The sequence below is a fragment of the Stylophora pistillata genome, chromosome 13, assembly GCF_964205215.1.
Source record: "Stylophora pistillata chromosome 13, jaStyPist1.2, whole genome shotgun sequence".
NCBI lineage: Eukaryota > Metazoa > Cnidaria > Anthozoa > Scleractinia > Pocilloporidae > Stylophora > Stylophora pistillata.
Window position 1 is genome coordinate 20,921,818 of NC_142531.1, and position 70,963 is coordinate 20,992,780.

The following is a 70,963-nucleotide window of genomic DNA, read 5'->3' on the forward strand; positions in this document are numbered from 1 at the left end:
TTTACATGCGCGTGTTTGAGCGAGCGGCCGCCGGATTCCTCAGATTAGAACTGGGCAATTCGATGCTTTGATTTGTGCTTCGACACTCATTGCAGGTGTTAATCGTTCCTCTGATGAGTCTTTAAGTAGAGTTTACTCCGGGGAAGTTGTTTTAGACTCACGAGTGTACGCGGGGGAGAGCCTCTTCTGCTGCCGTTTGTGGGACTTGAAACTCGGAAAATCAACTGGTCGCGGCTCCAAAGCATCTTCGGTTTAAGAAGCTCGCACACAATGTTTTGAGTTTTGTTGCGCTCCGTAGAAATAAATATTTTCGATTCGACGGTCATTACACCTGAAACGGTATCATGCTTTGGTGAAACCTTTGATGAAAGAGTATCACTTGCCAAAAGTGGAAGAAAGACTACTAAGATTGACGTGATAGCAGGATTTAAAAAAAAGAAAAAACCTTTATAAGTCATTCTCAAGGTTTTATTTTGCAAACATTATGGTTTGTAAAGTTGTCATCAATAAATCCTTTCCTGTAAACGTAATGTCCGCCACTTGACAACTTTACAAACGATAATGTTTGAGTTTATCATTTAGGATGTGTTTAATATGTCTGGTTAGAAATGATTAGAATAAAGTGCATTGATTTCATCTACCACATTTTGCTGAACCCAACATTTTATTTGTTTGTGCATTGTGAACACTTAAAAGTAAGACTTAAGACTTTCATAGTATCAATGCTTTCACAAGGCAGTGTGGGCATGCAAGCACGCAAGTGCTCCAGTCTCCTCGCGAAATAATAAGTTGGTGGTCAACAAAAATCGCTGTGGTGAATAGTGAAACGGTGACGTTTAAAGTGCTTACGAGTCTATCAACAGAGGGCTTTGTAATCAACATACTCCAACACATGACTGAGAACAGAAGATAAACACAGCTATTCGATTAGCAATCAATGATAAGTTGCGTTAGTGATTATTTGAAATCTTGTATAAACAAACAGACACTTTTTATCAATTAGTAAGGTTAATAGGATAAGGTGGAGCCAATTCGATCTGTAATCACACGAATGATGAACAAAATCGGGCGACCGCGCAGCGAGTGCGATCTGTTGATGAAGAGTATAATTACAGACACAATCAGACGACACAAATTTCTGTTACTAAATATAACCAACTTTTGAAAAATAAATCAATAAATTAAACCTGTGGAAAAAGTCAAATTGACAGCAGGAAATATATCTCCGATAGGAACCAATCAACATTAATGTGTAACTTAAACTTTCTTGTCAAAATTGGAAAATTAGAATGGAGGGCACAAACCGACCTTGTGTTGTTTTCCGACACGCATTGAGCCTGGCAGGCTTTCAGGCTGAAAAAGTTGCATGAGTAAGGTTACCAAATTAATCTTACAACAACGAAATATATAGGGAATAGGAAGTCGCGCTCGTTGTTGGAGGGAGAGAAGTCGCGTTTCGCGTGACGTGTGTAAAGAGAGCCTCCCAAAAATACCGCGTGATCGGTGATTAAAGATGTATAACACGGACTTCGATTGAACTTCTTATATGAGATTATTAGAGAGCACCTTGCAAACCTTATCTAATACTAAGAAGGTGTAGTCTGATCGTCCGGGTGAGTGTAGACTACACCTTCGATCATATCAGACTACACCTTCACATGTTACCCCCAGGTTCAAACCATTTACTGCACTAATACGAAGAGGTTTACAAGATGTTGTAACTTAAATTTGTTTTGTCCTAGATATAGCTATGCTACGGAGGGTGGTTGCTCTTTTACAGTTCGTTCTATTAAGGATTGGAACTCTTCACCTAGATCTTTGAGAGTTTTGGACAGTTACTCACGTTTTAAGACAACGCTTAAAAAAAAAAAAATTAGTCACCCAGAGAAGGACTTGATTTTTTAACTTTAGACGATATCATACATATTTTTAATTTTTTAAGGTCTTTTTGCTTAAGTCAGGTAGCTCTAGCATAATATTTTTTTTGGGTTTTCGAGGGCCACTGGGTTATCAGTTGTTCATTCTGTCATGTGCTTCCCTCGTGAAATAAAGTCACCACCACCACCACCACCACCACTTCTACTACTAATACTACTACAATTACTGCTACTACAACTGCTACTACTACTAATACTACTACAGTTACTGCTACTACAACTGCTACTACTACTAATACTACTACAATTACTGCTACTACAACTGCTACTACTACTAATACTACTACTAATACTACTACTACCACTACTACTGCTACCACTACTAATACTACTACTACTATTACTGCTACTACTACTGCTACTACTACTATTACTGCTACTACTACTAATACTACTACTGCTACTACTACTACTACTGCTACTACTACTGCTACTACTACTATTACTGCTACTACTACTAATACTACTACTGCTATTACTGCTACTACTACTGCTACTACTACTACTACTGCTACTACTACTAATACTACTACTACTACTACCACTACTACTACTACTGCTACTACTACTAATACTACTACTACTACTACCACTACTACTACTACTGCTACTACTACTAATACCACTACTACTATTACTGCTACTACTACTGCTACTACTACTACTACTGCTACTACTACTAATACTACTACTACTACTACTACTACTACTACTAATACTACTACTACTACTACTACTACGACGACGACGACGACGACGACGACTACTACTACTACTATCTTTTCGTGTTCTCTACAACTTCTTAGCATCAACTACTTTTCTACCACAATCGGCAGTAATGTTGCAATCTAAAATTGGCCAATTTGCCGTTGTCGATAAGATTGCAGACTGAACGTTGCTCGCGTCAACGTGTTAAGCAATGGTCACGCATTGAAAAAAATCGTTTACTTTGACGTTGATATTGTAATAAAAAAACAAATCGACAGTGGTTTAAAGTGGTCTACACTCTTATCAACAGCGATATCTGCAACAGTGGTTCGCTGTAGCCTCGTAAGTCCACAACAAAATGTAATTTTCTCTGCTTCATTGAAACTCCTTGCTGAACTTCTCGTCGTACTCCTGAGCCAGCTGCTTAAAAGCCAACACCACATTGTCAGTTTCGGGACCCAGCTGTTCCAGTGAACAACTGTAAAAGGAGGAAAAAATGAGTAAGTCATTTTGAACTAGTTACTTAATCGATCGACAACAAATGTGTTGTGTCATTCATGAATTGTGCACGTTATCATAAAGAAGCTGCACTTTCTTTCAAATAGCGAGTTTAAATTTCTCAGCGAGTGTTGAAGTTTAAAAGTCATATTTGGAAAAAATTTCTGAAAAGTGTAATTCCTACCTTAACAAGGAAAAAAACTAAAGCTTTCGTGGTTACCGTGGCACTGTCAAAAATATTTTTTAAAACAAAGTACTTAGGTGTAATAGATATAACTACAAACTTTGATGCGCAAAAATTCATAAAAAAAAGTACATTTCTTTGCTACTCTCAGGAGCGTTCCATTACTATACTATCACCTTCTTGAACCTTGCCTATTCTTCTGAAACAAGAATTACCTGATTGACTTAATAGTGAGGTTAAACTCCTTGAGGACATTGTAAACATCGCCAGCTTGCATTCTGTGAAATCAGTGCAGATAGTCAAAATCAAAACGAAAGTTTTACAAGATTGAAAGAGTTCTGGAAGTGAAATAACAAGCTAGTAGGAGGAGAATACCTGAAACAGCGGTGATAGCTTTTCTGTACTCTAGCAATTTCGCGATTTAAGAATAAGATTTAATAAAACATAAAGAACGGTTTAAATGAAGAAATACTGATGCTTATTTACAGCATGTGATGAACCTTTTCCTGGCACAGAGGGTAACAAATCTGTTTTACTTTCTTACCCGTTTTCATTCTCAATGACTATGGAAGATCCATGCTTAAAAAAATCCAGAGCATAAGCATTCAGGGGTAGGGTATTCATGACTGGAAGAATGGGAACGAGATTCATGTCCGTGTAGACATCTTGACGAATGATCTAAAACAAAAAAAAATTGTTTGTTGACTTCCAATTTGGCACATGGAAAATACGACTTAGTGACTACTTGAAACCTTACGATGGTGAATTCAATTTTTCAATTCTCTGTTTCTGATTTTCACTCGGTTAAACCGGGTGAAACACGTTCGCTGGTGTAAAAGGGGTTGAGGAGAAATCTTTTGCTAATTATAGTCTGCTTAGGAAGAGCTTCCAGAGGGAACAATATTAGTGGCGAACGTGGCAACCATGTAAAAACAAACGAAAACAAACAATTTTCACCGTGAGCAGATATTTAAGCGGCTCTTCTTCCTCTTCTTCCTCGCCACTGTTAGCCTCATCGTCAGTTTTTTTGCAGCTCGAAGGATGTAACCAGAAGTCGGTGTTTCCTGATAGCGCAGCGAAGGAGGAACACGCCGAATACTGTATAGAAGAGTTCGCAAGGACTTTGATCATATCGTGCTCGTCAATATCATCAATGCTGGCTTTCTTTGGAAATTCTGCGACAGAAATAGATCAACTGTATTCAGCAATCTACACGTGCTTTTTTTTAACTCAAATAATATAAGCTGAATAATACAGTTCTTACTTTTAATCTAAAGAGAATAAACGCACTGATGTCATAACTATTTGCTTTTTTTTCTCATATAAAAGAAACATTACACATTCCAAGTCTCAGGACAACAGTGACACACTCGATCCGCTGCGTATCGCGTGCCACACTCTGACGTCATCTGTAATTTATTACTGAACAGACATACGGAAACTTGGAATTTCTTTATCAAAGTGACATTTTGAAAATTTATTTCAATTTATCAAAAAGTATCAAAATTATGCAAATAAGAATACTCATTAAATAATTCTTACCTATTCCTGATAGAGGGAGTTTGTTATCCTCTCCTCTGTCCTTTTCCAGCCACTTAGCTACTGTGGCAAGGTACTGACTGAACACATCGGTGACCCGACGGTTGTAGCTTTTGACTGCCTTGGCAAATTCGCTCGGGAGATCCTCCAAAATTACCTGCATTCAATCCGAAATGCAAACGTTTCCATGATTTGCACACCGAAGAAACCAAGCAGTTAGACGCTACAAAATCTATTTTGGCGTGTGGGAGAGAAATCCACACTAAACTCGTTTTAAAGATGAGCCCCCCCCCCCCCCCTCCCATTAGTTTGTTGCGCTTATCAACAAACTAATTCTTAGAACAGAACAATAAATTTCCCAGGGAAGGATATGCTTACTTTTGAAGAAGATGGAGTCCTTAGCATGAGAGAAGGATGAAGATAAGTTCTTCCAATTAGGTGGCTGAGAACAAGCACCATTTTCCTCATAACATTTTCGGAAAATTTACCTGTCAAAGGTCGAGGTGGAAAAAAACATAATTAACGCAGATTGATACGCGAAGAATAGATCCAAAGTTTACCAAAAAGAAACACGCTGATAATAACAGTTGTGTTAAGTAATCGTTTTCCCTGAGCTTTTGAAATGTGTGATTCTGCTAGAAAGTAGGTGTATTCTAATCAATCGATCAGTCTGAAAGGAGCTATGGGCTCACCGTTTGTCCCTGGCTTACACAATTTGTGGAAGAGACCACATTGTAGAAAACTGACCAGAACATAATTGGAAGGTTCATGGTAATGAAGGTGGGTCGCCAGTCCAGCCATTTCTTGTGGAGCTCCGGTTTCTTTGTTTACAAGAGACTGGAAATAAGCGGGAAACCAGACTTTGGTTACAAATTAATCTCTTCGTACAGGCTAACGACAGGCTGTGAAATTTTATTTATTAGATGTTGAATTGATGCTTTACGTGATCAAATTATGTTGTGCTAAACTGACTAAAACCAACGCAGTATTCTCCCTTCTTATGTGAGAGACCGCACCTTACTAGACATACAGAAAGGTCTCTACTGCACAAAATTTTCAAGGGCGGATGTGTCACCTAAAGAGATGCTAAACAGTTGGCCATACCACTCACCAGTCTAGTCAGAAGTTCAACGCTGAAGAGGAAATGTAACTTGATCTGGATTTCCATCTGCGGGTATTTTCGGCAAATAAAAGGATGAGAAAGCAATGCTAGGGCCTGAAAAGGGATTTACGAGTACATATAATTGTTAGGAGCTTGGGTAACTAAACAAATTTAAAGCATGGAAACTAACAATCAACATTGTAAACACTTGTAAAAGTTGTAATCGTAAATTATCTTGTCTTTACTTTGTTACGAGTACATGTATTCATTAAGGTTGGGAGTATTTTTATGCGCAAAACAATGACGCAGCAGAAACTTATTTTTACACACTACATATTGTAGTTTTGCAATATCAGCATGAATGGGCTTTTTAATCAGGCGTGAGTCAAGGGCAAGAGGCACACTAAATGCCTGAAGGCATCCTATCATATTATGATATCTATTGATCGATGAAAGAAAAGTAGCCATTGAAAAATTCATTCAAAAGAGTCCTTAAAAACCTTAGTGAGGGCATCTTTCTTGTCATTTGCTTTGGTCGTCATCAGAAGCAGCCGCAGTACCAATGATACAGTGATGGGGAAGTTGCCCACAAGCTTCGGGATGTTTGCCGTCATGAGGCGTTGGACTTTACGGTAAGGAATTCCAAAGAAAATGACATTTCCCAAGGGGTCAAAACCTCTCCGACCCGCCCTTCCAGACATCTGAAAATAATAAGTAAAGCCCTAGGCTAACACCCGTGGAATTGGCAAAGATATTACGGCCATTGGTCAGTGACACGAGTGTAGCATGTCAAAAATTACCCTCAAACATTAGATACTCTTTAGACTCTACAGCTTATTCACCACATGCGTAAAGAGAACTATTTTATGCAGGGGTTTCAAAAACTTTCCCCAGAAAAGACTCGATTGTTTAATGGGCGGCTGTGATAAACACAAGATCTTGCTCGCAGGCTCAACAGACGGTGGTAGACCAGCGGTAACCAGCTTTTAATGAAACCTCCGCGTTTTGCTATCCAGGAATTGAAAGAGAAGCATTAAATGAATGCGAATCAACAAATTTTTAGAAACGGATTTCACTTAGAAAATTAACATTAAGAAGCAACGACGATTCGACCATTCGACGGTCATTTTCAAGTTAAAAAGTAAATTCTTTTTTTTTTTTTTACTGCTAAACTTGAGATTGATCGTCGAACGGTCGAAACGTCGATGATTTTTAACGTTAATTTTTATATTTAAATCGAATTAATATTTTACAAAATCGCTCGCAATAACAGAAATTATTTACTAGAAAATGTTGCTCAGCGAGAATTAGCGATGCGGTAAGTTAGATATCTCCCACTCAATTACCTGTCGGTACTGCAGTGAATTTAAGTAGGGCGAGTCTCCAGCAAACACGACTGTCTTGCAAGGCATGTGAATACCGAGAGCCAACGTTGATGTTGAATTAACCACCTGACAAGGTAAATGAAAACTGAAATGCAGTGTAGTATATTTGAAACTGCTTGCCCAATCGCGGATTCGAGGGTAACACTCCTTTCAATAGGGTTCATTGTTTACTCTCAGTCATAATAAACGCTTAAATCTTCCTTTGCAATCCCATTTTACGCCAAAATATTCAAAACCAATGAGTTTTCGCGATTCCACCTAGATATTAACATTTACATACCGGTAATGGGATCAAACCTGCAGATATTTGCCTCTGAACAACATCTCCACGACGGAGCGCTTTTTGGCGTTACATCCACTATGATGAAAACTGATTCCTCGTTTTAGAGCGCGCTTGAATGACGATTCGTCAGGGATGGACCAGATTCTTCTCATTATCTCTTCGTAATCCTAGAAATTAAATTTAACTAGGCAGTTCGTGTTTTGTCTTCATAACATCTTTTTTTACAAGTGTGTCAGAAACATGATAACAGCTTTTTTTAAAACAATGTGTTCAATGGCATTAATTATATTAGCTCCTGCAAGGGGACCTCTTCTCTTGGCTACTGCTGATATTGTATAGTCTTAAAGCGCAGTCGTACAATTGCTCGGAAAAAACAGCATTTTTGTTTGCGACCTATAGAAGTAAACTCAAAAACTGATCTTCTGGGTTAAGAAAGAGTCTTAAACCACTGTTATTGTTATTGAAACAGCATTCATTCGCTTCCTACCTCTTTTCCAATCCAAAATGTAAATGCTAATGTGCACTCTGGTAGAACTTCGTTCGAGGCTGAAATAGCATTCCTCTCATCTTGGTCATCCGGTTCGCTGTTTACTCTGTTTGGAGAGCAGTTATACCTTGTAAAAGCAACAGAAAACAAGCAAAAAGAAACAAGAACAACAAGGCTCTGGGTCGTTTTAACACTGATCTCGCTGCACTCGTCCACATTGCTATGACCTCGAGCCAATGTTCCCCCGTATGGCCCCCACGCTAGGTTGGTAAGAAGTTAATATACAAAAACTTGAGCTCTGCTCCAGAAGCACCTCCAAAACTATAAAAATAGTTCAGAAAACTGTCCAAATGAAAGACTGCGTAGTTAATGCACTAAAAGAAAAATAGAAAGTCACTGGGGTTCTATTGTAGCTTAATTGTCATAAGTCGATTAAGGTAGATCGAATCACTGAGCTGACTACCTTTTCTCTTTTGATAATTCATCTCTTTTTCTCTGCAACTTTTTTTCAGCTTTTCCTTGTCTCTTTTGTGCATTTATTTCTTCTCTTGTGTTGGCCTTTCTTCGCATAATTTGTTCCTTCATTTCTAGTTTCTCAGCATAACCGAGTGCCAAATGTTCGCACAGTTTACGATCATCGCTATAAAGGAGAATAAAACAGATCTTAACATGGACATTTGGATCTGAACGTAATTTCACTTATTGATGAATTTTTAACTAAGATAGAATGGATGCTCCGCAAAAGCACAAAGCACAACAAGACAAGACGGTGGTTGAAAGCTAAATAATCAGGGCGTTGCTCAATGTTTCAAAAGCTGACGCGCATCCAGTTGACCTGTACGCATGATGAAGACCAATAGTTATATAAATATTATGCAACATACAGTCACGATTTGCATCAGAAGTGATTACATTGTGGGGCATGCAACAATAATTCATCATGATGATCAATGTATTTTACCACGATAAATAATCATACCCTTTTTTACGATGTTATCTGACTGATTTGCAATTCTATAAACCTTAATGGACTTGTTAAAATAACTGCTGGAAAATCAAGGCTTCGGTCATTTAGTTTAACACGTCTCCTTTGCCTAATCCTGATAAACTAATAAATCTACCGAAAGCTTTTCTCCTTTTTCAACAAAGGGAATGGGTATGCTTGCTTTTCCAAATTAAAAAAAAAAAAAAAAAAAACAGACCATATCTCTGGTTAAATATCTAAAAAAAGTTATGAAATGGCCATGTGAACAACTTATCAGTTTATTGCATTACCTTCAAGGTGTTTATTGTCCAAACTACAATTCGTAGAGTACGAATAACGCCTGAGCCGAGTACAAATATCACACGGTATTTGCACTCCAGAGAACCGGTTAGAGAGGTCTTATCGCATGGCGCAAGCGACGAATTGGATTGAAATTAGAAAAAATATGGCGGACAATTTAATAATTTTTCTGACTACGAAGAGTCGGAATGGCTGGCGAATATTGATCCAAGCTTATTGAATAAATCGAACGAAGAAAAACAGTTAAACGACAGTGAAATTTCATTATTTATTGAAGAAAATAGAAACAGCAACACGCCATATCCGTTCCGCTTTGTATACGCACTCTCCGTAAATAGATATCCGCGAAATTCGCCCGCACTGAAATAACAATTTGGCGTGTTGGATAATAAATAACTTATTAGAAGTTTTGTTGTGTAGTATCGCTGATTATTCTTACTATTTATTTGTATTTTGTCAAAATACAGCACAACTCGTAAAAATACACAACAAAACGTCTAATACGATGCGTGTATTTCATATTGCACATTAGTTAATAGCGTTGTATTGTGCTTACCTTCCCTTACTTACCGATTAATTGAGATTTAATGTTGTAATTTAAAGTTGACTCTTAATAATCCTCACTAACCTAAACACCAAGGCAGGCAGTTTTTCCTGTGCTCTAAGCTGGTCGATAAGTTTATCAAAAATTTTCTTTATGAAACTTTTGCCAAACGATGTCATTCTCAGTTTACCCCATTGTTCTTCAGTTGAAGAATGAGCTTCCACAAAAGCTGAGTTCAAAGAAGTAATAACTGACTGAACCTAAAAAAGAAAAGAGAAAAAGAGTCCTGATCCAATTCGAAAAAGTGAGACAACTATAGCCTGTATCCTACAAAGTGGGTGTTTCGTTTTCATTGTTGATTAGAATTTTATTTCCATTCGTTTAGTTCAGCACGGTTACACGTTACGAAAGGAAGAAATAACGGCTGTCAATAGATGAATACGATATATTTGAAACTGCGTTTTAATGCATGAAAATGAGAGAGATCAGTGCAGTTATGAAAGTTACTCAAGCAGTATTGAAAATAAAGCTTGAAAAAAAATTAACCATGACTTCTGCGCTACCAGTGGAGTGCCTTATCAAATGAGCTGATAAGCTAATTGAGAGCTGGCACAAAGAAAGGCATATCGATTTTTTTTTTTACCTTTGTCAACTGTTTGCTGTCTGCCCAGGACTTGAATTCCCTCTTCAGATCACTCTCGTATTGTCGAGCATGACCCTTTTGGATCAATTTCATTTCCAGGAAGTATGTCTCAGGACGGAGATTCTGCCAGGAAAAATTTTATTTACATTATCCTTAGTTTCTCCTTCGGCATTAGCAAGATTGAAATATTTTATATGACTAATCCACTAACCTGGAGTGATTCACAGTCTGGCCACACACTAACCATAGTGTCATACAACTGCAAATTTTCTTTTGGTGTAAGTGCCATATCACCTGGAAAACCATTTTCTAGAAGCTGTTTGTTTAAGAAAAAGAGCAGGTGATAAATTTACGTAAATAGCTCGAATTAAAAGGAGGGTAGTGTCTGGGTTAACAATTCATAAATCTGTCAAAGATGTCTCTTAAAAAACACGAATCAAGAACGAACTCGAAAATAAAGTTTGGCTACAAGGCCACGTGTTCGTTTGAACCTCATAATCTTAGGAAATAATCGATGTTGCCGTAGGTTTCATGATACACTAATGGATCAGAGACGACGTAAAAATTTGGTAAAAGCGAAAAAGTGGGAATATTAATGAGGTGCAGCCAAGTTCGCTACGGATTTTGTTACCACATTTTGTGTGACAGAAGAATTTTGTGTACAGAACCACAGCAGCACAGAATCTATTTTGTATTCGTTAAAAAAAGCAAAATGTTTTTGACAGGTCTGTCCTCCCCCTTAGTAAGATCCAATCAAAATGCTACTATAATTCAAGCTACAATATATACTGAAATGGGTTGTCTGATTCCAAAAGAAGAAAACTATGCGCTTGGATCAAGAATGAAATCAAACGAATAAAAGAATGTCAAAAGAAAGAAAACATTACATGAATTATTTAGTAAGTATCATTACAGACAAAATAACAAATCACTAGTGGTGTAATGATTAGACTGAGGGAAAATCAATTAAATCGCACTTATTTTCATCAGTGAAATGCACCCTTACAGTTCACTTCGGTCACTACGCTCTGCCAATAAAAGAAAGCTGTTAAATATTGAATGATGGGGATGAATTTAACTGAGTTGATAACGTAAAATGGTCACCGTAAAGAGTTTCTAAAGTTTAAAAATCTTGAATGTACCTGTTTGTATCCTAGCTGGGCACATGGATGAAGTCTTACAAACTCCTTGTTGCCGTTAACATCGCTACCTTCGTTTGCCTTAGGAATTGGAAGGTAAATGCTCTTTTCCAGATCGGAGTACCGTTCTTCAAATTTAACTTTAAAATAAGCAAAGGAATTAAAAGCAATCGATAAAAACTTGGAATAAATAAAGATAAGTTCCTAAGAATAAACTAATATCGCGTGTCACTATAAAAGTTTATGCTTAACAAGAAGTAGTATACCTTCACGAAGCGTGGTGCCACAATTAGCTCGAAATAAGCTATTATAAAGAGTGGCTCTTAGTTTAGAGGCCGTATTGGGAGAAAGTCTATGAAAAGCACTTTGTTCTGTTTACTCGGGAAACAGGATTAAGTAAACGTGAGCTCAAAGCACACAAGGATAAACATTTCATAGTATTCTAATTAAGTGTTTGTTTTTCCTACCTAACCTGACCCTATATGACTTCCTTATATCTTCATTGCTTTTTCTGTCCTCCTTTTCACGAAAGTCTTGGGCGGCTTGCAGCCAGCTGTACATAACAGAATGAATTCTTTCAACCTCTGTCATCAAACAGGACGTCATGGAAAATATTTTTCCAGTAGTTGAACTAAAGCCTTTAATGAGAGAAACTGATATATCTTCTTCAATTCTTACCGTCTTAGATCCTCTGGATTTCCAATGGTTGCCGACAGCGCCAGGAAGGGACAGCGAATCATAAGGAGGAGATGCTCCCACACTTCAGCTCCAGTTTCCGAACCAATGCAATGAACCTAAGTACAGCGTCATTGAATTTACCTAGTCTAAATCATTTTCCTTCAATTTTTCACTTGCGCATAAGGGTAAAACTAGATCAATTGATAATGAAACAACACTTCGTTTACCACAAAGCAATAAAAAAAACAGACATTTAGGAAGTAGTCTGCACTAGCATCTTCAATAAACCCATCTTCTTAATTCAACAATCCAGCTCAGCAAAACTGCAGGTTTGACAAACGTTTACTAGTTGACATGGTAAACGAAGGATATGGCGATCTTTTACCTCATCAAAAATCACGTATTTGACATTCTTAGTCCAATGCTGTCTGTGTGGAGAAATGAAGAGGATCTCCAAACACTGGGGGACTGTAACAAGAATCTGTAGGTAAAATGGCAAACAATAGGGTACTGAAATTTTCTACTATATTTTAATCTTAAAAGATTAACCTTAAAAGTATCTCTCTAACAATTGCAAGTTTCTAGCAAAGTGAGATCTGTTGCGTTTTGTTATACTTTTTCATACTTTCAAAGGATGTAAAACAGTCAGACGAGTTGATCCAATATAAAGAATCTCATATAGTATTAGGATTAACTTTAAAAGTATTTCCTCAACAATAGTAAGTTTCTAAGACAGTGAGATCTCAGGGATTTTCTCATACGTTTTTAGTACTTTCAAAGGATGTTAAACAAATAGGAGTTGATCGAAGGGAAAACGAAGGATACTTAGGTTACCTATTTTTTAAATTTATTTATAGTTACCTGGGAATTTAGTGTGTTCTGACGATAGTCTCTCGTGAAAACACCGCACATTGATCTTCCTTCAGGCATTTTTTTCTTAAACCGTGCATCAACTGTAGCAACGACTTGATTGACTAATGCCTAGAGGAGACATTAACTATTGATTTGTTATCACAATAATACAGTAAATAAAATAAGACAACCAACCTTGCTGTTTCTTTGAAATGATTCTATGTGGATTCAACACTGAAATGAAATCTCATTGAGTCGTACACAGTTATCCAAAACTTGACCAGGCTGAAAAAAGAATAACTTTGAAACGGTTGCTGATCAAAACGGTGGCTTCAGGGGGTTATTTTGTGACAAACTTCGATAGAGATTAGGACTAAAAAAGTGGAGTGTACTTCTCCTTGAACCCCGCCTCGATACAGAACCAAGTCGAGGTTGTTGCTTACAGAAAGAGAATACCAAGGAAAGCCACTTTACCTTTGTCGGTGCAACATAGACCACTACACTGTCATTGTCTTGCCTTAAAACTTTCTCCATGCAATAGTAGGAGGCGTAAGTCTTTCCTGACGAAGTTGGTGCCACTATGACCGCTGACTCATTGTTATCAACAGCATCGAGAAGTTCGCGCTTCGAAATAAACAAGAAATACTCCGGCATTAAAGTAGACAATTTTCTTCAAAACCGAGGTTGGCATGAAGTGATGCTAATAAAGGCTTTGCAAGGACACTAAGTATAACTTCTCATTGAGACATTAGTGTTTCAAGAACACGCATGTTTTCCATTACGTATGGTGAACAAATCTATTCATATATACCTGCCATGTATCCGGAATAAAATTTTCAACCCGAGAGTCCGGATCGGTTCTCTCTTCCCGTTTCAGCAAATGCCCCATGTATTCAAGTTGGAATCTTGCGCTTGTGGTGTGAACAGAAAGCTGTTCGGTCTAGGATCAAAAAAAATTTTTTACTTATATCTGTAGGTTTCTTTATTCTCATCTCGACAGTCCTCATTCTCTTTAATGATATCTTTGGACAAGTGATACCTTTAATAAAATGTAACTAAAAGCTATGTCAACAACTTTCGTTTACGAAAGTTCATTCATACTTAAATGAAATACGGATCCGTCAATTTTCAATGGCTTCTTGTGATACAGCTCATTTCCGATGATCATTTCTGATCTTCCCTTTTAACAATTATAGTTTATGTATTGTATAAATAGTATCTTACTTTTTCTATGAGATTCGAAATTCCAGTAAACAAGGTCAAGAAAGTCGTTTGGGAAGTAATTTGAAGTCATATGGACAGATAAATTTAGACATCTGTTTCAATTTGAGTATGGGTTTCCACTTTAGTTTAAATAAAACGTTCATCGACTGGAAAGACTTGCTAAGGTTTTTCTTTTTGGAATGGTGTATTCGTTACAGAAAGAGAGAGAGCGAAGTTTAAGGCATATCGATTACTCTTTCTCTTCTGACTGTGGCGTATAAGAAGAGTATTAAAACTACATTAAACCAAGATTTGCATGTATACGTTGGGCGATTGATACGAAATGGCATATTTACCTTTGCCTCACGATCTGGTGGCATCTCATAAAACAAGGGCACAAGGTCGTTAAACCCCAGCTTTTGCATTATTCTAGCAAGTTTCTTTTTGTTCTTTTCTTCCATGACACTCGATAGGTCTTGAAAGATTTTGTGAACGCTTTCCATCAAAAGTACAGGATATTTCATGTCATTAGATTCTTTGTCAGCATTTCCTAAGTTGAAAATAGTAATTTGTTAAACTGCAGTGCAATTTAATTATCCTTGTCGAGCAAAGGTAAGACTCTTTTGGGAGAATTTCCTATTCTTCCAAAAGAACATTCTCTATGGCGTTGTAAGAAGCTAGGAAAATTTCTTGGAACAAATAGAAGGATTTTTTTTAAGGAAATCGTAGTAGAACTTAAGGAATTCAAATCCAAGAAAACTGATTTAAAACTCTAACATGGCCGCTATTCTGTTTTTCTGCTCTACCAACATAGCTAACGTAAAGTCATACGAGACTCTTCGTTTTAATTACTTACTTATCTGTTTCCAGGCGTCAAAGCAACTGTCGACTTTTTTCATGAGCGCACGAAGACGAAGTTCTGGAAATTTGCAAACTAATAGAAATTTATCAATCGATTTAAGAATATCGCTGAAGTTATCTCTCCTCAGATTTGTTTCGATGTCCCTTACAATGCCATCCCATTTTTTTTGATCTTCCAATCTCGCTTTCTCTGTAAAAAGAAAAAGTTGCGAAAAGTAAAGTTCATACTTTTTCATTGAATCGGGGTGGAGGCCGGAATTTGCTCTCTCTCTCTCTCGTACTTCTGCAGTGACATAAATGCTAATAAATTTGGGAAGATAAGTTCCTAACTTGTCATCTTATCCCACGTAGAGTACTACTGCGGAATAGTTGCAGAACACATGAAACTGATGATATTACAGACTTACTCGAGGTTTCGTCAAGACGTTCCTCGATAATTGCTGCAGCCTTTTTGCCCTGTAAGAAAGTTAAAAGTGAGCACGTTTCGAGAAAACAATTGAAGTATCATATCAAAAACTAAGGCGAGTATATCATCAGGGGTCCCAAACAACGAGAAATCTATCGTTCCAACGATAAAAAGAAAAAAAAAAAAAAAAAAAGAAAAAAAAAAAAACTTGTTTAACATTCAAACAACAAACATATGAAATACATATATATGAACTGCGGTTATGAAACGTATATGAGCACGATCCTTCGCAGTAAAGCACTATTTAAGCAATAGTGAAAATCAGACCTGAAAAAAATTCAGGCCAGTACGGGATTCGAACCACTGACCTCTGCGATACTAGTGCAGCGCTCTACCAATTGAGCTAACAAGCCAACTGGGAGCAGGCCATCAAATTAATTCGACATAAACCCACTAGTATCGCAGAGGTCAGTGGTTCGAATCCCGTACAGGCCTGAATTTTTTTCAGGTCTGATTTTCACTATTGCTTAAATAGTGCTTTACTGCGAAGGATCGTGCACATATATTGTTGAACATTATTGACTTCTATAATTGTCTCCCTGACAAAACTAACCTGTTTTTTTTCCTTTTTTTTTCCTGTTTTCTTCTTTGATCCTGACTCTGGGTCAGGGATGCTTATTTGTTGATCACTGCCACCAACCAGTGAGTTGCCGTAGAATCTTCGAAAACGGGCAAACTTTTGTTTATCCTTATAATACCGTTTCCTTAGCAAAGGATCGTTTGGAGGATTATCTGAAACAGATGTATCGACAACATCATTTAAAAATGAGCTGTGATGTCGTAGAGCGAAGATAATTCTTTGCTGGTTACATTTCAACTTTAATAAGATTGGAGGTATTTTACCAGTAATAGATTTCTTTGTTCTGTCATAATCATCAGAAAGAAGCTTATGAGAACGCCAGTGGTATCGTTCATCAAATTCTTGACCAACATTAGATATTTCGTCGTCACTCATCTCTCTGTAGAGCATGAACAAACCCGTCATAAAACATTAGAAACAAAAAAAAAACAACAACTGCACAATACAATAGGGTAACAAGTTGTTTTCAGGGTTTAAGGTCTGTTAAGCTCACTTGAATTGACCAAGCTCGTCAATTCAATTAGTCTTACATCCCCTTCGGAATGCGATTCGAAATGCCCGACTTGCTCATTTTAAGTAGTGAACTCGTAGTTGATAACTAAAGGAACAAAATTTCTGAAGCTCGACACATTTTTAAGTGACCATGTTTTTGTCAGGATTTTCGAGCCTGACCGTACATAAATCAGCACTTCAATTAATTATAAGCTACTACATAACAAAAAGAAACATACAACCAATCAGTTGTCACAATGAGTAAAACAATAAAAAAAAACATTGTGCCCTGACAAAAACGCCCAGCATAAAATGTAGCATCACTGGTCGCTGATGTTTGCTGGCTTAGAAAAATTTGTTTCTCTTTTAACTTTGTTAAAGTAAAGGCGACGGTGCACACCAAGTTCAAGATCAATGGACACGAGTGGACAAGGATGAGTCACGAATACTTTACAAGTTCCCCCAAAGAGGAAAAAACAAGCATTAAGCCACTTGAAAGACACGGCTTTTGCTTTTTATCGACTTACGCTGCCAGGACGTTAATTTCTGCTCGAATATTCCCAGCATAATTATTCACAAGATCACTTTGCACTTCAGTAAGGCGCCTGAGCTTCATGGTGGAGTCTACATTAGAACGCACCACTGAAACTGCAGTAGAAAAACAAAATAAGCAGCTAATGTTTTTTAGTTCACGTCACCTACTTTAGCTATTCAAAAATATGTCCATTTCACTCTTAAAAGAATGAAATTATACCGCCTGCAGCTGTAAAAACGGAGCTTAAGCTTCTTTTTGTGTAAATAGAGCCAACATAGCATGTACATTTTAGGAAAAAGAGATATAAACAAGAAAAATGATTCTTGCTGGAAAACATTTCTCACCTTCTGCTGCATGAAAATCTGTCACATCCTCGGCAAAGGGAAAAAACTGAGCATTAAGGGAATGAGAACTGCATGACCTGTTTACAACATCTACAACTTTTTTCCATGCATCTTCTACTTCCTCAATGACATCCTCTGGAAGAATTAGTCCTAATACCAGAAGAGGATATTACGAAGATATAAATACAAGTGTAGTTAAATGTGGATTGTTACAAGCTATCGCACGTACACAGCTCAGTCAAAACTGTATCATATGGTTAACACAGCGGTGGCTTAGTGTACCCGTGGGCTCCCCCGAAAAAGGTGTAACTTGAAGAAGGAAAAATGAACACGAATAAATATATCCAAACAAAACAAAACAAAATAACAATCGACGTGGTCCTAACAGTTCTAAGGAGTTATTTGTAATCACCGGGGATTTCCCACAGACGCAAAAAATGTGCCGTCTGACTTAACCATTCTCATAGCCCACCTTCAATGCCTTTTAACCTTTGCTCCACCAGAGCGCAAAAGAGAGTATGGATCAGACGTCCATCCATCAAATCTGCCACGGACTTGAAAAAGTCATTGCCAGTTTCGTCTCTTTTTTCATGATCTCCCTGCACAACTTGCATAGTCTTTAAAATCTCCCATAGACACATGTGGATCTGTCATTAGATAATACACGCATCATGCGTTTGTGATGAGTGCTGTGTAGTGTTCTTTTTGTTTGTTTTGAATTCTTATGCATCGCAAAAATGCCAAGAAATGAAACGTAGATCCTTTTAACATAAATCTTCTCTATGTAAAACTGTGTAATACGAGAACACTTTTCTAAAGAGAAAATGAAGGCATGATATTGAAAAGCAATTTCAATCACAAGTCATGCTGATCACTCCTTGTAGGAAGAGATATATTACTTCAGAAAATTCTTCATCTTAAGGATTTGCCTTATTCTTGGAGGCTATTTGTAAGTTGCGGGAGAGTCGATCGTAAGATCATTTGTCATATACCCTTACTAACCTCGCTAAAGGGATAGACGTTGCCATCCTTTGCTTTACAGAATTCATTCAGCAAGTTTTCGTCTATGAGGTGAGCTCTACACTTCAACGGCAGTTTGTTCAGTAGTACAGTGTGAAGCAAGAAAAGCTTCATTTTGTCCTCTGCAGTTTTCATCGCTTCCTGAAAGTGCAGTAGAAAGATAGACCCTCGTATCATTACGGTTCTTGTGTGACATATTTGAATGTGTCATAACTTTGGTGGTTCTCAATTTGAATTCAAGTGTAACTTTCGTACCTTGGTAATGCTAGGGTCCATAAGGGCTTTAGATAGGATCAGCACACACGCAACGACTGTGGAGACCTGCCGGCAGCCGCCTTTGGGTGGAGGCTGAAGAGCTTTGCGAACTTCTGCTTTTACATCAATCTGAGGTGTGTCCACGTATCATAGTTAGCAAATAAATAAATCCATACCAATTGTTTAATCACCAGCAATCAACAATGTCAGAGAACAACCGTAAATCTACGTAAATCAGATCAAGCGGCCCTTGTATATTGTATGAAATTCATTTTCCGAGTTTAAAGCCGATATAGAGGCAAGACCGATACAACGTAGATAAGCTTTAAGACGGAGCAATATTAGTTATTTTGGGTCGATTATATCGCTGTTGATCCAATGTACAAGAGTAGAACTATCGTCCTCGGTTGCTTGCTGAACGTTTCGCAGTTAAATCCGATATCTGTTTCCCCGATCATATTCAAATCTGCGTGCAGGCATGTATACGCAATGAAAAGTGGCTTTTAGAAATAAGTGCTTCTCAGAATTTCGTCAGATCTAAAGATCCCGACTTTCAATATGCGATTAAAGATTTAAAAACTAGAAAATTGATTTTGCGTTGTTGATGTTTTGGCATCGAATTAACTGTACATTCAGCAAAAAGACTTTCAAAAAGAAATATTTCTCTAACGTCATAGATGCCTTCTAGATAAAACCTTAATGGTGCGCTTGAACTCTCTCGGATATCAATAAATGAAATTCCCACCTGAGCATCTCGAGGAAACTTTTCCAACCACTCAGGAGTGTATTTATATGCCTGATCTTGCCAGGAATTCACCAGTAATTGCCATTTGTTCCATATTTCTTTTTCAAACTAAAAACCCAATCAACGAAATTAAACACGTTTATCAAACTCAAGTTTTATTACCTATACAGGGAATATTTCTGAGGGAAAGTACTACCTATTTAGGAGCAAATTAAAACATCCATTAATTACGTTTGACAGTGAATTCAAAATCTATTCTAATGCAAAAGAGGATCAGTCTGAACCTAAGCCCTTTAATAAGTTTTTAGCTTCCGGTGAGAATGATTTTTACCTTCGTAAACTCCTTTTTGTGAGTAGCTGAGGAATAGCTGTAAAATCCCATCACTTTGGTCGCACTTGTCTGAATGCCCGAAATAAACACACAATTCAATCCATGTGCGAGACAATGAAACAAGAGACACCGAAAAAAATATTCCAACGTTTCTTTTAACTCTCCAAGCTGGAAAGGAATTTTTTCAGCATCTGCCAACAGCAAAAACGCAGGGACCTCGTCATTAAGGTAATCTTTCCACTCCTTTCCCCAGAAATTCACCATTGATGTTTTCACGGTAAAATCTGTGTTGTGCTGGAGATGAAGAATGAGGGCTTCTCGTGCGAGCAGCATGGTCGAATTACTTCTCCAGATGATCTCCATTTCTTTAAGGAAGACGATGTGGAAAACGCCACCTTGAAAAAGACAACTACCGTTCGCAGGATGGAAATTTGAAAAGATCCTGGATGACGTCATCCCCTCGCACTGTTGCCCCAAGTTCCGTCTCCCTGAAGTATGGCTACATCACCCCAAAAGTTAGTAAAGGAACCATACTTCAAGGCGATGGAACTTTATTGAAGGTGACGGAACTTGGGGCGACCAAGCAAGTGGGCTACGTCCCCTACTTTCCTTTTCATCAGGTTTTTTAACTAGATACAAATGTTTTACCATAAATTGCTCCACTCGTAAAATGCATCAAAAACAACATACGGAACCCGAGAACATTTCTATATCCTGATTAGTGAAAACATTTGTGACGTCACTGCGCGTTTTAATGCGCTTGTTTGTGTTTCCTTCTAAATCAAAGGTAAAGAAAAATCCTGTGCTGAGGAACAACGACATGCCAGGACACGGAAGAAAACTTATACGACTTAGAATTATGCAGGTACTTCCTTGGAAACGAAGAAGAAAAGGAGAATGAGGAAAACGAAACCCGTGGCTTGAACATGTATTTTTAATTTTTGAGAATTAAAAACGAAATTTCACTTATTTCACTCAGCGCTTATTCGTAAAACTATATCTTCATTTTTTCGAAATCAAAAACGGGTTTCGATTTGAGGTCATGAAACCCACATGTGTATTGTTATGGAATCTGCTATGTCGGAAGCGTCCAGCCATCTTTGCACTAACCTTTCTCTGTGAAGTTTTGTAAAAATCGCTCCGCTAAGTATATAAGATGCAAAAACTGTCCACCGCTACTCCAGTCCAAGCTTTTCTCACTAAGAACCTCTAACAGCAAGGAGTCGCCATCAATAAGGAAAATCTCAGCGTCTGCAAAGTCCGTCAGGATGTTAATAGACCTGTTAAGTAGAAAAGGAATACTGAGTATCTCTTGCCTAAGTACATATCGTTTCGTTCTCAAAATATCTAATGCCTGTTCCAAAAGTTAGGTGAGGGTTAGGTAGATTTGAAGTTTAAAGTCCAAATTAGATTTTTTACAATATCAGTCACGACAAATTTATGACTGATTCATCCCTGAATGCTTATGATTCTCCATCAAAAATTCGCCACTTTATCGATTTTCATATGCATCATGTAGTTCCACTTTCCATCCTTATCCTCTTCCACCATTGTTGCCCCACCTCTTTTTATATAGAAAATACTTATGGGGGATATTTTGCAAAATAACAAAACCAGACCACAACACCGGGAGCTACGTTCCGCACTATTTGCGAGGAGTACGTGGGTCCTTTAACGTCCCCGGCTAACCAGTACAGAGAAGATGCAGGAGACGGGGTCTACAGTTTATCGTCTTTATCCCAGAAGACTAGAATGTTTAACTATTCGCAATTTTTAAAGCAAAGGTAGCTTATTCTCTTTAGTTATCTTAAGACCCTGAGAGTTTGTCAGGTCTAGGGCTTGGGCCTTTAATAGCTCAGCAGTCCGGCGCCATACGACATGGGCAAGTGCGGTCTGATCTGTATACTTACTTCGTATGCACATCTTGACCATAGAATATCTTTGTAACCAAATCCATAGTATTGGAGAGGTTGGGTGGAGGTTCATGAGGTTTTTCGTCCTTGTCAGCATCATCCTCATGCGGTTCTTCGGGTCTTCCATCTGTGACAATCAAATAGAATGGTACAACTAATTGGCAAAAACTCTTAAAGAGAATAAAAAAGAAAAATAAAATAAAGAACATGGATACTTAAATCTTCCTTAGGGTCCAATTTCTTAAATTTGAAGTAGAGATTCCAAAGTGACAGCTTCTCTACTGATATCGTTCAAAAAAAAAGAAAGGTTTTGCAAGAGGAAAAAAATTCTGTTCCATCACTTTACTGGTGCGATTATCACTTCCTCGAAAACCAGGGCGACAATTAGGGATGCATGATATGATATATTTATTTGCTGTGTTCGTATGGAGTTTGGAACATTTATCTTTCCAAAAGATGATTTAATGCAAGTCAGATAATCTGTCGCAACTGAACTTTAACAGCGTGTTTAGGTTTAATATTTTTTGTCTTGTTGGTACGCATGACATGCCTATACTTATGAAGGTCACGTGATTTACGCGACCTCGTGGTTAAAAATTGTAAAATAAAGAGATGGTCGAGTTCCGGAAAACAGTCCTTATTTTTTGTGGTTGAAGCATTTTACACGACATAACCTTTATTTAGTTTCTTTGGCTCATTCACAAATTGTCCTTCCTCCTTCTCGTCAACTTGTTCATCTTCCTCATATTCAAGTTGGAATTTCGTTTCTTCTCCTTTTTCTTCACTGGCAGCTACAGTAATAATTACAATATCATATTTCATCTCATGGAACATTATCAAAAAACAGTTTGTGTGCAAGGAATGAAACCACGCAAACCGTATTATTTCATTGTTACCATTAGATTGTTATTATTTATTATATCTATAGGGGAACAGTCAACCACATGTAGGCAAAGTCTGTTCTCGAGCCATGTGATCCACCTGGCGACTAGGAGTATTACTTCTCCCCCCAACATGAGATGCTAGTTCGTTGAAAGGTTACCCCCCTTCCCCCCCCCTAAGCATTTTACCAGGCTTCCCCGACAATTCGCCGGTACTCATTTATACTCCTGGGTCGAGAGAGGCACTGTGAGAGTAAAGTGTTTTGCCCAAGAACACAACATCGAGCCCAGACCTCTATACCCGGAGTCCAGAGCACTGACCATTGGGTAACTGCGTCTCCCACAACCACATGTAGGGAAATCACATTTAACTGACCTTAAAACTGAGATTAACCAAGCTTTTACAAACAGGAGTAATCTATTACGATGCATTGTTAGGAGTACAAATGTTGTAAGCACTCTTAGGGTTTCAGTATATTGTGTCGTGAATTACACAGTGCTGGTATTTCATGGGATAAAAAGAAAGACCAACAAGAAAGCAAGAAAAAAAGATAAAAAGGGAAAGATAAACGTTTCAAAGTAATTTTAGTCGAACTTCCATTTTCTGGACCTCGATTATCCGGATTTCTCGGTTGTCCAGACTTTTTCTCAGGTGCCAATTAAGTCATGAATATTTATTAGTCATGATCAACATCCGTGGCCATATTCTTTTTGAAACTACAACGCTAAAAAGTGAAGTAAAGACGAGTTTACTTCGCTTTCACAATTCAAAAGCAGCGCTCGCACGCGTCGTAATTAAGGAAGAACATTCAAACGAGGTCTGATTGGCTTAGAGCTGCTTGGTTGTTAAGTGATATTTAACGCTTTCTTGGCCCGTTCGGCGTGGTGTGCAATACAAACAAGCTACACAGCGTCACGAATGTTATTCACGCTTATCATGTCCTTGAAGCGTAAGCGATCCAATTCTCCTATAAAAGATAAACAGTGTATAATTTTGCAAAAAGAGAAGGGAGAAAAAGGAACCAGTTCGTCGCTTTCTTGGTTTAATAATTTTTTGGTCTTCACTAATATTCATATTCTCGATTATCCGAACCCTCGATTATCCGGACTATTTCGTTTAGTTATATCAACAAAGTTGAAATGGTAAATTGGCCACCATAACGATTACAAAAGCTGACGTTTCGAGCGTTAGCCCTTCGTCGGAGCGAATAGAGGGATTGTGGGTTGTGTGTGCTTTTAAGGGCAGAAAAGGGAGCTACTGATAGTTTCTAAAGAAACTGTTTGGGGCTGCGTCGGTGGGGGTAACGAAATAATTTGGATATATCAACAAAGTTGAAATGGTAAATTGGCCACCATAACGATTACAAAAGCTGACGTTTCGAGCGTTAGCCCTTCGTTGGAGCGAATAGTGGAATTGTGGGTTGTGTGTGCTTTTAAGTAGCTCCCTTTTCTGCCCTTAAAAGCACACACAACCCACAATTCCTCTATTCGCTCCGACGAAGGGCTAACGCTCGAAACGTCAGCTTTTGTAATCGTTATGGTGGCCAATTTACCATTTCAACTTTGTTGATATATCCAAATTATTTCGTTACCCCCACCGACGCAGCCCCAAACAGTTTCTTTAGAAACTATCAGCCTTTATTTCGTTTAGTCCCAACGAGTCCAGCAGATAATCAAGGTTTGACTGCATTTGAAATATTATGTTACATCTACATGTTTAGTCTACCCGGCGGTAGCTCGACAGAAAGCCGAAAAATCATGTTTCAACCAAAAATAATTTTTTTTTAAAGAAATTGACCGCATCTCCATTCTACAGGCCTGTAAATAAGCTACCAAGCAAACTAAGTTAACAACCATTTGCATCCATTAAAACCACTTCAGAAAAAAAAAGATTCTTATTAATTTTCTTACAAAGGTTCCCAACATGGTCGTCCGCAATAGAGTCCTCACTGAAATAGCTGTCACTTTCGCCATTACTGAAGTCAACCACAAGAACATCGGAGTCCGGATCGGATGTTGAATAATCAGCTTCGCCTCCCTCGGCCATCCTGCATAGAAAGCAAATGCCAAGTTTATTCCGATGAATATTAGAACTACACCGAACATTTTTCGAGCTCAGCAAATGTCAGAAAGGTACTAGCCTTTCTTTCTATGAAAAGCAAACTTTGAAACCTGAGGGCGAGGGAGAATACTTGGGTAAATGTTTTCTGGGTATGTGCTTGCCCTTTGGGTTTTTCCGTTGCTGAGGACGTTTTCTATAAAGTGATTATTAAAACACCATCTCCCGTAGTGATTCATTTCTTGTAAGATACTCTAGTTCTGCTTGCATGAGCAGTAATATAACTCTTTTGAAAATGCAGACCCATTATAGCCAGTCCAGTTGCGAAACTGCAACCCCCATCCAGGGGTACATCTCTGTTAGCCTATTTGAACCTCCCCACCCAGTGGCTTACACAAAAGCCACACATCGACCTCAGGTCTTCAGTTGACGACCGTAGGGTCACATTAAAAAAATAGGTTTGCAATGCGTTAATGTGTGGCTTGAATTGAGCTGCTCTTTAGTGTCTCGTGTCTTATTGAGTTTCTATGAGAAGAGCTAATATCTTATTACGGTTAGATAGTTTTCAATATTGTTCCTGTTCATCGAAAAAACAAGATAACTAGGCTAAGCATACAATACTCCTGAAATGTTCATTTTCAAGACGAGGGTTAACGGCCAAACTTTGCAATGGTGGTCTCATTTTGACAACCAACACCTCAAGGATGCGCATGTAATCTGAGGATTTTAGGAACTAAAAAAGATGTCAGCATCATCTCGCATGGTGACCTGATAGATTCAGTCATGATTTTGTTTACGTAATGAAGTGGAATTGATTTCTGAAGTTTGTTGGGCGATTGTCTTTTCCAAGGCAGGTAATGTGAAATTAATTCTAGGGAAGTTTTTCATATGAATATTTTTGGCATTTTGCATACCAGTACACGAGGACAAAGCTTTCCACAAGGGCTGGGATATCCAGGAAATGATTTAATCTACACTAGGAGCCATTGGGAGCTTGATTTAGTTTGAATGTATGTTTCATTTTGGACACTACATGTAAAGTAACACAATGCTGAGCGTAGGTTTCTTTTGTCCATTGGGGCACAAAGTTCTGTTCTCAGTTGGTTGAGAGCAAATCATTTATTATAATTATTGTATTTGAGTTTTGTGGGTCTGTGTTTTCAATAAGAACACAGAATATTTTTAGTTGAGGTAGGTAGATATGGGGTTGTAAATAAAAGAATTTACGGAAAAAAGATAGCTGCCTAACAAGATGTGAACACAAGCAATATTTAGTAGTACTCTGAAGTAACATTACTTTAACATTGCTAATAATTTCTAACACAATAAGTTTTACAATTGACCTGGAGGTTTTATTTAACAAAAAGTTCAATAGAGATGGTGTTACCATAATAGATTTCAGGAACAATAATGAGAAACACAACAGATTTCAATGTACCGGCAAGCACATGATGGCATCATATGATTTAAAGCAGCAGAATCTTTCAAGATTTTTTGTTGTTGATATTGTTATTTCATGCCAGTGTTTCCCAAATTCAAGCTATGTGGATACATGAAATGAATAGGTGAACTTGACATCATCATATGAATGGTCAACCTGATATGCTTTCAAAATTTGTCCTTCAGCTAAAATCTTACTCAGGAATGCAATTTTGTTAAAGATTATCTATACACATAAAAATATCCAAGCTTTTGTTTATTTTGGTCAGCTACTATGTGTATCAATCAGCATAACCTACTTCATGTAAATCTGAATGGCTTCTAGTGTGATTTATTGTTGCTCAGCCTACCAGTAGTTTACATTTGTACTTGAATCGTTACTTTTGCACTAGTGATACATGAAAAAGGCTCCAAGCTGTTTTCAGCCAGTCGAGTGTACTTTCTCATGCATATCAGTATTGTGATGACCAAGACCAAACAAGTAACTCAAAAAGATGTTGAAGTCTACCAAATAAAGGCCTAATACACATGTATTGCTACCAAGCTTAAGTATTAATGCTTATCTGAACCATGAATATACATGACTGGCAAGCTTACAGGAAGTCATGAATTGTTAAGGTCTGAATAATTCTGTGCATTACTCAGAAAACATGAGACTAATCACATTTCAGTTGTAACATTAAACTGCTAGGCTCCTTTAAGCATTTTAGAATATACTGCTTTGTAGAAAATCGTTTGTGAAAACCAAAACATCGCATCATTGCACAGTTTGTGTTGTCTAACAACTTGTTTCAAAACTGGCAAGTAAAATACATTCAAATAGAACATCATACGCATTAAACTCCAAAAATGATCCTGAATTAAAACGTGCCAAGGCATCCTTTGTTTTCACGAAATTTTCATGAAAGCCAAGCCGTGACTGTTATTGTTCAATCCAGATTCCCATACTTACTTTTGTTGTTCTGAAATATGCCTCCACGAATTCTCAAGAATGCAACAACAATACAACTTATTTCACTTTATGGCACTTTCAGGAGGCTTTAGACACTTTCAAACACTTTCAGACACTCAGTGATGCAACCCGCACCAATAAATCAAACCGAAAGTTGTTGGCTTGCAAGAGTGCAATGACTCTTTTCAGAGAAGTACAACCCGTACCGAAGATTCAAGCAGTTAAATGTTGTCTTTTAAGAGTGAAAAAGCTCTTGCACAAGCTTCAGTTCTAACACAAGCCGGGTCTTGGTTTGTGTGAGGAGCACTAACTCGTGATAGGATAACCAGAAAAAAATTACTCGAGTCCACGCCCACAACCAAGATGGCTGAGTCAGACTAGAGCATCCTGCGACACTAAGCCACGTGACAGGCGCTTGACTCTCGTGGGCAAATAAATAAATCAGATCGTGCCATAATGTGGCTACACACTTCGTGTAAGCCACACAATGAATACGCTAAGTCTTAGCACGCAATCGATAACACAGATGAAACTGCCTTGTCTGTCATGATTTGCGTGAGGTTTTTTGAGTATCAAAAGGCAAAAAGTATCAGTGTTTTCTTGGACGGAAAAGGTCGAAATCTTTTTATTTACCCAACTGTTTGCCTCGAGGCAAAGTTAAAAATTCCTGGTAGACTCTAAAGAAAACCGCCGCTTTTATTGTACGTAGCAAGTTAAAACAATTATAATATTATAGTAACGAGTGTTTTCCAAACATACATTACCAACAGTTTTTTCGCTTCCTGTAGAGAGAAACGAGACAATGAGACCGACAGGTGGATGTCACGTGACTTTTTTAGAATCTGTTTATGTCGATATCGTTTCAGTTTCCCATCCAATTTGAAAATCATCTAAAACGAGCCAAGTATGATGAGCTTTTTTTCTTCTACGTCTTTGTTAGACAGTATTAGTCATTTTGTCTTGCGAAACTTTTGTTTGATGGAAGACAAGAAACGAGTCTTCGACCGTTCGTTTAACCAAGGAACAGATGTAAACACGATAAAACATGACTGGGTTTCATTTTGAAGTTGAAAGAAATATTATAGCAGTAATATATTTACACCACATTTTAAATCGGGCGAAGTAACTCTGCTTTATCACTTTCATTAACCTTTATTATCTTAATGAGAGAAAGGTTGCTTTACAAGGGTAGTTCCGACAAATTGTTTTTTTTTTTTATTAGGGCATGGCGGACGTTGCTGTCGCTATCGCTGTAGTCGGTTCATGAGAGACTTGAAACGAGACTTGAGCGAGAATTTGTTCATCGCCACAAGCTTAGGTCAATCGTAGCTTTCATTCAGGAACACCAAATACCAACAGAAAAAAAACCATACAATTACTCCAAAAATGCAAAGTTTACCTGAGAAGCAGTGTCGTCAAAGCCCGGAGACGTGGCAGCCGTTAAAGCCTTGTGACTTTCACAGAATGATCTTCTCTTTCTCACTCTGTCACCGTGCTACAAAACATCAAATTTTTAGTAGGAAGCTTTAAATACTAAACGTTCACTAGAAAGTAAGTTAGACGAACGACGTCCACAAATCCTAATGAAGACGATTAATCTTATAATTAATGTATGATATTGTAAGAATTCACGGATTTCTGCGAATTTAAGTGGACTTCCTGTTTACGATTATTGCGTATTTAGTATTTAGACTGAGCAACTAAAGTTCGGGGCAACAAATAAATTCTGTAGGAACGTGAATTATGCAAAGGAGACCCAAGCGTTCTGTGTGTGGTTTTGCGGTCTAAAGGTTGTTGTATCAACAGGAATACATAATATATTAAGTTTAATTTTAAGCGTAGGCGTGTGCTGTAAAAACATAAAAAATCTATGAGCGTCGACAACCGATTAATATTGTAAAGTGCATCAGTGGCATCTGATCTACTCTAGCCTTTTTTGAGGGAGGCATTTTCGCTTTGTCGATCGAACGACGAAACAACACTGGGCTTGGTAATTATTCCATTTCGAATGTTCCCGGAGCTGTCGTTGTGTGTAAAGGGTCGGAAATCCGAATATCCTTTCAGTGTAAACGGCTACGAATCCGAATACTCCAAAATTGATGAATCCGGAAACATTTACGAATCCGGAAAACTCTCTTCTAGTGTAAACCTTGTCTTAGAGATGTTGTTACCTTCCCTGGTTAAAATTCTTTCCGTTTCGCCACTAGAATTCGCAACTGAAAACAGTTGGTGGTCGTCGGCATACATAAATAGCCTGTTTTCATCAGTGGAGAAGTGTAAATCGTTTTGGAAAACGTTCCAAACGAGATGCCCGAAGGCTGATCCCTTGGGACAGCCTCTCGCCATCGCGTGTCAGTCACTTGCAGTTTCTTGATTGATCCTTACTCGATTTTTTCTATTTGTGAAATATGATCTAGTAAGGGCTAAAGAGTTATTGGAAAAACCATATACATTCAGTTTGTCGATCAGTAAGGGAGGGTGCAGCGAATCAAATGCCTTAGACATGTCAGTGGACAATACTCCCACAACATTCTTGTTGTCAACAGCAAAAAGATCATCGAGATCAAATGCACTTTTTCATTGAACGACCCCGCATTTCTAGCGATGTTAGTATTTCCAAATCGTTATGGATGGCGTCAACTTGTTCTACCCATGAACTCTATCAGTCTGCTCAATACGATCGTTTCTAACATTTACGATTTCTCCATGGACCATAACATGAGACTAAACCCTACTAAATGTAAAGGGCTGTTAATTAACTTTATGTCGTATCCTAATTTTACTCTCAGACCATTAGTTACTGGTAATAACACTATAGAACGCGTATCGACTTACAAGATTCTAGGAGTATTCGTCGATAGCGACCTTAGGTGGAATAATCATGTTAACTACATATATAAAAAAGCTTGCAAGAAGCTCTACTCTCTACGTATTCTACGTCGAGCCGACGTTGACCAAGGTAGCATGTTAAAGGTCTATACAAGCGCTGTTAGATCTGTTATAGAGTACGCCCTACCAGAATGGAAATCCATTCCAGGTTATCTGTCTGACAAAATTGAATCCATACAGAAAAGGGCGCTTGAGATAATTTTCCCATGTGTCGATAATTACTCAGAAGCCCTTGAGTTAGCACGGCTGGAGACCCTTGCGTATAGGAGAGATAAGATATGTAAAGAGTATATGCGCAAAATGAAGGACTTAAACCACCCTCTCCATCCTCTTCTACCAACACGCCTAGACGATACCTGTCCCTATAACCTCAGTCACAAATCAGACCAGTTGTATCTTTACAGAAACGTTACTACCTGTGGAACGAAGCGCACCTAAAACTATTTAACTTTTAAGTATTTTTAACAAATGTGATGTATGTTCCGTGTGGTGTATATAACTCGTACTTAATGTATACAGAAATGTACATAGTCGTTCTTATTAAGTTTTCATTGTATCATAACTCGTTAATTCAGTAAGTTACTACAAGAGAGTTTAATAAACTATTATTATTATTATTATTACATGTTCATGCACCAGAAAGTAAGGTGGTAAGAGCGACGACCAGAAAGCCTAATCAAGACGATTAATCTTATAATTAATGTATGGTATTGTAAGAATTCATCGATTTGTACGAAATTCAGTCGACCTCCTGTTTGCGAGTATTGCGTCACGTTCTCCAGGCATGGTTACACAAGACTTCTGGCATTTCCAAGAAAAGAACAATGATATTCACAAGGAACGGATTTTTGAATCTTTAATTAAACAATTTGAGGCAATTACCGATTACGGAATTTTTTGATTTAGACTGAGCAACTAGAGTGTCGTCAGTTCGTCTTCGGGGCTGCAAAATGATTCTGTAGGAACGTGAGTTATGCAAATGCGGCCCAAGCGTTCTGTGCGTGTTTTTGGGGTCTTAAGGTTACTGTGGTAACCGGTCAACTGAAGTCGCCCGAAAGTCATAACGCCCTGAGTCATGTTCACCAGAACCAGAGTCATGTTGCCCGATATTTTCAGTCATGTCGCCCGAACTTTTAGAAAAGAAAAGTCGTAAAATGTTGACTCTTAAACTGTTTTGGTCCGCTAACCTACAAGAAACTCAAATATCGCTGTTCATTTCAGCGCTGTTCGTTGCTATGAACTAAACAGCTCATTCTACAGTACAGATTGTAGTAATTATAAGCGGAACACTGTCAGTAAACTTTTCGGTAATGAAAAGTAATATCTTAAGTAAATTGCAAGGAATAACCTCGCAAAAATGTTGACTCGTAAACTGTTTTCGTCCGCTAACCATGCAAATAAGAAGTTAAAGAAATTAAGACTCAAATATCGCTGTTCATCAGTATAGCGTTGTTCGTTGCTGTGAACTAAACTGATCATTCTACAGCACAGATTCAAGTAATTATAAACGGAACACTTTCAGCTATCAGAATTTTCACACATATCAGAAAATACATCAAGTTCCCATAGTTTATTTTATCGTATAAAAAACAACCTGAAACTTTTACAGCGGTTTTTTCCCCTTAGGATCAGACGCATACTGTAACTGATATTACCATTTTTTATTTTTATTTTTTCATTATCGTGTTTTATTTTAAGGATTACTATCTCCGTGATATCAAACGACAACGAAACGAACAACCTGAGTTTCACGAGTCAACTTTTACGAGTTTATTCCTTGCCATTTACTTAAGATGTCACTTTTGTTGAGGAGTGATAACCAACCCGCTTGGACGAATTAACGAGAGGTACCAAGACTCTGTACTTTTCTTCTTTTATTTTCTTCTGGAGAGCTACTACAGCAACGCTCTGTGCATCTAATAGTCATCATCAGGCTCTAGCGTGAGGAACCAACGCTCTAAGTAGGAAAATCGTGGACCTGTTTGGGTTAGCTGACCGTGAGACTTTCCGCAGTTTATTCGTTGTTTTGCAAAGGGGGAAATTGGGTGGCTTACTCCGAAGTATTTGGCGAGCACCAAAGAACCAATTAAAGATTATTCATTAATCTGTAGGTACAGATTAGTGAATAATCTGTAGGTTGTGCTGTTTCCCAGAATAAACTGTGAGCATTTAGCCAATGAGAAGACAGATGGTGACTACAATGTATAATAAAAAGATTAATCGTCTTTATTAGGCTTTCTGTTCGTCGTTCTTATAACCCTACTTTCTGGTGCATGAACGTGTAGCATTCAAAGCTTCCTACTAAAAACTTGATGTTTTGTAGCACGGTGACAGAGGGAGAAAAAGAAGTTATCATTATTTGAAAGTCACAAGGCTTTAAACAGCTGCTACGCCTCCGGGCTTCGACGAGGTTTGCGCCGAGTTCGCTACTTGTCTAGTTCACTACTTGTCTAGTTCGCTACGTTCAAGCTCGCTACATGTTCGCTACCAACATGCCGAGTTCGCTGACTCTGTTAATTTACTGTTTTAACCATAAGCCACTAACAATATCTGTATTTTATACTCCCAAATTCAGCGTTAACCCTGTTTCCGTAAAAATATAACACGTTTGAAAGCTAGTAATATTTACTTCGGCAATCAAGGAACGGTTTAATAAAAAAAACTTCATTCCATTTATTACTCTTCGATTGATGACCGATCGGTAGCTTCTAGACGTTCGTAATAAGAATGATCAGCGATAGGATTAAAGGAAGAAATCTGAGAATATATTGCAAATCAACACATGGATGCCGTTTGAAGGATTCAGTTTACTAAACTGATCATATGCAAATTGCCAACTAGTTTTCGGCCGAAAACCGTATTACTTTCGCGGTTGATAAAACACTACTTTTCTTTCAGGGAGCTGAATGAAAAGGCGAATACTTTCATAACGACGACGCATAGCTTTTACAGTGTTACGATCGATTAAATAGCGAACTCGGCATGTTGGTAGCGAACACAGGATGTAGCGAACTTGAACGTATCGAAATCGGCCGTTACCATTCTAAAAACTTCATGTAAGTTGAAAAGCCACACATCGATCTCACGTCTTCGTAATAATAATAATAATAATAATAATAATAATGATAATAATAATAATAATAATACAAGACTTTTATAGCGCCTATGCTAGAGTTCAGAGCGCTGTACAGCTATATGGATAAAAAATAAGATAAAGATGACTAAAACCAACTTACAAAAAGTATTAAGCAAAAACCTAATGACTAATTAAAGACTTGATCAAATAAATGAGTCCTCAGGTTTGATTTAAATGTCACAAGCGATGGTGCTTGCCGTATGGCGTCTGGATGCTGATTCCACAGATATGGAGCTATATAATTAAAGGATCTGCCTCCAGATAAACGAGGAACTTGTAACAGTTTCTTATCGGACGAACGCAAAGCTCTAGGTGGTTTACATTGTACTAAAAAATCAGATATGTGTTGAGGTGCTAAAGCTTTCAGGGCCTTATAAGTAAATGGTAATATTTTAAAGATTATACATTCCTTTACAGGTAGCCAGTGAAACTCTTTGAGGACTGGCGTAATTCGGTCATGTTTTCGAGTGCAGGAGACGAGACGCGCCGCAGCATTTTGTACCCGCTGAACCTTATCTAATAAGTATTGTGGCAATTCAGCCAACAATGAATTGCAATTGTCCAGCTTAGACGTTATAAAAGCATGAACTAACGTTTCAGTATCTTTCTGAGTAAGACATTTCTTGATTTTAGATAAATTGTGTATGTGAAAGAAAGCTACTTTACAGATGTTTTGAACTTGATGCTCACGATTCATAACATCGTTAAACATTACTCCTGCGTTTCTAGCTGACTAGTAGTGTCACATTAAAATGGATGCGCTAACTCTTCGCCCGCAGTCGATAACACACATAAACCTGCCTTGTCTTTTATGATTTGTGTGGGGTTTTTTGAAAATCGAAAGGCCATAAGTAACCGTGTTTTCTTGGACAGCAAAGGTCGAAATATTTTGATTTACCCAACTGTTTGCTTCTAGGCACAGTTAAAAATTCCCGACAGATTCTAAAGAAAACCGCCGCTTTTATTGTACGTGGCAAGCTATGATAATAATATGATAATAAAGAGCTTTTTCCAACCATACATTACCGACAGTTTTTTTGCTTCCTGTTGAAAGAAAGGAGAAAATAAGACCGACAGGTGGATTGCACGCGACTTTTTCAGAAGCTGTTTATGTTAATATCGTTTCATTTTTCCATCCAATTTAAAAATATCTAAAACGAGTCAAGTATGATGAGCTATTTTTCTGCAACGTCTTTGTTAAACAATATTAGTCATTTTTGTCTTGCGAAACGTTTGTTTGATGGAAGACAAGAAACGAGTCTTCGACCGTTCGTTTAGCCAAGGAACAGATGTGAACACGATTAAACATAACCGAAACAAAAGTTTCGAAACTAGTAGGTCATTTGCATAAGTTCAGTTTACTGCATCCATGCGTTGATTTGCAATATATTCTCAGATCTCTTCCTCTTAATCCTATCACTGATCATTCTTATTACGAACGTCTAGAAGCTACGGCAACAGGATTAACGCTGAATTTGGGAGTATAAAATACAGATATTGTTTTTAGCTTATGTTTAAAACAGTGAATTAACAGAGGCAGCGAACTCGGCATGTTGGAAGCGAATATGAAGCGAACTCGGCGCAAACCTTTCGAATCGTGCTCCTAAAGTGGTTTAAAGTTTTTGCAGATCTGACCGTTACAGGCAGTTTTCCCCATAACTTTGGTCCAAGGTGGCGCAGAGAATGTTGACCGTATGTTACTGTATTATATCGAGGCACGCTAAAATCAGTTTGTCTTAAAAAATAAGAAGTACTAGGAGTATTAAAAGTATTGCTAATATAAGTTGGACCTAATTTGTGTTTGACTTTATACATAAGGGTGCATGCATATACATACGTCTGTTCTTTAACGTTGGTAGCTTGGCTCTCTTGAGTAGTTCTGAATAGGTTGCGTGATGATCTTTGTACTTAGCTCTTAAGCCTCTCTCTAGGAGTCTTTCTATCTTGCGCAGAAATATGGAAAAACAGAAATATAGGGTGCGCCCACGTTGATAGCGCGCCCATATTAGTTCCCAGGTCGAACAGGAAAAGTTCATGTGCATACATGATCTCGATTTCGAATGAGACTGGTCAACATTCCTACTGACGACATGATTCGACCCATGCAAATCGGACAGACTCGCCCTTGTGAATCGTCAAAGCTTAGGTGTGAACTGTGTTCTTCTGCGAATAGATTTCCAACGCAAAGAACCGACCAAACTAAAAACGAGTGGAGTCGACCCGTCCGAAACGTGTAGATTGGAATCAATTGAATACCCCAATTGAACGCTCTATGTAATGTGATAAACTGAAAGATTTTTTTGCGAATCAACGTCGATTTCGTTAAGTTAGGAACCGAGTTAGGTCTTAGAGCTTGGTCTCATAGAGGTCTTTCAGCATGTCGGCGGTAAACAACACGCGTACGTCAGCCACCATCTCAGACAAAGAAAACAAGTTTCGAGTATGTTATCAAATGAATCTGCGGCACTGTTTCTTGCTTTCGTCTGTTTATTATAATAATGTAAGGCCAGAACCGAGAAATTGTTGTGAAGTAATTCGAAACCTTTCTTCTTTCTGATTTTGGGTAAAAATTACTGGCAACGCGATAAAAACTGCTCCCAATGTCGAAATGGAAAGAGAAATCATTTCTCACATACACATGCTTCCGGCAGATGTTGTGAACCGCTCCATGCTCGTTTCAGGATGTAGAGATTGGCGGGTATTTTCAGTCGGAGAAAAATTTACGGCGAAACATCACAATACGAATTCTTTAGCACATCATATTAGATTTCTTTTAAGAAAAATATAGGTTGAAAGTCAACTACGTAATTGAATATTTATAAGGACACCAGTGGAAAATGAATATAAACTGAAATCCATATCGCTTTGAAAAATTGGAATAAATTATCGTCTACACTGCTTTTGATTTGGTCTACACAAATTCACGGGTAAACTACATGCTGCTAGTTCACGTTCGTCGTGACTTGAGTTTTAAATATGAGATTGTCCAAATTGCATTTGCTTGTTCCATAGAAAATCACGAGTGTACCTGGTGCCCTATCGTGTTTTTCGTGGCAAACGCTTTGGGTGGCAACAGGCGAATATATTTATTTATTCATTTCTCTTTTCAAATCGCCCTTGCATTTTAGAGATTTCCCGTTTTAAGGATTCTCGCTTTTAAAGATTCCACATTTTAAAGATTTCTCATTCCCCATTCCCCAATCCCTATTCCCTATTCTTCCCGTTCTCTATTTTAAAGATAGCCCTCGCCTTGCCAAGTATACTGGCTATACATTTCAAAAGAGATATTTCGTGTAATTCGTTCGTTCGAAAGAAGTATCGTTAGTTTGGTCTGGTGTCTGCATCCAGTGTCATCTGTCTATTTAGAGTAATTTCCAATTATATCGAAAGCATTTGTTTCGCCTTTCTTCGCTCTGTCTCCAGTCCATTCATTATTTTGTTACTTTGAGCTCTCCTTGCCTCTTGGAGGTGTTTTCCTTTCTTTTAAATGGCCTTCGTTATAACTTTATTTTTGTTTCTACGACACTCGATCTTCAAAGAGGGTCGCAATGGGGTTAACTGTCAACCGTCAAATGGCCAAAATATTATCCGTCAACCGTCAAGAACGCAATATTTTTACCGCCAGTCGTCAAATAAGCAAGCCAATGTTAGCCGTCAAATGTATCAGATATCCTTGATTAAGAACCAAACGATTCTAGAGAATTAGATTCTAAAGAAAACCGCCGCTTTTATTGTACGTGGCAAGCTATGATAATAATATGATAATAAAGAGCTTTTTCCAACCATACATTACCGACAGTTTTTTTGCTTCTTGTTGACAGAAAGGAGAAAATAAGACCGACAGGTGGATTGCACGCGACTTTTTCAGAATCTGTTTATGTTAATATCGTTTCATTTTTCCATCCAATTTAAAAATATCTAAAACGAGTCAAGTATGATGAGCTATTTTTCTGCAACGTCTTTGTTAAACAATATTAGTCATTTTTGTCTTGCGAAACGTTTGTTTGATGGAAGACAAGAAACGAGTCTTCGACCGTTCGTTTAGCCAAGGAACAGATGTAAACACGATTAAACATAACCGAAACAAAAGTTTCGAAACTAGTAGGTCATTTGCATAAGTTCAGTTTACTGCATCCATGCGTTGATTTGCAATATATTCTCAGATCTCTTCCTCTTAATCCTATCACTGATCATTCTTATTACGAACGTCTAGAAGCTACGGCAACAGGATTAACGCTGAATTTGGGAGTATAAAATACAGATATTGTTTTTAGCTTATGTTTAAAACAGTGAATTAACAGAGGCAGCGAACTCGGCATGTTGGAAGCGAATATGAAGCGAACTCGGCGCAAACCTTTCGAATCGTGCTCCTAAAGTGGTTTAAAGTTTTTGCAGATCTGACCGTTACAGGCAGTTTTCCCCATAACTTTGGTCCAAGGTGGCGCAGAGAATGTTGACCGTATGTTACTGTATTATATGGAGGCACGCTAAAATCAGTTTGTCTTAAAAAATAAGAAGTACTAGGAGTATTAAAAGTATTGCTAATATAAGTTGGACCTAATTTGTGTTTGACTTTATACATAAGGGTGCATGCATATACATACGTCTGTTCTTTAACGTTGGTAGCTTGGCTCTCTTGAGTAGTTCTGAATAGGTTGCGTGATGATCTTTGTACTTAGCTCTTAAGCCTCTCTCTAGGAGTCTTTCTATCTTGCGCAGAAATGTGGAAAAACAGAAATATAGGGTGCGCCCACGTTGATAGCGCGCCCATATTAGTTCCCAGGTCGAACAGGAAAAGTTCATGTGCATACATGATCTCGATTTCGAATGAGACTGGTCAACATTTCTGCTGACGACATGATTCGACCCATGCAAATCGGACAGACTCGCCCTTGTGAATCGTCAAAGCTTAGGTGTGAACTGTGTTCTTCTGCGAATAGATTTCCAACGCAAAGAACCGACCAAACTAAAAACGAGTGGAGTCGACCCGTCCGAAACGTGTAGATTGGAATCAATTGAATACCCCAATTGAACGCTCTATGTAATGTGATAAACTGAAAGATTTTTTTGCGAATCAACGTCGATTTCGTTAAGAACGCGTCGAGTCGACCCGTGCGAGTGGTCAACGCTCAACTGAGTTTTGCCCTCTTCTGAATGAAATTAGATATCAAATCCGAAAATCCTGCTCCCTCCCCCCCCCCCCACCCCCACCCCCAACTCCCAGTAAACAGGTCAGACCACATCACAGTAATCTCGTGAGTGCGGGTTCTTTAAGGTCACCTGCCTGACCAAATTAACTAATTAATAGATGAAGGAGACGAGAATCTACGCTTTATTCGTCCTTATCCGAGAGAACCAGAATGTCTATCCATTAATTGATATCATCAAAGGTAGCACAACATTCGTTGGAATGTTGAGACGACTCGTATTCCTCTTAGCCTCCACTTGGTGCTAAAAAGCAGTTAACAGTCTCTCTCGCAAAAATAATTCGAAAGTAGCCTATTCGCTCCGGACACCACGATCACCCCGAAACTCAAAATGCATCACGGGCGATGATGTTACTTTACGCTCGTGTCCCTTCTTCCAGGGTCATGTACAATGAAATTGAATTTATGGCCGCCAATTCCAGAAATAAACTTTTACATTATATTTAAGACCCAGTTTTGACCAGTATGCTTTGTGCGCAGCGTCGGCCATCGGCGGCTATTAACACTATGTTGATTATTCCATAAGCTTAGGTCGCTCGTAAGAATCTTGTTCCGCAGCCCTTTTCAGGTTTGTTTCATTGCGTTTAGTTTTTGCTTCAAGAAGTTTATCTTATAGGGAACAATTTGGTTAGGTCTTTGTGTTTTTTTTTTAATCATTTCTATTAGTTTTTGTGACGTTCGCTCTTATGATCTTGCTTTCTCGTAAACGCGCAGTACCACGAAAACAAGATGTTTTATAGCACAGTGAAGTAGCGAAAAAAGAAGATCCGATCTTTGAAAGTCACAAGGCTTGAAACGGCCACTACGCCTCCGGCCTTCAACGAAGCTGCTTCTCTGGTAAGCTTTACCTATCTAAAGTAAATTGTGTGGGGTTTTTCCGCTCCCTTCCCGATTTCGGTTTGTATATATTTTGTGTTCTTGGTTAGAACTACGGTTTTGGCTTTTTTTTTTACAGATCGGTTTTTAGGTTTTTGAGCTAATTATCTTCTGGTTTTCGGTTATGGTGTTCATTGCGGTTTGCGGATTTTCCGTTTTTCAGCATTTGGTTTTCGGTTTTCGGTTTTCATTAAAATACTAACGCCTTTTTTATGTTTTGGTATCCGATGTGCTCCTCGGTTTTTCTTATTTAGGTTTCGGTTTCTCTTCGATCTGAGCGTTCTTTATGCGCCTCCACTGACTTGGATAGCCGCGGAACCTCTGTATACTCCTCTTGTCACCACTGTATCGGATCTATTAGGGTTTTAATAAATCTATTAGGGTTTTAATAAATCTATTAGGGTTTTAATAAATCTATTAGGGTTTTAATAAATCTATTAGGGTTTTAATAAATCTATTAGGGTTTTAATAACTGGCATGTGAAAATTTGTCGGTTACGACGGTTTTGCGGGCGGTTTTCGCTTTAAATCGATTTTTTGCGGTTTTGCGGTTTTGGATAATTTTTCCCTACAGTTTTGCGGTTTCTAATAGAGCCCAATGCCCCTCTCCTACGGGGGGCCTCAATTGTACAATACTTTATTCAAGAGAAAGGAAAATAAAAATTGTAAAAGTATCTCTCGAAAGGGGATATTCTAGAGGTTAACCCTATATAAAAGATTCCCCGAATAAAAAGATCAAAACATTATATACAGATAATTAAAAACTGTTTACCATCATCTCACTCAATATTCATGTAAATCTTTAGTCTGTTACGAAATAAAGTCAATGATCCTGCGTGTACAATATCTTTAGGCAAATTATTCCACATATTAACGATCCGTACAAAAAAAGAAAATTTGTAGCAATTTACGATAGCTATTTTTACGTAGAGCTTATAATCGTGATTGGCTCTAGTTCGATTACATTTAGTAAGTTCAAAAAAGTCCGAAAAATGAAGACTATCTATTTCCAGAACTATCTTGTAGCACTGGATCAGAGATAAAATAGCCACAAATAGCCTTTCGGTGGAATCACCTTTGAAATATTATGGAATTTTTCGCTAAGATTGATCTTATGTTGGTTTTAGAAGACGCCATAGCTCTTTTATGCTACACATCCAGTAGACTGGCTCGTTGGGAAAACCATTTCATGCGTGATCGTGTGTGACACAATGATCGACGTGATCCGGTAAAACCGGAGATTAACCAGCGCAATTTCTTAGAAATCAAGCCCTTACGATATTGGTCACTCGCATTTGACCCTTTATCCCGACAGATAGCGTTCGTGTCATGTCACCTTCTAAAGAAATCTTCATACTATCTTCGGTCTCGTCATTTCTATCGCATACCTGCCAATTCTCCCGGTTTTTGTGGAAGTCCTCAAGTTCTTCATCAAATCGCCCGGTCTCCCGATCAGAACACCAAATCTCCCGCGAAATACCCACCGTGGCCTTTTATCAATTTGTTTTTTCAAAAATTTAGTTGTTTTCGAGATGTCAAAAAGGATTTAGTGCTCTTATTTAAGCTGTTCTCAATTGGAAAAAGTGAAACAGAGCAATCAAATCTACATTCATTGAACGAGTATCGTTATTGGTCAGAAATCAACCAATCAAATTGCATAATACATGATAGAAATTTGGCGCGGTTCAGGTTGTCGCGCGCGGTTTACATCGGTCGAATTGAGACGTCTGCGGATTTTTGTACTCTGGGGTTTGGCAGGTATGCTACCGGGAAAATAGCATTTCACAGACTGAAACTCCCAAACTTAACAAGTATTTTTACCAGCGAATTCAACGCTTCTTCATCGACGAAACGTCTTTCAAGGTAAGCTCTGCGATAATTTATAAAAGTTGCCGGATTTAGTCTCTTCCATATGTGTTCCATCCGTCTCAGTGCTATCCGTTTTATTATAGATCAAAAGCTTATTATATGATATGGTAAAAAAAAAGACTAGCCTGTACAAACCTATAGATCTTGGATATATCAACAAAGTTGAAGTGGTAAATTGGCGACCGTAACGATTACAAAAGCTGACGTTTCGAGCGTTAGCCCTACGTCGGAGATAGATCTTGGTTTCATACAGGTCTATGAGCTATGTCAACAACAATAGAATACACGTCGACGTCAGCCATCATCTCAGATAAAAAAAATAATTTTTGACGATTATATCGATCGAATGCACTGTTTCCACTGTCTGTTATTACAAAAACGTTTGACCAGAATCGAGAAAGCTGGTTGTAGTGAGGTAATTTGAAACCTTTTTTCCATCTGATTTTGAATGCAAATTACCGCCCACGCGTTTAAAACTGTTCCTCGTGTAGAAATTGAAAGGAGAACCAGTTCTCACAAACACATGCTTCGAGAAGACGCTGTGAACCGCTCCTTGCTTATTTGACAAGATAAAACCTAGCAGGTAGTTTCAATCAGTGAAAAATGTAAGGCGACATATCAAATTACGAAGTCTTTCACGCATCATATTACTTCTTTTGAAAAAATATAGGTTTAAAGTCCACGGGGTAGTTGAATATTTATCAGAACACCTGGAGCAAACAAGCTGAGATCCTTGTAGCCCAAATAATTTTGCATGAATTATCGTCTACATCAAACAATGATTGTTTTTTTCTGTTCTTTATAAATTCACGAGTAAACCATATGCTGCTCGCTCATGTTCCGCGTTATGACTCATGTCTCGAGTCTAGTTTGAAATTTTAATTTTCGCAAATATGGAATGAGAGATTGTCTAAATTGCATTTGTTTGTTCTACAAATCACGAGTGTACCAAGCGCTGCCCGTTCGTGTTTTTTATGGCGAGTGCTTTGGGTGGCAGCATGTGAATATTTATTTGTTTATTTCTGTTTTAAAATGGCCCTTCCCTTGCCTAGTCTACTGGCTTCAAATTTCAAAAGAGATGTTATAGTGTGTTATAGTCCATGGCCAAAAATGACCTCTCGTTTTCCTCCGGGGGAGTGATGCTGTCATGCATTTTTGAAAACTACAATTACTCTTGTTTAATGTTATGTAGGATAGCAGTGCCTAATGAGTAATTGAACAGGTATTGTTATGTGATCAAGTGACGTCCCTCCTTTCTACAAAATTAACAGGAAACATATGATAACTGCCCAACAATATTCTTGGCAAGCGCATTAACCGTTCTTAAAGGATTTGTTATCTATGAAATAATAGAGGTTTCTTCCAAGGGATTTTTTAAACTTCTACGTTCAAAATTATTTGAGTTTCAATAATTTTTTTCCATAGCAACACTAAAGTACCATTGATCAGTAAAAGCATAAAATCTTGAAATATTTTTGGTTATTGTCTGATCTCGCAAAATTTTCACCAAATGGAAGTCGAAAATAAGATCAGATTCACAGCCAATAGTTAAGTTAGATGCCAGGGCTAAATATAGAATATATCTTCATTAATATCCGTACACCATCTTGAATTCACCATGTTGTATCTGCCATCTTAGATATTTATAAATGATTATTCTAACATATAATGAGGCAAAATTGTTTGAAAATATAAAGCATTGTACGTTTCAAGTAAAACTACTTATTATTCAATCTTCAAACACTCCGTTAAAAATAAGGTCACAATTATGACGACTGAATATTTGAGAAATCAGAGTACTTAAAGCTCATTACTTTGCCTGAATAGGAATACCCAATTTACATGGAGGAATAATGATTTCATAATTGTCTCAACTATATCTCAATAGGTTAAGGGATGATTGCATTTTTTTTAGTCTTACTCATCCCCATCGTCCTCGTACCTCAGAACATTCGTCATTGGGCATTTCTTCCTCCTCCTCCTCCTTCGAGGCAAGATTGTTGTATTGCCAGTTACGAGAGTGTTAAGAGAAAATCATCAAGTTTTGCTGGAACATTAATTGCGCCCTTTTTTAGTCTCTTCCTCATTCCATTGTCCTCGTACCTCAGTTGGTTCCTTGGTTCATTTATTTCACACTATTTACATAATATTAACATAGATAGAAAAGTATAATCGCAACAAATGATTATAGAATAAAATAAATAAAATACAGATTATAAAAATGTGTGTGGTGGTCAAAGTAGCGAAGGCTCTCTAGTTGGCCACCATCTACTTTTAGATAAACAAAGAAATGGCACTGAGCTTTATTGGTAAATAGGAAAAAATGTGGAAAGTGCTTGTAGAGTCTAGGATTGATGTTCAAGAGAGAATTACGTGTATATAATTAAAGGTATGTTAGAGATATACTGAACCAAGCTAGAAATCTATACAGGACAAGGTTAATAAGAGAAAAACAGACACACATACAAACAAACAAATAACAGCAACACCAATCAACGAAAGAAGAAACAGAGACAAAGGTGAGGAAAAGCACAACACATTATCAGCAACAACAGCAGTAGCAGCGGCAACAGACTGAAATATAAGTGGACAATTATTATTATTATTATTATCATTATTATTAACTCTGTTATTATTATCATTATTTACATATTGATAGTTATATACTATATATTTCATCACTAAACAGATCCTATAGTATTTGATCGACGAGAGATCAGGTGGGTCATATAAAGTTTCTTAAACCTGTTAAATAAATTTTTTTATATTTTTCAATGCCAAGGGTACAGTTTCCCATATAACAGAGGCAAAGTAGTTAAAATTAAATTTCCCTATGTTAGTTCTGACTTGTGGTCGGTGGAAATTAAGCTTGGCGGATTTTCTGGTGTTCTGAGAGTGGACTGCTGTTATAGGTATTAAAAATTATGGAAAATTGCTGGAACAGTTGTTGGATTGTTATATAATTTCAATGCAAGTGAGCAGATTTTGAATATACCAACATTTTCAAATTTTAAAATTTCATGGATTTGGTAGTAAGGGAAAGAGGGTTCCGGTTTGTTTGCAAAAAAGATACTTCGAATGCATTATTTTGTTTAGAACTGATCTTATTTAAATTAGCATAATAAGTGTTTCCCAAACACATTGCACCATAATTAAGATAAGGGTAAATAAGTGCATCATACAGTTGTCTCAGCATCTTTAAATTTAGGTAATTCCACAGTTGATAGAAGATTCCAAGGTGTTTAGTCATGTGCTTTGTACATGTGCTATTTGAGTTTTCCAATTCAAATGCTTATCTAAATAACTGCCTAAAGATTTGAAACTAGCTTTGCAATCAATGTTTGAAATGTTAATATTACGGTTATTTGTTCTCAAATAGCAATGAGATTAAACAGCACCAACAACTGTGACTTGCTTACTATTCGTAATTCCTTGAAAAGAACTCGTACTCTTAAAGTTAAATAAAATCGAGCCACTGACTCTAAAATTTAAAGTGCTGATATAACTGCCACTAACAGGTCTCACTCAGCGAGGAATACGCATACAGGAAACAGTTGTTGAGGCAGTGGTTCCTGCAGCTAGCCAATGAGTGCAATTTTTGTTTAATGTTTACTTCTTAAAATAACCATGTATCGCAGCGTAAATATCATGATAATGTAGACCAATTAATTCCGTCGTTGGGTTAAGGTCCTGAAGAAGGTACCGGACGTATGCTACGGCTAAATGCCCGGCAGCCTGGCATCATCTCAAATAGACAAAACGCCTAGAAGTCGGACGTTTTCTCCGAATTTCCTTTTAAAGGTTCTTTCAAAGTTCTTAAGAATATCAGATGTTTGTTTAGAATGTCAAGCAATTTCAACAGTTTGTTTGTTTTTTTGGTTGTTGACGCTTATAACTTTTTTTACTTTTTTTCGGCACACGCTTACGCTCTAAATTAAAACATAATACATTTTGTATTCCTGTTGATACAATAACTTTTAGACCCTGTAATCACACACAGAATGCTTGGTCTGCCTTTGCTTAATTCACGCTCCTACAGAATCATTTTGCTGCGCCGACTACGAGCTGAAGTCACTGTAGTTGCTCAGTCTAAATCAAAGATATCCGTAAACGGTAATTGCCTCAAGCTGTTTAGTTAAAGATTCAAAACTCTTCCCCCTGAATATCATTGTTCCCTTCTTTGAAATGCGAAAAGTCTTGTGTAACCATGCCCACAGAGCGTGACACAATGCTCGCAAACAGGAAGTCGACTGAACTTCGCAGAAACCCCAAAATTCTTACAATATCATACATTAATTATGAGATTAATTGTCTTTAGGCTTTGTAGTCGTCGTTCAACCTTACTTTCTGGTGAACGTGTAGTATTCAAAGCTTCCTACTAAACCTTTGATGTTTTGTAGCACGGTGAAAGAGTTAGAAAAAGAAGATCATTCTTTTGAAAGTCACAGGGCTTTAAATAGCTGCTACGCCCCCGGGCCTCGACGAAGCTGCTTCTCAGGTAAACTTTGTATATTTCGAGTAAATTGTCTGGTTTTTCCGTTTTCTTCCCGATTTCTGTTGGTTGGTGTTCCTGAATGAAACCTACGATTGAACGAAGCTAGTGGCGATGAACAATTTCTCGTTCAAGTCTCGTTTCAAGTCTCTCATGAACTGATTACAACACTACGGTGGTAGCGACAGCAAAGTCCGCCATGCCCTTAAAAAAAGTGAAACTGTGGGAACTACCCTTGTAAAGAAACCTTTCCTCAATAAGATAATAAAGGTTAGTGAAAATGATAAAGCAGAGTTACTTCGCCCGATTTAAAATGTAGTGTAAATATATTACTGCTATAATATTTCTTTTAATTTCAAAATGAAACCCGGCCATGTTTTATCGTGTTTACATCTGTTCAGTGGTCAAACGAACGGTGGAAGACTCGAAACTTCTTGTCTTCCTTCAAACAAAAGTTTTGTAAGACAAAACTGACTAATATTTTCTAATAAAGACGTAGCAGAAAAAAGGCTCATCATACTTGGCTCGTTTTAGATATTTTCAAATTGAATGGAAAACTGAAACGATATTGATATAAACAGATTCTGAAAAAGTCACGTGAAATCCTCCTGTTAGTCTCATTGTCTCGTCTCTGTCGACAGGAAGCGAAAAAACTCTCGGTAATGTATAGTTGGAAAACACTCGTTATTATAATATTATACTTATAACTTACCACGTACAATAAAAGCGGCGGTTTCCTTTAGAGTCTGTAAGGAATTTTTAATTTTGCCTAACAGTTGGGTTAATCAAAAAATATTCGACTTTTTCCGTCCAAGGAAACACTGATACTTTTTGCCTTTCGATATTCAAAAAACCTCACGCAAATCATAACAGACAGAGAAGTTTTCTATGTGTTATTGATTGCGGGCGAAGATTTAGCGTATTCATTTTAATGTGACACTACGGTCGTTAACTGAAGACGTGAGGTCGATGTGTGGCTTTTGTGTAAGCTTTTAGACCCTGGGTGGGAAGGTTCAAATAGGCCAACGGGGATGTGCCACTGGATGGGGGTTGCAGTTTGTACACGAGTATCTTACAAGAAATGAATCATTACGGGAGATGGTGTTTTGATAATCGCTTTCTAGAAAACGTCCTCAGGAACCGAAGCACCCCACGGGCAAGCACATACCTAGAAAACATTTACTCAAGTGTCTTCCCTCGCCCTAAGGTATCAAAGTTTGCTTTTCAGAGAAAGAACGGCAAGTTTAACGTACCTTTCTGGCAATTACTGAGTTTGAAAAATGTTCGGTGCAGTTCTAGTTTAGTGGAGTAACCTCAACATTTGCTTTCTATGCAGGATGGCCGAGGGAAGCGAAGCTTATTCAACATCCTATTCGGACTCAGATTTTCCTATGGCTGACTTAAGTAATAGGGAAAATGACAGCGATTTCAGAGAGGACTCTGGTGCGGATGACCACGGTAAGAACCTTTTAAAGAAAATTAATTTGTCCTGAAGTGATTTTAATGGGTGCAAGTGGTTGTCAAACAGGCGGTGTGCGCACTCCGATTGCATTGCATTGTGGTAGCGTTATTTTCAATATGGCGGTAAAAGCGGCAGAAATCGGCAGATTTTGACTAAACATTCGTAAAAGTTAGGCCGTTTCTTTTTCCTTTCTCTATAGGTAAATATAATTTGATATATTCTGAATGTGTACAAGTATTTTTCGTACGTATTTGTCGCGTACTCTATCTTTCTTGAGGACAAACGCAAGCACTATTTTTTAGCATGTAATTTGAGACCGGTTTTCGAGAAGGTCAAATTCGTTGCACGTCGTAGTTTGAAGCCTTTCAAAGATTTTTATAGCCACTTTGATCCCTCTTCAACAGCTCTGATCAAACGCGCTCAAATGCGCTCCAACAGTATAAATGTTTTAAGCATTTTAAGCGATAGTCTTTGACACCCTTTCATGGAGTAAAAAGGCCCATTGTTGAGTTTACTGTGTTGCGTTTTACAGCGTTACTACTGCAAGGAAATTTATTAAAAGTGCTCAATCGTATTGTAAATCTACTTTCCTAAGTGAAGGAAAATTAATTAATCGCGAGTGTTATGTGGCAAATCCTCTTTCTTCATCAATGAATGAAGGACAACTTAATTAGAACAAAGAAGAGTCACTTAACCATGAAAACCTCTACCTTGCGTGAGGTGACACGCCAGAAAGCCAGAAAGCCTCCTAAGAACAAATTGGTCACGGATCGAGGAATGACGAGAGTCACGCAGGCCCGTAAAACTTTTCAACTTTCGAAGGAACAGCAACAGACAGGGAATCCCCATTACAATCCACTTATATTCACGCTATCTCGCTGCCACCAAAGAAATTCACTTCAACACGACAAGATACAAATGACTCATAATGCAAAGCAATCAGATTGCGCACGCCACCTGGATGTCAACCTAGTTTGCTTGGTGGCTCATTTACATGCCTGTAGAATAGAGATGCGGTCTGACTATTTCTTATAAAAAATTATCGTCGGCTGAAACATAACGTTTCGGCTTTCTATCGAGGTACCGGTAGACTAAACATGAAGATGTAACGTAGTATTTAAAATACAGTCGAACCTTGATTATCCGTACTCGTTGGGACTAAACGAAATAGTCCAGATAATCGAGGGTTCAGATAACCAAGAATATGAGTTTTAATGAGGACCAAAAAATGATTAACGAGATCTGGCCTGATGTTGTGTTCTCTGGCAAAACACTTTACTCTCACAGTACCTCTTTCGACCCAAGGGTAAAAATGAATACTGGCGAATTGTCGGGGGAGGTGGAAGGAGGGGATAACTTTACAACAGACTGGTATCCATCCAGTGGGGAGAAGTAATACTCCTAGTCGCTTTATGGAAACCGGAATAAGGAGCGGTTGGGTGAATTACATGGCTCGAGATCAGACTTTGCCTACATGTGATTGACTGTTCCCCTATGAATAACAATCTAATGGCAACAATGAAATGATACGGTTCGCGCGGTTTCATTCCTTACACACAAACTGTTTTTTGATAATATTCCTTGCGAAGAAATTGATATTGTAGTTATTACTGTAGCTGGCAGTAGATAAAAATAGTTTTAACAACATTTTGTTGCATGGAAAATTATCAATGCAAACTTGATATGAAAAATAAAAACCCCCAATGTCACTTACAAAAGAGGCTTGGCTGAGTCTTAAGTTTATCATATCAGTGTGCATAAGATCTGTTCTTTATCATCTTTTTCTTATTTTAGTTCTAAGAGCTGATTGGAACAATTGAATGAAATTGGAGTTATTGTTTATCTCCCGGGTGTAATTGGTTAATCTTGTGTGAGAAACCTGGTATTGACAAGGGGGACTCTAAAAGTTATTTCTTTTTTGGTAAAACAAGGCTCGCCAACAGAGAATGAGTTAGAAGAATTAGGTCACGAAATTGCTGAAAAGTGGATGAAACTCGGGCGTCGCCTGGGGGTCAAGGATCCAAAACTACAGGATATAGAACAAAGATACGAGCAGCTGTGTGAGAAAGGATACCAAATGTTGATACACTGGAAACAGGGGTATGGCTCCGCAGCAACTTACCAAACTTTGAATGCGGCATTACAGCATAAATCAGTGCAGCGTAAAGACTTGGCAGAAAAAATTTGTTGTAAAAATGGTAATTATTTTTTTATCAATATTAGTTAATTAGAATAATCATTATTGAATTATTCCATGACAGTGAAACCTGTATTAAGCATACATTTGAGGGGGGGCTCACCTTATACCAGGAGTTTGATATTTTGATATATCATCCTCAGAACATCGATATCAGTATCATAATCCCAAATGTTTGCCAGGACCTGAATATGTGGAAAAAAAATCAACCGTGTACTACAACCAGTTTTCGCAAGTAGGAAAATCTCGGAAGACTTATAAGTCACGGAATCAAAGCCCTCACTCGTGCAATGCGAAATATAGGCTACACGAATCGTTGCCTCCACCTTTGCACTGAAGAGCACAAATGTTCCGTCATCCGTAAACATCTAAGGATGAACACAATCGAAGACCGAACAATCTTTACGAACAATTTGCCATTCTAAAGAAATGCCGCGGAAAGTTTTAGCGCCTTAGTTATGAGATGCTTTTAATAAGGAAATGGAAACTCTGAACACTCAAAAAGACCCCATTCCACCCAAACTGTTCACTTAATTACGTACATCCTTTTGACCCACTCCTTTTATAATAATTTAGTTTCACACTTAATTTTCTTTATATAACGTCACTGATTATACCATTATGAAATATTATCCCAAATTATCATGATATATCAAAACATTAAACCCTTGGACACTTAGTCAGATCTTATCAAACATTAATTCGAGATTATGACACTGATTTTGATTATTTTTGTATCATCATGATAACATTATTTTCTGATATTATCATGATATATCATGCTGGTTCATCGGTGGGAAAATCAAAATCGAGGCAGTACACGGTTGTGATGATTATGGTGTTTATTCTCAAATCTTAAAATATCACGGTGATATCATAATATCATCGTGAGATGGCATACCAAAGATATATCAAAATCTCAAAATCTTACAGTTGATATGATATAGATCACGCGATCATAGGTCATTTGATAATACTACAATATCACGAAAGTATCAAAATCTAATAGTTTATTTGATATTTTTATATTCAGCAATCATGCAGCTTTGTGTAAACACCAGTAGCAAAAACATTCTGAATTTGTATGTAAAATTTATTGGGCTGGACTTTAGAAGGTCAAACAGCAAAGAGGTGAAGAAAATAAAATAAAAACAAAAACAACATGACTGTAGGTGGGATTACATTTGACTGTTTGTTGCAATTTAACAGGTGGTAAATTGAATATTCATGTTGCGGTAGAAGACTTGAAACCTAAAGAACCCGATACAGAAGGAAGTGTGTCTCATTCAGGAAGAGAAGATCCTCATGCACTCAGAGCCCTGAGCTTAATTGCTATGAACTACCTCCAGACCACACCACCACAGTCAAGTGAAGAGCGTACTGAGTTTAAGGAATATTTGAGAGAAATGAAGGTCATCATTACAGGTGTCTATGTAGGAAGTTTGATGATAACAGTGAAGTGTGATTCTCTCCAAATCTTGGAGAAATTGTGGGCAGATTATTCATGTGGTCGTCTTGGTTCAATGGTTCAAAGTTGTTTTGTGACTGAAAAGATCTTGAAGGAACTGAACCTAGCTGAGCTGAAGCTGAAAACAACAATGGATATAGAAGAGTACAATGCAAGGAAAGTTTATTTTGAGAGAGTTGCACTCAGAGGTTAGTCGACAGAGAGTTACAAAACAAATCTTTTCACAAAATATTTGAAAATGTTTTGGAGACGTTCCATCACTCTTTTATCATAGAGTACCCAGGGGTTTTAAGATATATGACTTTTTTCTATAGTTTCTGATCAACACAGAACTCATTATCGCATTGAACAGGAGGCTACATAGAGCCCATATTCTGTTCGGATTTGCGGTTCTAAGGCTAGGGAACGAATTGAAGGCTTTGCTATTTTCAGCAAAATCGCTGTTGAGTGCTTTTCATTGTTTTTTAGCATGGAGAGTTATGAAGATTAGGAACAAGTTTATATCATGACAAATTGGAAATACTAAAATCGCCAGGACTAACATAGGTGCCGCGGCAAAGTCAACAGAAAAGGAATAATTGAAGAATGAAATTTAGTGGTCCTGTAGCGTGCAAGGTTGCGTTACTAGTATGGAATCTTTACCTCACTTTCCAACCATAAGTCTTTTAAAATGGCCATGTCTATAACAGGAAAAAGCAAGCTGACTTGGGTCAGTATGCACTTGGAGACTCGAACTCTTTGATCAAAATACGCGTTGTAAAGATAAAAAGATAAAAGAGGAAAGCATCTGAAAGAACTCTCGAGGTTTTTCGGTCTCACTATGTGACTTAGATCGAGTCACAGATAAATCCAGAATGGTACTAACCATCCAACTCCGCAGAATAAAAGCATTGTTTACAGGGTTATCTCCCGCTTACATCTGATAATTAAGAAACCTCTGAAGTGTTTTGCCTCGGAAAGTTAAACCACAGAGCGGATTTTATGGACCACAAGTGTTGTGACCGGATGAAATTAAAGATATGTGACAACAGTGACTTCCACAAGTTCTTTCTGTCAGCCTTGATTTTCATGGATGGGGAAATCCTGAATGTGGGGTATCTGTAGAATAATTAGATCTCTCCTATACAGTAAAATTTTGACTATTTGGACCTCAATTATCGCGGTTTTTTCGGACTTGCCTCTCCAGTCCCACTCTTTATTATTGTTAGAAAATCACATTCAAGAATCATGTGATAAAACTCCCTTCAAACTAAATTTGTTCCGATTTTTTAAGGTGTTGAATGTTCTAGATTGGTTAGACAATGCAATATTGATCGTATTCGACTAACTTGGGAGCTACAGGCAATGATGGAATCAGCAAAATACATGCTAGAGCAGCTTGTAGCAACCTTTTGCGAATACTTTTTGCCAATGAGTATGTGCTTTTATATTCTCATTCCATTTTTTGTTTTTTTTTTGGCTCATTAATATTCACATTTTCGTTTATCCAGACTCTTGATTATTAATTCGGACCCTCGATTATCCGCAATTTTCTTCCAGTCTTCATAAGTTCGGATACTCAAGGTTCGACTGCACATCGAAAATGCAGTTTTAAGTGAATCATAAACATAAGTTTGTTTGCTGTTCTTTTTAACTCAAGATGCTTTGGGCTCTCACTCACACTTCATAAGTTCTGAAGATCAAGCACATTTGGAAAGCTGGAAGCAGAAGACAGAGGTTGGGGAGTCAGATGTGATGAAAGGTAATTTCAAGACTCTAATTAAAAAATGTTATTGAGAAATTTAGTAAAGTGCAAGTTTTAGCATTGGTCTTTATAGAAACCCTATGCAGGCAACCTTAGAATGTTAACCCCTTCCTGAGAAGTTTGAGTATTCCCATTATCTGTTTGCTGGATTATGTATGGATATTGTGGAGAGAAGCTACAAACATGTTAACCACTTCTACGTACGAGTTAAAGGATTAATATGAAGAGTTTGTTTTGTACAATTATAATTTGTGATGAGTTATTAAAAAACTATTATCCCCAACTGTGTTGCTCATTCCTGGTCATGAAAAATAGCTGGTAGAACGAGGTAAAACCGTGAAACCTTGGGGATGGAAGAAAGTAAACAAAGAGTTCTATTAATTTCAGCTTTTCTGCTCAGTATTATTTTTGAAAGGAAACTATTTCCACTTTACTTTTGCCCCATTTTGTTCTTGAGTATTTATATATATATATTTTTTTTTATAAAAATATATGTATCTCAGTATATAGAGAGGTATATCGCTCGCACCAATCTGATCACTGCAAAGGGATATGTTTGCACCAATCCGAGCGTCGGTGTATTTTCCCTCATGTAAATCATGTCGTGGAATTAGGGTGCCACAAAATGATGCAATAGAATCAACCTAACATCGACGCACACTAAGAATGACATTGACGAAGAACTGTGAGGTCACCTACCCAGTACATTGGTTCATGTCCTTGGTAAAGCGCAATGCGCTCTCTCTGAAACGGAAAGGAAGGGCGTTGCGTGACGCGACCAGACAATGGCTGCGAAGGAGACTATAATAGGCTTGGTATCAAATTGAATACAGTTTGTTATAATTTGCCAACAATTATTCAAACAACAGAGACAACAGACAAAATAATTTACCGATAATTTTCGCCCTGTGGCAGAAGCAAAGTTTTTAGCGGTTTGGCATGATGGGCAGAGCTTTTGAACACTCGGAACAACATGGTAATTACTCAGTAACTCAAACAGTTTTTATTGTGGTCTCTCTGCTCTTTGGTCGGAAGACTCAAGCTTTCTTTTTCTCTCCCCCTTCTTTTTTCTTCGTTTTGACAGCAGATAGAGAGGACGGAGAGATCCAACTTGAAGGTGAAGGCGAGGAGAGTGATGAACAGGACGAGGAAGTGGAAAACGAAGGAGAGTCATTATATAATGAGAGTAAGTACTACCTCGCTATGAAGCTTGCGCACAAATGCTTCTTGTATAAAACAGGACTGGATACGAAAACACAGAGGATATTAGTGAGTTTCGGCATCAAGGGCGTAGCTTATATTTTTCAAAGTGGGTGGAGGGCAACATCGTGTCACACCCAGAGTACCTATTTAACTGTTGTGTGTACTAGTAGAAGTGACAATTTCGGTTTGCATATGTCGCACTTGAAATTCACACTCAGGGAGAGGGGTCTTAAGAACTTCCCCGCCCCAGCTGCTACCACAAGCATTACGTTACGATAACGGTGAATGACAATAGTAAACTCTAATTTTGCCCACTTTTCCTTTAATTGTTTTGTTCTAATTTATTTTCACAATAAATGAATATAACTTTCTTAAGCATACAAACAGCTTAAAGCAGACGTCGAGAAATTCAACTTTTAATTTTTCCCGATTTAGTAGACTTTATTAAATAGAGATTTGTTTATGAAAGTTGCAGCCTCAGAAGAACCAGCGGCGGAAGATTCTGAAGAAAATGAGCTCTCTTTCAAGAGATTTGGGTACGAGATTATATACATACTCTTCCTTAGAGGCGCTTTAACTTTTGCAAACATTTTATAAAGGTGCTGAGAGAATTTAGAATTTTTGGCAGTGACACAGCTTTAAACGTTTGTCTCTTGCGGCAAATTTACACCTAGTATCAAAGCCACTTAAGTTTCCGCATGATATAAATCTCAAAACTTTAAACAAACAGTGCATATTGCCCTGTCAATCCTCGGGATTTCCTGTCCAATTGAAAACATGCTGCAAATTGTTTTCGTCTTGAGAAATCAGCTTATCCTTACCCAAAACTCGACATTGGAATGATTACCATCTATCATTCATCCAAATATGGAATTTTGATAATTAAATTGCAGAAGACCCCATGAAAAAAAAACTCGTAAATTTCAGTTACGTTTCCACTTCGAGCTACCAACTGCTTTGCGAAAACTCGCTTGCTCGCTTGCTCACTTGAATTTTTAGCCTAAATAGCTGTTCAAAGGAATTAGCTTTAAGTGCTACGAAATCTGTCTTTAAGATGGACCTTATGTCTGTTATAAAGAAGGCTATAGCTACCTCTTACGCCACACACCCTGGTACAATCTCTCAAAAGATTGAGCTAACCTCCTCCCGGTTAGCTCAAATGGATAGAGCGCTGGACTGCTGTGCGGGAGGTCGAGGGTTCGAGCCCCGGCCGGACCAACACTCAGGGTCTTAAAAATAATTGAGAAGAATTTGCTACCTTTCTATAACATCAAGAAATGGTTAGATATTCTAGTCTTCTCGGATAGGGACGAATAAATGGAGGTCCCGTCTCCTGCAGGGTTGGGGTAGGAGACGTTAATTTCCCACACACGAGATTACTGTGTGATGGATGTCCTCCCCTGGGGTGGGATGGGTGGGATATAGGGCGCACTTAATAAGGAGCTTCGCTCTGTTGTGCGACCCTCACCACACTCTGGTGAAAGTGAGTAAATCAAATAGTTTGTCGGGGAAATCGTCTTCCTTACGTTACTGTGCGTGACATGATTTCCAACGTATTTTACGAACGGAAAGTTGACCAGCATATTTTCTCAGAAATGAAGCCGTTCCAAGATTAGTTAATTACATTTGAACTAGATATTGTTTGCCCCCGAGGCAATACGGCGATTAGAAACCGTGAAAGTGTCTGTAAATGAGGAGAGTGACTAGGCCAACGGATCGGCGGATTCTGAAAATTATTTTGCCCGGATTTCGGATTCAGAGCTGTTCGCAGTTTCATCGATATTTTGGGTCCGGATTTTGGATTTTTCTTGTGAGGAAGATCCTATAAGAAGTGTTATAATGTCAGGACGTTTTTAAAAAACTGTTTGGCCAACGCACAACAGCTCAAAGTGCGTTGTTCACCTTTCCACATGTCAAGTGGCAAACGGATTCGGATTTAATTATTTTTTTTGACGGTATGACGGATTTTGGTTATAAATTTATAGCGGATCGGCGGGTTTGCATACCCTTCTTTACCCCCCTCGTTTATGCAAGAAACGGACGGAAACGTAGACAAGAAACATTCTTCGGATTAAATACCCCAAAATAGCGCTACATGTCGCCGCTCCAATACATGGCTATAATGAATAGCAAATTTGAACCGACTAAATGCGTGAAGGTACAGGAGGCACTATTTCAACAACTGCTTCGCTTCTTTCGGTTCACGTATTGTACAGATTATTCAAACAGATTTGAACCTACGATTGGCGTCTTTTTCAACTGTACATGTACATCAACAGATAATCTGAAGACAATGCTCTGTTCCCCAAGAATAAAAGACGTATTTCTATAGTTCCAAGTCTCTAACTGGCCCCATGTTTACATATCTGTACCTGAGCGCAGCAATTCATTTATACTAAGGCTGTATCTTCCGGGTTCTCCCTCGGTACGTTAAACTCAATAAACTCCTTTCCGGAATGGAGCAAAGGTAGATCACTGCAGTAGATGCTGTTGCCATAATCTGAAGAGCGGAAGGCAACCAAGTTATGTGTAAAAATGAGATTTGAAGGAATGACCTATCCAACAACTAAAAGCGACATCGTAACACCGAGAAGCAGGAATACGCTTAAACCTTGTACTAATTGTAGTCTCTACGTTTTCTTAATCATCAACAATGCACTTGTACCCCACCGTAATCGTGAATAGAGGAAGCTTAAACGAGCCATAACTTGCACCTGTGGCCAATCCAAAATTGAAGACGATTTTGTAGCACACGACTTGCATTTCGAATCAAGTTTTGAACGGCAGCGCTGCCACAGTTTAGGGATCCTGTGGCCCCAGACTGTATTTGAGAACGAAGCAGTCTTTGGTGAGTCGCATCGCAGTCGTAGCCTACATCCTGAGCAAAGAGCAGCCAAAAAATTATCAGTATCAGGTTTAACATCACAAATGAAATGGGGATCAAGCAAAAAGTTTTAAAAATCTCAACGTTTCCTCCGAAAATCCGTTACTGATGATAAAGAAATGAAAGATTCGTCTCTTCCATGCACTTATATTGTAAAGGATTATAAAAAGTTTGCCGATTAATTTATCTCTTATATCGAATATTGCGGAATTTTTCACTAAGACTGATCTTACGTTGGTTTTATAAGAGGCTATTGTCATATTGCTATAGCTATTTTAAGCCACGCACCAGGGACAATCTCCAATAGACTCGTCTTGCGTGATCGTGCGTGACACAAGAAACGACGTGATCTCAAAACAGGAAGTTGACCAGCCTAATTTCTTAGAAATCAAGCCTTAACAAAATTAGCTAATCGCATTTGATCCTTTCTCCTGACGGACACCGTTCGTGTTATGTCGCCCTCCAAAGAAATTTTTATACTATCTTTGGTCTTGTCATTTCTACCGGAAGAAAAACATTCCATAAAGAAAAACCCCTAAATTTAGCAGGTTTTTTACTGACGAATCCAAATCCAGTTGCACACTCCGTCGTCGACGAAACGTTTTTCAAGGTAAGCTCTGTAATAGTTTTTAAAACTTGCCGGCTTCTAGCCTCTTCCACGCTTGTTCTATCTGTTATAGCGCAATCTTTTTTTTTTACTTTACAACAAAAGCTTATTACATGGTAAAAAAAAGATTAGCCCGCACAAACGTATAGGTCTTGCTTTCATTCAGGTCTTTGGGTAATGTCGGCGACCAACAACACGTCAGCCATTATCTCACATAATAAAAAAAAAAAAGAACAAAACAAGCTTTGACTGCGTTATCAAATGAATTTAAGGCACTGCTTCCCGGGTTAAGTCTGCTTATTGTAAAAATGTTTGGCCAGAATCGACAGAGGCGAGTGTTGTGAAGCACGTGAATTAGAGGCCTTTTTTTCTCTCTGATTCGTTTGACAACATCTACCCGACACACGCTTCGGGTAGATGTTGTCAAACGCTCCCTGCTCTATATTCAATAAGATAAAAATTGGCGGGTATTTTCGGTCAGAGGAAAACTCAAGGCGACACATCAAAATACAAATTCTTTAGCACATCATATCAGACTTCTTTTGAGAAAAAGATAGATTGAAAAACAACAACGTAATTGAATATTTATAAGGACACCAGTGGAAAATGAAAATGAAAATGGAAATTAACTCAAATCCATATCGCTATGAAAATTTGAAATAAATCATCATCTACACAGCCTTTTATTTGGTCTACACAAATTCACAAGAAAATTACAGGTTGCTAATTCATGTTCGTCGTGACTCGAGTTTGAAATTTTACGTAAATAGGAGATTGTCTTAATTGCATTTGTTTGTTCTACAGAAAATCACGAGTGCACCACTTGCTGCCAGGTGCCCTATCGTGTTTTTCATGGCGAGCGCTTTGGGTGGCAACAGGCGAATATTTTTGTTTATTCAGTTCTCTTTTCAAATGGCCCTTGCCTCGCCAAGTATACTGGCTACAAATTTCAAAAGAGATGTTTCGTGTAATTCATTTGTTACCCGTGGAACAGAATCAAGGTCTTCGAAAATAGTATCGTTACTTTGCCCCGGTCTCTACATCTGGTGTTATCTATACATTAAGAATAATTTCTAATACGTGACTTTGCTAATAGTGGGGTCGGAATTAATGCCGGGATTGACCGAGCCAATACCAGGTCGCTCAAGGAGCATGTTGCTTTGCGCGGCCTATATCTTTGTTGTTGTTGTATAACAGACCCCAGTATTAGCAAAGTCGTGTATTGTGTCGAAAGCATTTGTTTTGCGTCTCTTTGCTCTGTCATCAGTCCATTCGTTGTTATGTTAATTTGAGCTCTCATTGGCTCTCAGAGGTATTATCTTTTCTTTTAAATTGCCGTTGTCATGTTTTTGGTTTTATGACGCTCAGATAGCTAGAAGCTCTCTAAGACCAATTAACCCTGTGACTCCCAGACGTGATTAATACGTAACTTCTCCTTGTAATATCCATACATTATCCAGTAAACAGGTGGTGAGAATACTTCAACTTATTAGGTAGAAGTCGTTACCTTGAATGAACATCAAATTCTCGTCACCAATTTACAAGAAAATGTGTAGCAGCTAGAGGGGAGAATTAACAATCAGATCTTGGGAGTTGAAGGGTGAAGGTTTCCTTTCTAGGACTCTATAGATTAGTCAACGAATGATCAAAAGATATATTTTTTAAATTTCCTACGAAATTACACAATTAACTCTCAGCTTTCCTTTCAGGATGGCCGAAGGAGGTAACGAACGCTATCCCACCTCTGATTCTGACTCTGATATTTCCATATTTGACTCAGAAAATAGCGAAGATGAAGAAGACGATGGTGAAGAACTTTGTAAGAAAACTTAATTTTGGTCAAAGTGCAGAAAAATATGTAAAAATTTTTTGTTGTAGAGTCTTGTACCGTTCATGCACTTGACAACCGTTATGAAAATTCTGATTTCATATTACCTTTTTCAGTCACAAAATACAGATAAAATTCTAAGTCTGTAACATTACGAATGAAGTGAATCTAGAAATTAAACCAACTAGAAATATTTGAAGTCCGAGGAAGGCGGCCACTTTGAAATATGATGGTAAGAGATCCGACATCAAGAAAAATTTAGAAAGAGCTCGCCGTTTTTACATTATTTACGGTTCAAAGTAAAGCCGAAATTTTGGGCAGTTTAATTCGAATGGTGACTGACAGCAATAGGCACTCAGTTACTCAAATAGTTATTACTTTTATTCTTATTTGACAGCGGATCGAGAAGACGCTGAGATTCAACTCGAAGGTGAAGGCAAAGAGAGTGATGAAAAGGACGGAGAAGTGGAAAATGAAGAGGCGTTATTATACAATGAGAGTAAGTGCTACCTCTTTATTGAACTGAGTCCCAAGGGCCATTAATATCAGAGACAAAAACGCAGGCCTAAAATGTGGGGCTAGCCTGAGTTTTTAAATTGAACAGTGACGCAATATTTCATGACGTCGTGGTATACACAAACTGTCTATGGTCCAGACTGGCACGAATTGCTCATTGAACATCATAAGACTAAGTGGGTTGGGGGTCACATCGTGTCACACCTAGGGTATCTGTCTGACTGGTCTGCGGGCATTCATACTGCTTTCTGATAAAAGGGAAATTTATTGCTTTCATATTGCTGACTTGAAAAAACTCATCGAGGGAGTGGGGTCACCAGCAGCCCCCCCCCCCCTTCCAGCTAGTCGTCATCTATGATGGATTTAGTCGATACTGAAAAGTTTACGTACGATGCACGATCCTCGCAGTAGATAGCGCTATTTATGCAATAGCGAAAATCAGACCTGAAAAAAATCAGGCCTGTACGGGACTCGAACCACTGACCTCTGCGATAGTAGTTCAGCCTCTACCAATTGAGCTAACAAGCCAATTGGGAGCAGGCCGTTAAGCTGATTCGTAATAAACCCGTGAAAGTGATAAATGAGATAGAATGAATATATGAAGTTCATATATTTTGAACTGCGGTATTAGATACGTATGATGCACAATCCTCGCAGTAGATGGTTTATTATGAATCAACTTAACGGCCTGTTCCCAGTTGGCTTGTTAGCTCAATTGGTAGAGCGCTGCACTAGTATCGCAGAGGTCAGTAGTTCGAGTCCCGTACAGGCCTGATTTTTTTCAGGTCTGATTTTCGCTATGGCATAAATAGCGCTATCTACTGCGAGGATCGTGCATCATACATATCTAATACCGCAGTTCAAAATATTTGAACTTCATATATTCATTGTATCTCACTGAAAATTTTATTGAATAGATTTTGTTTGGTATAATTGCAGCCTTAGAACAACTAGCGGTGGAAGAAAACAAACAAGATCAGAATGATCCTAAACTGCCACTTACTGTGAACAGGATTATAGACTGTGTCAGAAATTCTTTTTACGGTCACAGAGTTAGGCCGCAGTAAGTATGGCACAAGCAGTTCCTTTAATTTTTGTCTCAACAACTTTTGTTGATTTACTCTATCCTGGGCGTCACACTATGATACTTGTCCAAATAACTGACTTTCCTTGAACATTTTCGATATTATTAGACTGAGTTAGAAATTAAAGACTTTATCAAAAAGTATTTGGTTCTTGAGACAAAGAGCTATAAGTTTACGAGTATATATCATGTGCTCTGTCAAATTAAGATTGATAATTTGCCACTTCTATGTGAAGCGAGGGAAAGGAGTAAAAAAATAAGATATTTTGTTTTTCGAAAAATAAGAAAATCCCTTTTCAGGAAACAGAAGTCGAAATCACAGTTTTTTTACATATTATTATCGCTTAACAGATACATCAACATCCTGACAGATTTTGTTGATGCAGAAATTTTTCTTATCGATGGGGACTCTTTGCTGTTGGAGCTTCTTTGCGAGAACAGTTTAGATTGGCAACATGGCGGAGAGTTTCTGCATCTCACCTATCTTGTGGAACGCTTTCTCAAATTCTTTACCGATAAAGGTCAGCGCAGATTTAAAAGTACATCAATAAAAACAGTTTCGACTTGAGTCACAATACTTTATAAGATAAACAACCTCGTTCCCAGGGCCCTACGCCTTACTTGGGGGTGCGAAAAATTTAAGGAAAGAGGCCTTGGGAACGAGGTTGAATGACAAGCTGAAGCCTACACGCATTTTGATTGGTCCTCAATTATTATCTACTGGAGAACAGAAGCGTAGATGACGTCACCATCAACAACATTTTGCTGTTCTATCATATAAAATAAATAGATGCCATTTTACCATTGGTCTGTATAGTTAAAGATCACAGGAGACGTCATAATTATTATGCGGTAAGAATATCAGAGACCCACCAAGCTGCGCCTTAAGTGGCACTTTTTTGTTATAACCACGTTTTGATTTCATCCGTGATTTATCAACAAACAGACTCACCACAACATAGAATCTAATTGTGAATAGCATAATTGATGAACATCAACGAAATGATAATCACTCGTCAACATAACGTAAAGAGAGGTGGTAACCAGGTTGTAGTTGGATGGGTGTAAAAGGTCTTCGACATGGTAAAAGGGAGATGACGGCAATGTCTCCAGGGATACTATCGGAAGTATGACATGCGCCAGGGATATTTGGATGTATGAACGTTATCCAAAATCGGCAATTATGGGAAAAGAGGCTACAACAGATAAAATGAAGTTGCAATGCGGGTTTCTCTTCTGTCATTTGTCTCACTGACTGTGAAGGAGCACCGCAGAATAGTTGATTTTATCTGTCGGAAGTGAGTTCGTTTCGAGATAGTTGTAAAATTGTTATTCCAAAAAAATAATTGTCCTCAGGCCTCCTCTACTGATTTGTCTTGAAATTATCTAACCACCTGGTCTCTCGCATACCTAGGTGGTGTTTTTCGTGTTATCTTCTTCAAAGATTTGGAGATCATTTGGAGAAGTCGACCTTCCATGTTGCTGGCACGACAAGCTCTAATTCTTCATCTTCAAAACAATACACGCTTCACTGTTGTCACATCAGTATCAAATTTTTGGCACGAGGGCTGGTCAGACTACATTGATAACAGTACGCCGGCTTTTCTGATGCTAACTGACGCAGAAAACATTCCGTGGAAAGAGGCCAGAGAGACCAGAGAGCTGGATTTGGCAGTGGAGTATTTCTTCCGCTGCCTTCTGTTACATTCTCTTGGACAAAGATTGAATTGTGTATTCATATCAGGCATTGATATGACTGCGACAAAAGTTATGGGAGACTTCGTCGAGTCCACGTCAATACATAGGACGTATTTCATGCAGGTAATCGTATACACATGCTTTCTATAAAATATTACACGAGTATCATCAACCATAGATGGAGAAAAACTGGAATAAAACGTCGCTGAAGTTCTGCCCCCGGTTCTTTGAAAAAAAAAAATAGGAAAATTATAAGATTAGAATTCTACAAGGAAGCTGAAAGATGTGTAAATTTCTTGGTTTGAAATTTGTCACAACGTTAAATTCATAAAAACGCATGAATGTTACCGAACTGAAAATCACTGTCAGGTGCATATCCTTTTCTTTTCAGTTTCGAGATCCAATGATTAAAACATGGCAAATTTTGATGACATATTGCAATCGTCAATTCACTCACGTCAGTTTTCCGGTATCGTTTCAAGAGGGTCAGGTATGTGTGGTTGTAAAGAGAAGTTTATTTGATGTTTGGTATGATGTGATCTGTTCTGTGAAACATTTTGATTAATTGTTGCATTACAGATTGATGTTAAATCAGAAATTAGGGCCGCTCTTCAATCTCCACCACAAGGCGGCTGCCGAGAGCTTGCCACAGTCCTGACTTGTGCGCAAGTCCTCTGTAAACTCCTTAGAGACAATGACTCTTGTGAGGTTGGTACCCTTCTTCTTAATAAAATGTCAAAAATGCCCGAGTAATGTGGAAAGAGTAGCCGAGTTGGTGAAGTGTTTTTCTATTTGCACTAACATACAGGAAACTGTAAAGATTGCCCAAGACAGGGTAAAACTTTTCCTCCTTCATGCTGCACTGCTAAGGAAACTTTCACTGAAATACAGAGCACATAGGACCTTGCTAAATGAATTCTGCGAGGAGAATGATGGCAAAGTTTTTCCCTTCGACGAGGTTAGTAAGAATTTACCTTTTATAAGTACGCATTGTTAGTCATTGCATACTTTTAAACTGGTTTTACAGTTTGAATAAGAAGTTCTAGCCTTTGTTATATCAGAAATTCGTCCATGACTGACCGGAATAGACATTGAATTTTGCAGAAACCTATTGGGGAACTTATTTGACCCTGCACTACTAATATAAATCCAACAAAGCCCTCTACCAACTTATTCTTTCCTATATAGAAAATAAAGTACACCAGAACTGAACCTTGGGCGAAGGGCTTTCGAAACTGTTAACTCCAAAATACTCAAGAAAGGAAATCGCATAAAGTAATTTCCTTTCACCTGCTGTTTTAATCGTAACTTTTGAAATCCCCTTCATGAAGGAAAACAGAACAGCTTTGCGGGCCCGTTAAGTTACCGGGCCCCGCGAGAAACGGGCTCCTGCTGGTAACATAACGGGTCAGATGCTATATTCTAAAAAACAAACTCTAAAGAATAGAGAACTATTTAGGTTCTGGTTACCTAGCCAGTCAACTTTCTTGCTTCAGTTAATAGTTTAATTGTCAATTTTCAAAACTTTTAAACACCTCATCTTGAAAGAAAAAAAAACAGCTTTACCGGCCCGTCAAGTTACCAGAACCTTTGAGAAACAGTCCTGGGGCTTTTAGAGCGGGCATAACGTGTGAGAATTCTTAATAGCAATTCTTTCCTATCATACGCCTCAGATTTATACAGGTTTATGGAAGATTCTAAAGCTGGTGCAAATCGCTTTGGAAGACGCACACCGAGACGAGAGTGTTAAGATTTCATTGGACATGTCTTCAGTAGCAGACTTAGTGGACGGACGCTTGGTTCATGTTCTCTTCTTTTGTCTTGCGAAACAAACGTCCAAAAACTCCGAAGGTTTGTAGAAAAGGTTTACTCAAATATTTAGACTAAGAAAAGTCAAAACAAGGGCTTATGAAAACCCTGAATCTTTTTATTTGTTTTTTCCTTTTCTGTATTTGTTTTCAATCTTGCTTTTTTGCTTTATTGTTAGCTATATATGTATGATCAGTATATCTGAAAGTTAATTAAAATAAGTAACTGCTACTTCAAAATACTTCTTGCCCGTTCAGTGTCTAGCACCACCTCATTACTGTAAGTTTGATATGGTTAATAAAAAGGTGGAATCGTTTGCACCTTTTAACTGCGTAAAAAACCATTTATTACGGACTAATTTAAACTCCTATTTCCAAGAAGACAAACACTTTGTTACGACTGGTTAAGCCTCCAGGTAAAACCAGGTGACAAACATATCTTGGACTCAAAGGGTGTGGCTAAACAGTTAAATCCATTCAAGAATTTATTAGAGAATCCCTGCAGGATATAACAGTGTATTTACGAAGTGTTTCGCAAAATTTTCGGTCTTTGCATATGTATGAATTTTTTTTTTGGTTTGTTAATATCTCCCCAAATGTTTCAGAACTAGGTCTGCCTGAGGATGTGATAGGAGAGGCAGAGTGTGCGTGGAGGAAAGTTGTTACGCTTGCAAATGGATCACGTCATTCGAATTTGCTCGAATCTCAGTTTTTCCCTATGTTTGACGGGATTGCTACTGGCCTTCACCGAGTAGAAGGTTGGTGACAATCAATCAAAATATGCTACGGCAGCTTTTTGTGCATTCTAATCATTGCAATCACGTACAAATGTTTTGTTTTTTAATTCAGTTACCTTTGGACGACATTGCTAATATCTTTGCGAATTTATTTTGTTGACATACTTTTTCGGCAACAGGAAAGCTAATTGTAAAAAATAAAAATGGAGAAATAGAGTTAAGCTCATCATGAGTTTATTCGGCTGTTAACATACTTTTTAGGCAACAGGAAAGCTCACAGTATAACAAGTGAAAAACGGTTGAATATAATTGAACTTATCATGAGTTCATTCGGTTGAAAGACGGGTATTGGAATTCGTTAATTAAACCTTTGCTTGGTTCATTAGAAATTGCCCCGATAAGCGGTCATGTTAGCCGTTAAATTTCAACCTTGTTTGTTTCAGAGGGCAATTCAGACGACGATGCTTGCTTACAGCTCAGGAAGCTCCTTGAAGTGGACAGTGCTCTTGTAAATGAGTATGCTGGGGAAATCAGATCAAGAATTAACGCCATGGCTGGGTAAAATGTGCAGCAACGTTAAGATCTTTCACAATAGCATATTTTCTGTAATGTATCCAAAAATACTCTCTACATGGTGGTTTGTTTATTTTTCTTATCTCAGAGATGAGGCTGAAAATGAAGTATTCAACAGTGGTAAGGAATTTGACGAACTCTACCACTGGCATACTCTTAAGCCACTTACCGATGATTTTGAAAGGACGAAACAACAGTTTAAAGGTAAAAAATGGAATCTGTCATTATTATAGTTTCATGAATAGATTGGTTAATAAACCTATAGCTAAAAAGCCTCCACACCCTTCTTTACTCAGACAAGCCTCCAACCGATCCAAGAGAGAGAAAATCGTATTTTATAAACAAGATGAAGCATGTTCGCTATCATAGACTTTATGGCAACTCACTCGTTGGTGGCGTCGATAATGCAAAAATTATTACCGTCACCGAAGATGGATCAAGGAAAAAAAACGGAAAACACAAGGATTTAAAGATGGTACGTTAGAATGAGTCCACTGTTAGCGACAACAACAACAAGAATCATTTGTTGTACTTTTTGAATGATGCACAATTTTTTCTCGGCCCGCGGGTGGCCAATACTAGTCTGCTACACTTTTCTCTCAACATGTGGTAGATAAACAAAATGCTAATAAGATGTATTTTTAGGGGAAAAAGAAGAAACAGATCATTGAAGAAAATGAACGAAGGATTCAAGGTTTGTCTTTCACTCACCGAAGCTATGTTCCCAAGTAGAGGTTAATGTTCGTAAAAGAATTTTTCATTCTACGTTGGGGCCTTCTCCTTGCTCGAACATGACGTAAGCGAAAACTTTTCTCAGAATAGCAAAGATTCTGGTTAAGCGCCCCGCCCTCTTCTATTGTTTCGAATCTGTTCCGAAACAAAAGACGAGAAATGTCGAGTACTCTGCTATAAGTTACTTTGAATTTCCACAGGGCAGTTGAAAGAGAAAGATGAAGAAAAGTGGCAACATTTTAAAAAAGAGATTGCTAGCAATCTGAAGAAAGACAACCACGACACTGTTCTTCAGTTGGTCGATAAGTACCTCGCAGATGGCAAATCTCCAGACCTTCGTCTTTATGCACTGATGGAAAAAGCAAAGACTTGTATGGCAGCCTGGCAACACACAAGTGAGTAAAAAAAAAGGGACAAGTAGAGTGTTTTCATTATTGATTGGCATTCGTCTCCGAATCATGTAACGTAGTTAAGGGATGACTAAACAAGTTAAAAATAGAGACTTGCATTTAATATTGGGATTATCACAAAAATTCTCAAAGTTTACGATGACGGCATATTTTTGTTAAGGAACTCTTGATCCTGAATCTAATGACCTGAAATATCCTGTCCTTCTGATGGAAAGTGTTCAGAAAATGGCATATGGCTACCAAGACCTTCTCACCGTTGAATACAAAAAGAAACTGTCTGGATTTATGCAGAAGCTAGGGTTTAGTGATATCGCATCCATGTTCTACCATCGAGCTGAAGAACGTGAGAGAAAGGTTAGACGAATAGTTGGGGAACTTGGTTCCTCCTGTTGTCGCTATTCGCTGTACATTCTACAATATTTTAATATTATCAAAATAGTCTCTCTTTGACAAAGCAGTCAGTGAGAAAGGAGGAAAACTATTTTGCTCGTTCTTGATTCTGGCCAATCCAGACTAATCACGTGGTATGTTTTCCTTCTTTCTGATTGGCTGCTCAATCCAAAAGAAACTATTGTTACTTCTTAGCTGGGCGGAATTTTTATCTAATTGCGACAGCTATGAATGATCAAGAGCCATCCGTTTCGGGGATTTTCTTGACTTAAGATAGAAATTCGTAAAAGTGTTTGACTTGAGGTGCAGTGTTCTACTATTTAACGCGCTAGACCTACTACACGATGCAAAGGGCCACCGTTTGTCTCAGACCATAAATTTGCTTTTAAGAAAGTTTCCTTTCATAAAAAATGGAAGCATAGTTGAATAAATATGAATGTTTTAATACCTACAGCATCACAATGCAGTGCAGTAGGGTTTGTTCACAACTCTCTTCCTATGAGGTATTCTGAGTTAACTTGAACCACTTTGCGGGGGACTCTGGGGGACTCTGGGCCTACGGTTTCTTGTCCTATACTGGTCTTTTAACTTAACTTTGCTTTAGCTTGCATACGATTTCCTTTTTCAGACTAAAGAGCTATATGTCCACTCTTCAAGCGTAAGATTCCAACTCGAGCACATGGGCCATTTGCTGAAAAAGGCCGAAAGAACTGACCCCGATCCCAGGGTCGACCATTTTATTCCAGATACATGGCAGGTATTTTGACACTTTCATTCTACACGAATATGTGCATGGAGTTATGCGAAGTGGTGATCAGAGGAGAAAGAGAAAAGGTGATCAAAACCTATCATAAAATACAATTAAAAACTAGTTAGTTGAAAAATCGATGTTTTTGTTCCGACATACAGGAACCATATTTTCCTAATCAAGCACCCCCTTCGATTATTTCAAACTTAGATAGGTGAACCCAACGCTAACGTAAGACGGGGTAGGAAAAAGGTCGTCAGTTCCAGGCTCAAATCCCCCCTCCTCCTCCAAACTAGCTACTGGTGACCCAACGAGGGAGGTGGGGAGGTTCCAGAAATGTAACCTTCATAGCACTATGAAACATAGTTCCCCCACGATAAGGAGTTTACCCATTTGGAACAAGCGTTATGTTGTAGTTCTCTCCTTATTCTCCCTATGCGTTTGTTCTAAATCCTCCCTAGCGTGAACTTCTTAACGCCGTGGATAAAAACGAGTCAGCAATAGTTGTGGCACCCACCTCGTCAGGAAAGACTTACGCCTCATACTACTGCATGGAGAAAGTGTTGAGGCAAGACAACGATGGTGTTGTGGTCTATGTTTCCCCAACAAAGGTAATGATACCAGCTAAACATGTATTAGCTTTCAAGGTCTTAAAAATGAATTCGGCCTGATTCAATGACCTTTTCTCTTCTAATTTGATTGTCTTCACCAGTAGCCCAGGCCACTATAAATCTGCGAATAGGTTCATATTACATGATGGGCGAAATTTTAGGAATGGAATAGAAATAAAAAATCGCATTTTTAACTGAAATTCGGACGTTTGTGTTTTTGTTCCTCTGTATCTTGTGGTTTTTTACTGGGTTGATTTAGACCCTTCGGGAAAGAAGGGCAAAGCAGATGAATTAAATTTGGCTAAAAGACCTTAACCCAGAGTAAATCCTAGAAAAGTCTGACGTCGGTGACAGTTTTCCTTTGTAAATACCGTTAGTTTATGCTTTAATTGCTCTTTTAGGCCTTGGTGAACCAAGTTGTTGCTACAGTTTACGCTCGCTTTCATCGTAAACAGCTTCCAGAGGGTAGAGCAGTGTATGGTGTTTTCACGAGGGATTATCGATTCAATACGTTGAACTCTCAGGTAAGCTGATGAACTCGGTATATATTTTTTTCTAAAACAATTTGATTGCGTTTAAGTTCTAATTCAGAATTACTTGTTTCTTTTCTTTTTTTTTGACAGATCCTTGTTACAGTTCCACAGTGTTTGGAGATACTTTTTCTCTCACCTCGTCGACAGGATTGGACAAAGAACGTTAAATACGTGATCTTCGACGAGGTAAACTGAAAAAATTGCTCGAAGCTATTTTCAAAAGTGAAGTCATAAAATTGCGGGCAGGAAAAGATAAGAATGCAAAAGCCGGGCATTTTTTCGAGCCGGATCTTTTGGTCACTCAGTCATTTAAATTTCTCAGTAAATTCTTCTTCTTGACATGAGTATTTTTTTTTACTTTACTAATGTATTCATACCTCCAAGGAATTCTTTCTTCATTTAGATACATACCTAATATTTTATCGTGATTTGGCAATGACATTAAGCAAATATCGAAACGTCGTCCTTTTGAAAGTCATTTGAAACATTTCGAACCTCGATGGTTTAAGGCAATTCACTTTTACGCAGTTTCATCGCCAGTAAAACCTAGTCATCTTTTGCATGAAACTAATTTCTTGAGTTGAGTTTCCTTTTCGCTTCATTATAAAATTTCTCCTTTGCCTTGTAATTGCAGGTTCACTGTCTTGGTCAAGAGATTGGTGCTGAAGTCTGGGAGCATCTACTTTTACTTATTCGTTGTCCCTTCCTGGCACTCTCAGCAACCATTGGAAATCCAAATGATCTCATGGAGTGAGAAATTATTGTGCAATTATGTGTTTACTGAGTCTTACGGGATTTTCTCTGTATACCAAAATGGGTTCAAGATGTACACATATACTTGTACACTCTTACGTAGTTAAATCATGAATACAATCCTGATTTTTTTCGATTACAGGTGGTTGCAAGCTGCTCAAGACTTTCGTGAACAGCAAGACAAGCTACAAAATGTCAAGCTGAGGGCGTCGTACAAAATAAGGCTGGGTAAAGTGAAAGGAAATTTTAATTTGCAACAGCTTAGTCGTTTATTCCTTCTTGTTTGAAGTCAGACGCTGAACTTTTTTTCTTAGCAGAATCATATGCATGAATTATACTGAAGTGTTTTGTCAAATCGTGGAACTATCTGGCCAGAACTGCGTCGCAAGACTTATCCTTTCGAAGGCAGAATTTGGTTCTCAATAACAATTGCTCGAGTCACACAATTTCCATTTTACTATTTGACTTCTTTCCAATATTTATGTACACTTAAGATGAATTTCTTTTCATTTTCAATTGCTCGGCTCTAACTCCTAATTAAGTTCAATGTCTCACTGAAAAGGCCCACTTATTCATTTGACTCAGTACAAATTTGTTTTAGGATAACTTATGAGAAGTTTATTGTCTGAAAACGGACGTTATCGTTACTGCTTTCTTTTTTCTGTAGCCGACCATTACCTGTCAAAATAACACATTTTCGCTATCTCTTTTTATTACCTTCTGGTTTCCTACCGACCACGCGTATTCTCACAACACCTGTTAAAACAAAGTAAAGAGAAAAAGAATACCCAGCCCTAGCCACTCTTACAAATGACAGGTCCCTAAGCAATAATCTGATTTTTTGACATTTCCTCAAGTTACTTGTCCTGAGAGGTACTCAGATCTAGAAAAGAGCATATACCTTCCAAGTCCCAGTAATGGTGAATTTTCAAGTGAGTCACAAAAATATGAAGGTACTTACGATCTCAAGGGCACGGAAGAGTTTGTTAGACTTCACCCATGCGCACAGCTCGGATTCAAACAGGTATGGAAATAACAGCAACAGCATCATTCCGTGATAGGACAGAAAGAACACTAAATTGTCAAGCGTGGATTTATTAAAGTATTTATTGCCTTTTTGTGATTTTGAACATTCAACAATATAGTTAGTCTTCATACGAACAATATG

The 70,963-nt window shown here is 38.0% G+C and overlaps 2 protein-coding genes and 1 long non-coding RNA gene across 11 annotated transcripts in view; 1 reads left to right on the plus strand and 2 right to left on the minus strand.

Moving 5' to 3' along the window:
- Window positions 1-1,713: 1,713 nt before the first annotated feature.
- LOC111340478 (putative ATP-dependent RNA helicase DDX60) lies at window positions 1,714-35,333 on the minus strand. 4 transcript variants are annotated; one of them, XM_088742733.1, is made up of 41 exons: window positions 35,204-35,333; window positions 28,741-28,836; window positions 24,802-24,938; window positions 22,684-22,800; window positions 22,007-22,136; window positions 21,207-21,376; window positions 20,097-20,491; window positions 19,766-19,873; window positions 19,021-19,149; window positions 18,748-18,906; window positions 18,218-18,392; window positions 17,746-17,895; window positions 17,394-17,514; window positions 16,638-16,753; window positions 16,348-16,526; window positions 15,736-15,784; window positions 15,324-15,518; window positions 14,824-15,017; window positions 14,076-14,204; window positions 13,739-13,888; window positions 13,274-13,393; window positions 12,798-12,893; window positions 12,413-12,528; window positions 12,202-12,287; window positions 11,738-11,874; window positions 10,807-10,911; window positions 10,596-10,718; window positions 10,037-10,212; window positions 8,587-8,763; window positions 8,124-8,250; window positions 7,651-7,803; window positions 7,315-7,419; window positions 6,469-6,669; window positions 5,978-6,034; window positions 5,559-5,703; window positions 5,245-5,354; window positions 4,870-5,023; window positions 4,285-4,502; window positions 3,872-4,005; window positions 3,543-3,605; window positions 1,714-3,123 (listed from the first exon to the last, which is right to left on the minus strand). In XM_088742733.1, exons 3-41 carry the CDS (start codon window positions 24,935-24,937, stop codon window positions 3,021-3,023), a joined length of 5,508 nt encoding a protein of 1,835 aa, XP_088598859.1. In that variant the 5' UTR covers window position 24,938; window positions 28,741-28,836; window positions 35,204-35,333; the 3' UTR covers window positions 1,714-3,020. The 4 variants fall into 4 exon arrangements, with proteins under 4 accessions (XP_088598859.1, XP_088598858.1, XP_022803066.2 ...); XM_088742732.1 differs by having other exon boundaries at window positions 5,978-6,082; window positions 8,124-8,229; window positions 35,204-35,332; XM_022947331.2 differs by having other exon boundaries at window positions 5,978-6,082; window positions 35,204-35,332.
- Window positions 35,334-38,682: 3,349 nt separating this feature from the next.
- LOC148718119 (uncharacterized) lies at window positions 38,683-41,026 on the minus strand. The gene is made up of 2 exons (XR_015994908.1): window positions 40,837-41,026; window positions 38,683-39,803 (listed from the first exon to the last, which is right to left on the minus strand). It is a non-coding gene; the product is annotated as an uncharacterized LOC148718119 (long non-coding RNA).
- A 113-nt stretch (window positions 41,027-41,139) lies between these two features.
- LOC111340467 (putative ATP-dependent RNA helicase DDX60) overlaps window positions 41,140-70,963 on the plus strand; it is a 40,504-nt gene continuing 10,680 nt past the window's right edge. The window contains exons 1-31 of one of the 6 annotated variants that reach the window (XM_088742347.1): window positions 41,140-41,311; window positions 45,718-45,815; window positions 47,146-47,267; window positions 49,203-49,469; window positions 50,678-51,124; window positions 52,576-52,677; window positions 53,765-53,866; window positions 54,353-54,419; window positions 59,084-59,193; window positions 59,600-59,701; window positions 60,658-60,781; window positions 61,154-61,323; window positions 62,217-62,623; window positions 62,892-62,990; window positions 63,080-63,208; window positions 63,309-63,458; window positions 64,174-64,351; window positions 64,914-65,066; window positions 65,489-65,603; window positions 65,707-65,822; window positions 65,915-66,093; window positions 66,264-66,312; window positions 66,551-66,745; window positions 66,921-67,114; window positions 67,779-67,907; window positions 68,360-68,509; window positions 68,911-69,033; window positions 69,133-69,228; window positions 69,677-69,792; window positions 69,938-70,023; window positions 70,653-70,819. In XM_088742347.1, the coding sequence (XP_088598473.1) occupies window positions 47,147-47,267; window positions 49,203-49,469; window positions 50,678-51,124; window positions 52,576-52,677; window positions 53,765-53,866; window positions 54,353-54,419; window positions 59,084-59,193; window positions 59,600-59,701; window positions 60,658-60,781; window positions 61,154-61,323; window positions 62,217-62,623; window positions 62,892-62,990; window positions 63,080-63,208; window positions 63,309-63,458; window positions 64,174-64,351; window positions 64,914-65,066; window positions 65,489-65,603; window positions 65,707-65,822; window positions 65,915-66,093; window positions 66,264-66,312; window positions 66,551-66,745; window positions 66,921-67,114; window positions 67,779-67,907; window positions 68,360-68,509; window positions 68,911-69,033; window positions 69,133-69,228; window positions 69,677-69,792; window positions 69,938-70,023; window positions 70,653-70,819 (4,443 nt within the window). In that variant the 5' untranslated portion in view covers window positions 41,140-41,311; window positions 45,718-45,815; window position 47,146. Of the gene's footprint in view, window positions 41,312-45,717; window positions 45,816-45,873; window positions 46,080-47,145; window positions 47,268-49,202; window positions 49,470-50,677; window positions 51,125-52,575; window positions 52,678-53,764; window positions 53,867-54,352; window positions 54,420-57,195; window positions 57,378-59,083; window positions 59,194-59,599; window positions 59,702-60,657; window positions 60,782-61,153; window positions 61,324-62,216; window positions 62,624-62,891; window positions 62,991-63,079; window positions 63,209-63,308; window positions 63,459-64,173; window positions 64,352-64,913; window positions 65,067-65,488; window positions 65,604-65,706; window positions 65,823-65,914; window positions 66,094-66,263; window positions 66,313-66,550; window positions 66,746-66,920; window positions 67,115-67,778; window positions 67,908-68,359; window positions 68,510-68,910; window positions 69,034-69,132; window positions 69,229-69,676; window positions 69,793-69,937; window positions 70,024-70,652; window positions 70,820-70,963 lie in introns of those variants that run through there. The other 5 variants (XM_088742350.1, XM_088742349.1, XM_088742348.1 and 2 more) reach the window with 5 other exon arrangements.

Coding starts and splice junctions, on each gene's coding strand:
- LOC111340478 (XM_022947331.2), bottom strand. CDS start 24,937: ATGGCCGAGGGAGGCGAAGCTGATTATTCAACATCCGATCCGGACTCC. Junction 15,519..15,735: donor ACGTCTTGACGAAACCTCGA/GTAAGTCTGTAA, acceptor TTCTTTTTACAG/AGAAAGCGAGATTGGAAGAT. Junction 6,083..6,468: donor AGAAAGATGCCCTCACTAAG/GTTTTTAAGGAC, acceptor ATCCCTTTTCAG/GCCCTAGCATTGCTTTCTCA.